We start from the raw sequence: 54,350 nt of genomic DNA on the forward strand, positions 1-54,350 counted from the left end.
AAATATTGAACTATTTTAATTCTGAGTAAAGGCATAAAACTTAAGCGTAGTGTGTCAGATGAAAGTTCAGCTGGTCTCATCTTCTGTTTCTGACAGCATATGATAGGAGATGCCTTGGGAAAGTTTGTAAGAACAGGACAAACTAGGAACACTGTATTGGTATTAAATAACCCAAAAGTAATTTTCCTGCTGAAAATTTATCCAATTGCTTTTTGAACAGAAATAAATGTTTAGTACAAGTCCTGTGATGAGGCATAAGTTACCAATAAGGCATGTGCAGTGCAATCCCCTCTGGTTCTTTAGAGTGATCTCCCTTTTTGTTGCACCTGACGCCTGGCAGCCCTTCCATTGGAGAGACAGTGAATATTTCCTTTTCTGTCACCTTCTGTCTGATCAGGGTTTTCTAGACCTTCTCAAAAGTACAGAAATAGTTTCCCCAAATGTGCTATGCTGGTGCAACAGACAATATTTTTTCAAAATTTAATCTCATAAATGTCAAGTTTCCCCACTACATGCCATTGATTCACTTTTTCATACACTGGAACATCAACAGGGACAATTTAGCCTGAGCCTTTGACACAAACCAGTTTCATAAACAACTTGTTGGAACGGAAGGGAAAAAACATCAGCTCTTGCTCTTAATCTCTGGATGGATGCAAAATCTACCAAACTTTTGCACAAGGCTTTCTTGTCTCTAGTTTCTGTGTCTTCCTTTTGCCAGGAGTTTCCCGGAGTTTGGCACATAGCCTGATGTATGATTGTGGCACTAATTGCTACCCCGGAGAGCCCTACCATGACACAGGAGGAAAAGCACAAGAAAAAAATTAGCAGAGGATCCTAGTATCAGACAACTTGGTAATATTTTCCTTAACTGTAACCTTAGCAGAGCTGAGCACCATATAATGATAGGCAGCTCCCTCCTCTCACATCCATCAACATTAAAAGTTTTAGGCTTTCTGGAGTCACACACTCCCTCTATCCTGCAAATATGAAACAAAGTAGCCACCTCTGCAGTTCTGTGAGGTGAACTCCCTTTCCCCCAAAGGAATCGTAATGCTTTAAAAAGTAATACAGCCAGTTGTGGACCTTTCCCTGCAATAAACACCTGCAACCTGGTTTCAAACCCTTCCAAACCATATTATTAAGGATGACAGTTCTACCATAACTCAGAGACCTGAGGCTGTGGTTGACACTGGTTATTAAAAAAAAAAAAAAGAAAAAAAAGAAAGGATGGGGTGGAGAGTTAGTCACTCCACTTAAAAGAAATGTTGCAGCACTCCAGTCATCAGCACCAGGGTGTACACCTTTTAATCTGTCAGCTGTTTGATGGCGTAATGCAGACGTGTGCCCAGGGGCTGTAGCCAGTGGGCAGCTAAGTGGTGACAAGATGATGGTCAGGATAGAAAGCAGCACTTGGAGGGGCAGTACGGGAACAGGAAGGGCTGTGGACAGGGGACTAGGGAAGCCAGTTCAGTCAACCAGAGGTGACTCTGCTGTCATCCCTCACTGGTACCTGGCCTGGGATCACTTCAGCTCTTTCCCCGTAAGCTGCAAATTTCTCCACTGCCAGAGGTCAGCCAGTCCAGGAGCTGGAAGTCTGTAACCCTGGACAAGTACTGGGAGAATGATCTCGGGGGCCAGGGGGGGGAGGGGGGCGGGAAACAGTTTTTCTCCATCCCAGAAACACTCCCAAGCTTCCCAATGGAGTAGAGGAAGCGCAAAGTTAATTTTATCAAATTTCCTAAGTTTCTGTTTGCCTTCCACCATCATCTCTCTTCAAATCTTTATGGGAATACATGGGTGTAAATTGGTGCTGTAGGTTTCCAGACCTATGGCACTAGCCCAGAAAACAGTCTGGCGGTCTGACCCATCTGGACTACTCCATACAGGAGGCTACACACACTACATTGGCTCCACTGCTCAGGAACAGCAAAACGGTTGTACAAGACTGTCTGGAAACTCGGTCTCCTGAAGGGAGAGCTGGGGGGCTCCTGCCAGTTTTTAGTTTTTAGTACACTCTTCAAAATCAAATGTGCTTCTTTGTACTGCCTGGTAGGGGTCTGGTGGACAGGGTCCCTGAGGGGATGAAATGGGCAGTAAATTACCAGTTCTTGCCACCTTGTGCCACTCCTGAGTCCTGCCTAGTCACGGGGAAGCAATCTATCAACAGTACTGAGTACAGCTTCGGTTTCAATGGACGTAATGTTCCAGCCCTTGAGCACAACCAGCTTTACACACATCTTATCATTAACGTCTTCAGTGAGTGGCAAGATGACAAGAGGAGTGGGCAAAGGCAGTGAGAGACACCATCTCTAGCAGAGTTAGTGGAGAGGAGCAGGTGTGGGAGGGTAGGGCGGAGGACAAGCGCAGATAAAGCTGGAAAGGAGGCTGAGCAGAAGTGTGTAGGCCCTAGAAGAGTATTTGATATGGTGTGTGGAGTAACAGGCTAGATTATTTGTGACAGACATTGCTTTTGTGAAACCCCTTGGCGTCCTGATTTGCCTTCCAGCCCAGCAAGCCTGCCAATACTGGGTTGTACTGGAGCTGACCACTGCCAGAGCTACAGGGCATGCCAGGATCTGGTCCAGCTCAGCCTGATTTTCAATAGTTCTCACTTTGTTTTAGTAACAGTCTCCTCCATTTTAAATTCAGGAAGTTCAGATGTACTGCAATGATTTAATTGCAAATAGTTTATATGCCAACATAAAAGCACTTTTGGTCCTCATACAAATTCAACCCTAACTTTATGGCAGTGTTTACAGACAGCTCTACTCAACTCCAACATTTGAATCCTTCCCAAAAGTGATTTGCATTCAAGAATACTACAGCATTTTGCTTTAACAAAGCTACAGCTGAACTTGGCTGTCACCTCCAGCTGTATATTTAAACTGTCTCAGTCTTGAGTTGAATTGGTGCCAGTGAGCAGCTACATTAAGTAATAGATATTTTAGAATTCCTGCATCAAGTCGTCCTTTATGTCTTTTCTTACACTGAATTACTTCCAGTGCGCCCTCCATAGTTACTTTGAACACATGTGTTCTTTTCATTGTCCAGAGCCTCGAAGAACAAATAAATCAGGTCTTCCAAGCTCCATCCTGGAAACTCACTGGTCATTGCTTTCAGCTCAGCACTGATTCCTCTACTAATAGTTGTGCAGAAAAGAGTTAGAGGAGACAGAAGCTTGATATGATGAAAGGATGTAAGCAGTGGGAAACCAAAAGGGAAGGTGAATCTTGAAGTAGAGTTTGTATGGATAAAGGGTAGGTAGGAGTAGGAACTGAAACTGGGAAGGAGGATTGGAAAGAGGTTGAATGGAGAGCAGGAAGTGTGGTATGGATTGTAATGAAGGAATAAAAGGGCCCAGAGAAAACGGGAAACATCTGAGCATTCAGATAGCCCCTAGAGGCTGTCTTACAAAGTCTCTACATTCCTCTGCTGCAAAGTTAGCAGTGAAACCCACTGGAAAAGTGAATATCTCATCCCACATTTATGCCTTATACAAGCAGAATTGATAGTGGAAGTTATTTTACACCATAGAAAGCTCATTTAAAACAAAACAAAACAAACCCAACCCAAAAAAACAAACCAAGCAACCAAACAACAAATCACGTGGCAATACATTATAACAGTGGTCACGCTCCCAAGTCACACATCCACATTGCTAGTAAGCACCAAATTTAAGTTTCTTTCTTCAACTTCCGATTGACTCTCTTTATCTTCTAGATGGTAGATACTTATATCAAATTCAGACATTAATGCACTCGCATTCTAATGTGTTTCCCGGGGTTTGGGTATTGTTTTTTGGGGGGTTCTTTTTTGCAACTTGTCAACAAATTAAAGTGTCTAGGTTCAGGACATTAAAACCAAAATAGGGCCCTAAAAGTGTGTTTTCCAGAGTCAAGTTACTTGAGGTCATCAAACCACTCATAGAAATGACACCTACTCGGCTCTTGCTGAGTTCCTTTGTTGAATTTTACAGAGATTTGCTCAGGAGTGATCATCATGACGATTCTGCTTGGCTAGGACAAGCAGACACAGCACGTTGGCTTCAGCTGGCAACCATAGTGTCTTGCTTCAAGTGCTCTCCAAGAGGAGAAAATGGTTAAGATCCTTGCGAGAATATCTGGGACTTTCACAAGGACAAGACCAAAATTACTGGTAGTCTGGATCTTGGCTTGCGTCTGCTTTCTGAATAGCCCTGGGATAGACTAATATCAATATCCTGGCTAGTACAAGAAGATTCATACATTTGAGAGGAATTTCACTGAAGTAAAGGTGGCTGTCTCATGCTGCTAAGTGACGTGGTGCAGCCTAGCGCGGAATGGCACAAACCCTGTAGGGGTGGGGCTGCAGCGTGCCCCCCCAAATGGGCTCTGTGTTGACCTTCGTCACCCCCTCAGGCAGCCGGAAGGTGAATGCCCGCAGCAGGTTGGCAAAGAAAATGAAGAGCTCAGTCCTCGCTAGATTCTCCCCCAAACACACACGGTGCCCTGCAGAAGGAAGAAGGTAAGAACAGTGAGTGCCTAGGAATTTTTTATTTTCATAATCACTTTGTTCATTGTTGTTATAAGCAGAGGTGGTTTTTTTTGTTCAAGGCCAGGATCATGAAAGCCACAAAACTAAAACTTCGTGAATTCTTTCTCAGAAATATCCCATCCAATGTCATAGATTAGGAAACACCAAATGAAAAGCTCAATGAAAATCCCCAAGGTACCACCGTCATTTCTGTCTTGACCTTGCTTGCCCTGGAAGAAAATTATTTTCCTTTTACAGGAGATGTTGAGCTTCAAGGTCATACAAAAAGAATCTGACAGCTGTTTGCACATGCTTTCTTAGCAAGTTAAAGTCAGCAGATCAGCATTACTTAGCAATGGCATTTGCAATTGAACAAAGGCTTGGTGACTTTACAGGCAAAGCAAGAGGCCTAATGTTAATTTTCAAGGGTTCCTCCTTGGAACCAATGGCATGAGAGGACACGTGAATAATACATTCACATTTCCAGATTAGCAGACAAATAAAAGGAAAGAAAAAGCCAAAGGAACTTTATTGCTAAGTGTGATCTGTAACTGTGTGTTGTTATCTTATTTCCTTCTTTTGCAACTGGATTTGCAGTTCTGTAAGCAAGACCTTAATCCTTTGTTTACCAGGATGTGTTCTGCTTTTCTTTCAGCTTGTTCCTTTAAAAGGGATTGCAAGTAACTCCAGTACACACAAGACACATTGCTTCTCAGGAAAAAATATAATAATATAAAGAATGCTACAGACAAAACTTGTGGATTACTGCAGCATGCGATAAGCCTAGGAGGTTCAGGAGTTTGAGTGGGATTCCCACTACAGTGGCCTAAGAACAGTTTGGATCTGACAGCACAGAAGCACCTTACTTGGCAGATACAAGCCAGTATTGTTCCTTAAAAGCAGCAGACGGCAGAGATAGATGATGTTTTCAGAAGAAATACCATAGTCTCACATTTCTGTGTTCTTCATCTAATCCGTTGGGTTGGTTCAAACTGCCAGTGTATTTACCTGCTGAGAATGGTAAGAAGGCTTCCCGAGGTATAAAGTTTCCTTCTTTATCCAGAAAATGGCCAGGGTTGAACTGCCGAGGTGTCTCCCATTGCTCAGGGTCGTACAGAGCAGATGCTATATTTGGAATAATGATGGTGCCCTGCAAGGAAGAAACTCAATTCAGTTCCAACTACTAGCCTCTCATCCATCAGTTTCTGCCTGGTGGATAAAACTGCTGCTTGTTGCCATTTCTTTGTAATAAGCAGATATGATGTGAGTTTGTGATCATTTTCTGAGTTGGAAATTATCGGTTCTCAGCCCTGCAGCTAAGTCAGTGGGTGTTAACAGCATTAGTGATGTCGGTACAACTGCATTGTGACCACTTTAACTACTAATCTTAATAACACTTCTAGTAGGACTCTTTTGTTGATACTCACGTCTCAGAATTGGAAATCTCTTTTTGGGCTTAAGAGAGAGAGAGAAATGCATCCAGAAATAACTGAATACTTCACTAACAACAACCTCTGAGCCCTTTTAGCAGTGGTACATCAGGCTTTTTCTTTACCGGTTGTTCCCAGCAGACCAGTTTGTGTGCCTTAGCTACCTGGCTGTCAGAGCAGAAAAAAGAGTGAAACCTTCACCACAAAATGAGTTAGGTGGGGCCAGTCCCAAATGCCAGTAATGGTGCTGGCCTCTCCCATCTCTCTTGCAATAAAAGCAACCAATTCCTGTTTCTTGCTAGTGTTTTACAGTGAGAACTGGCACCCAGCATAGCTTATGTCACTCTTAAAAATGCCTTACTGGCTGTGAACATGTTTCTTAGGCAGTATTTGGGAGCAATTCCCTCACTGTCAGCTGTAGCCAGCAAGCTCTCTGCTGTTAGATGTTCAGGCAGGTCCCTTACTCATGGAGCCAGTGGAGCTATGAGCCGTCCTCTCACAAGTTTTTCTCCATCCCAGGAGTGCTGGCACTGCCAGGTTGGGCAGGGATGTCTTAACCAGTGCTTTGGCAAACCAGTTTCTCCTCTCAGTTCATCCCAGCCAAGCAGAGCTGGTCTCTGTGGTTGTGCTGTTGATCAGAGGGCAGGACCTTGAGGCTTCCGTGGCAGGGGAAGGGGTCTTATCAGCTGTTTGAGCATCAACACACTAAGCAAGAGACTTATTTCATTCCTGGAGCCACAAATGGTAACCCTTCCCCAGGCTGGGGTTCCTGGGTTACAGGGTGAATAGTTTATAGATGGAAAACGGGTTACAAAACTGGAGTAAAGCTAAATGTCTCTCTGATAAAGAAAGAACAGAGGCTGAAAACGTGTCTGTACCTTTTTGATGGGGAATCCTAGCAATGTTGTGTTCCTCACGCACACTCTGGGCATGCCGACAGAGACAATGTTGCTGAAGCGTTGGATCTCATGAATCACAGCATTAGTATAGGGCAGTTTTCTCCGATCCTCATAGCAAATTAACTGTGAAGAATCCAAAACAGCGTCCAACTCCTTCTGCACTTTCTCTGTGGAGAAATATTCAACATTTCAAATGGAAAAAATGCTTAAAATATTTTAACTAGTCTCTTTTCTTAGAGAAACAGGAAAATGTATTATTTCAACATAGTATACTAAGTCTATAACCTGTGATTTAATATGATTTGATGCCTGAGTTTAATATATGAAAAAAAAATTAAACAGGAAAAAAATCCCAACAGTGTGGTCCAGAATCATAAGCAAGGACTATACTGTACTTATTCCAGCTCTGACATTTATCTTACAGAATGCTTGGTGGGTGTAGGGCGAGTCACCCAGCTCCAGGTTTTGATGTTGTATAGGGATTGCTTAGTTTACTTTATCTCAAAATCTAAATCTCATTTGCAAAATTGACACAAATGCCTCAGATATTAACTCCCAGTGCAAGGGATGAGTTGAGCAGAGTTGGTCCAAGTATGGCAACATACTGTATGAACAAACAACACCTTAATCAGCCTAAAACCTTGGATGCAAATATGCACTCAGTGACGCAGTCTTTTCATCCTCCTACTGAGGCTGTGGGAATACAGGTATCTCCCTTGCTTTCAGTGCTAAAGCACAGCAGATGGAAGAGCCACCAGCCCCAGGAGTACCCGAGTCCTCCTTAAACCCTGGCCATGTCCTTTCTCTTCCTGACTTAGATGTGGAAGAGGAAACAGCCTGGATGTACAGAGGCATTCATGGAATCGGTGTTAATTAGATAAGTAACATCTTTTGCAACATTAACTCAGAAAGCGACAGTTTGTGTGTACTGTGAGCAGTTCCTGCCTGAAAAACACCACCTCCACATATCAGGTAGCCAGAATCTTCCCCTTAAACTTCTTTTTCTATTCCTACAGTCTTTCCATCCCTCACAGATGTTCCACAGTCATGTTTTGTTTGCTCCTAAGGGTTGTGTGCTGCTTTGTGAACAAACTGCAGCAAACATTACTGGTTATTTAAAGACTAGATGCTAGCACCATTGGCTGGTTACACGCAGAATATGTTCTGCGCAAGCCTTGAGGCCACCCCTGAAAAACTCATATTCAATGGATGCCCACTGCCTTAGCCTTGTGCATGAACCACTCAGCAAAGACAGGAAGGAGTCACTGCATTCTCCAAGGAAGTATAAGGATTTGCGCTGTGCAAATTATCTTGCATCTCTCTATCTGTTCCCTGACAAGAAAAATACAGGAAGACGCAGCCAGCTCTACCAGGGACCATGGGCCTTCCTTAGGGCAACCTGCAGCCCTTCGTAACCTGCCAAGATTTGTCCAGCTGGTCTGTCCAGTAAGGGATCCAGTGGGTTGTTAGGAGTATTGGTTGTTAAGAGTATTGGTGTGCTCAGCAAGGAGTGTTGTGCCAGGAGGGGAAGGGAGTGTAGGCTGGCTGTGTGGAAAACACAGCAAAGCTGTGTTAGCACTCCTCATACTTGAAGGATGTCTGGTGCAGACAGGACTGTCAGAGCTCTCATCTCTGTTCCTGCTGCCATCAGTCAGCCTGTGAACTGTCCGCACAGAGCACCTCACTGACTTGTCACTGCAAGGAGCTAACTTTTGTCTCACTGCAAGTGCCTTCAGCCACCGGGTTTGGTCAGGTTATAGGATGGGCTTCTGATTTTTTTTTCCTCTCCTGCCATTCTTTGTGTTTTCAGAGAGCGAAAGCCAGGCTCAACTAGTGGCTTTTGTGCCTGCAACTTATTATATTCAGCCACCATTAACACTTGTAGTACCTGCAGCATTTCACAGCAAGAATGCCTAGAATGCCTCTCACCTTGGATGTCTGGATTCACTACCATATAGAGCAGTCCCCAGTACAATGTTGTGCTTACGGTCTCTGATCCACCGAGGAAAAGATCATTTATAACATATACCAAATTTTCTTCATCATACTTGGGCTTCACCCCATCTTTAGTCTGTAGATGATGATAAAAAGTTGAAGTTAAAGCATAGAAGTTAGGTCAGCCGGTATGCCTCCTGTGCAAGAGTCCTTATTTCCACAGTTGGCATATGCACAAAGAATATTCAAAATTACAGTTTTTGATGAGTACTAAGAGATTAATAGTTTCCCAAGTGGACATGGTAAGTCTGCATTGCTCTTTTGCATGAGGTGGAATATTCTTTCATTTAAAAATGGCAATTTTATGCCTGTTGACTTAATCACAAAAACTTGAAAAGCACACTACAAGTTTTGCAGTTAGCCTAGAGTGCACTTCTAAATAAGTGCCCCACAATCTGTCTCTTCTTGTGCCTTGGTCTCTCCAGTATTTTAGTGCTTGCAAATACCAAAGGAAAACCTATCTGAATAAATGGATCTCAACAGAACATCTTGAGAGTAATTTCTTCTCTCAGTTCAGGATAGATGTGAACTGGTGGGAGAGAGGTACCCAAGTATTTTCTTCTTATAATGAAGGAGTAAAATATAAAAACAATTAGAGAAAATACAGTGGGCAAAAACATTTAAAACAAACAAATTGCAATAACTTGCACCCCTGGCACCAGAGAAAGTTGCATCTTTGCCTCTAAAATGATTATTTTAGTAAATCTTGTCATACTCATTCAGATATAATGTACAAAAGGATGTATCAGCTCCTTCCAAACTCCATAAGTCACCACTGTGAGAACACAGCAGCCTGACTAGCTGAAAGCTTATGACCAGAGGTAGAAGCTACATAAACTTCACCTACCCTAGGAAAGAGATGCTTCTTTTAGCTCCCAAAAGTATCCCAAAATGACTAAGTTTGAAGCAGACACTCTGGTGCTCCTAGCAGAGCCTCTGGCTCATGAGTTTCTTCCTGCTATGGAAAAAAAAAATAGCAGGGGCCAGGAAGAAGATTAACAACTTGTTATGGCATTGTTTATGAAATTGTTTCCTAGGCCCTCCAATTTGAATACAGGTGCCAAGGCAACCGTGTCCCAAACTGTGGGGAAATTAGAGGTAACACAGGCTTTGGACCTCCAAATGCATCCCATTTAAGACCTACTGATGACAGCATCCATCTGCCAAGAAAGCTGACAGGTGTGATGTATAACATACCTATTCCAAGGTTGGTCAAACAATTAAGTAAGTAGGTTGGGATTGCTGGGGTGTAACTGCTGAAAGAGACGGGGCTGGAGGTGGAAGGACTATTCCCTTTTTGGTGCTGCAGGAATGATACCAAGGGATTTCAGGGTAGCCTGGGAATCCTTTTAAGAGTGGAAAATCTCCTCAGACCAGGACATAGAGAGAGTTTCCAGAAAAGAGAAGATCCTCCACGAATGGTTCCCTCCGTGGTGGTAGGAACCACACCGTTGTGGAGCACAAGGACAGCCAGTGCTAGGGCACACACTGAAACCCAAAGAAACATGTCAGCTATTTCAGGGTAATTATCTATGTATGCCTATTTAATCCTGTCGTAAACACGAAGTACCCTGCTGTAGAAGATGAGATAGTCTACCAAAGTTATGTAATCTACAGGCATTTACTACATCTCCTATTTACTGCAGGATTGAAGTGTACATGTGGATATTTTTACGGAAAGCAGATGATAGCGCATGAGATCACACCCTAACATACTTTGTGGTAATTTGTTTAGGTAACCAAAACATAAAACTGTGAGCCTTTCTGGGAGACATGCGTTGATAAGCCCCAAGCTACTGTATTCCCATTTAGAAGCCTATGAAATGTAAGAAACTGATAAGAAGGGGTCAGACTAGATGATTTAATGGTCTGTTTGGCCTTATACTCCATAAACGTGTGATCGGGCAGAACAAACACTTACTTTCTCCATCTCAGCCAGGTAAAAGTCAATGAAATCCTGTGGTTCGTCTGGCATCCCTCTCTCCACGTGTCTTCTGATCTCCTTCCTTGCAAAATTGCTCAGCACATCATAGCCAGATAACGCCTTCTTATGAGGACCAGGAAGACGGCACATCAACCAGGGTAACAATTCGTACACCTGCAGGAGTGACATACAAGAGGTTGTGTCAATTATCTGTCAGTAACAAAGCTGTTTTAAGAAACACCAAAAGGCCGAATTGTCCTGTCTGGAAATGTCGATAGTGGAATAAGCAAATTAGCATTCCTTTGAGTAGATTTTTGCCATCATGTGGGAAAACTTTTCTAGTAATTTTGACACACTTCTGAGGGTCAAGGCAGTACTGACAGCACTGCTCATGCCAGTACGTTTACTTGACTACTGCAGATCATTAGAAGACATGACTCCTGCACATTTGTAGACCCTAGCTCCCACACACTCAAAATGTAAGGGCATCCTTTCTAGTTAATGTGTGGCTACTAAGATTAACAAGTCTGCAGCCTCAAGAAACTGGTGGAATTCGTGGAGCTCACAGAGCTCAGACAAGGAAAGTGTAGACTGGGTATCACTCTCAGAGCTGATTTAATTTTTTCTGTAAAGTCCTCATGACTGCTACAGGACCAATAATTGTTCTGAGGGTTAGAAATATTACATCTTCAGCCTGCTGAGCGCATTTATACACACGTGTCAACTGAAAGTATCATCCTCTGGCTTGGATAGCTCTCTCTCTGCAGCATCTGCCATCCCACCCTGCCAAGCAAACAGCATTTCTCTCTCCTCTCTTTGTTCTTTCAGACCTAACAAGTAAAGCCTCTCTAATTTTAAGTGATAGTTTGTAGGTCATCGCATTAACACTTCTTTACGTTTGTTTCCAGACTCACTTTGTAAGGTGCCCAAGGTCCCACAGATTATTATACACCAGAACCTGCTTTAACACTTCTCTGAATCTAAAGGGAAAATAGTGCTGTTAACATTTGCTTTTTTCATCCTGTTATCTGCTGGTTTACACCAGCTCCTTTCCTCTTAACCTTTGCACTGAAATGTTCTAAGCTCATAGCAGATATTAATCTCATTAATTCCTAATATTTTTCATAATTTAATTTTGTCCTATTGCAATTTGTTCCATTCTTGTGACTCAGATAGATACACAGTGCTTACAAACTCTTGCAGCAGGATGTTCTGAACCTCCTCTGCATTGTTAAGGTCTCCTGGCTTTGATCATCCACAAATTTTATCTATTTTTCACTATGGGAAGGTTGTATAGTGCTACTCTCATATGATAGATTTCTCGAAAATGTATACTACCACATCAGCATTTTAGTTTGCCTTTTCATATAAACCTCAAATGTCAATGGAATTTGCTGTGCCATCCACAGTCCCCATTACACCCAGCTTGTCCCTCTTTAAGGGTCTAAGCCACAAAGCCGAATTCATGGGGAAAACTTCAAGTGCATTTCAAGACACTTCAAGTACAAAGCTGGCCTTTATAGTACGTTGTGGGAGGTACCTACCAAAAAAATCTCTGACAGAACTTGAATTGTGAGACTGTCAGAGAATGTATATATTGGTTTTGTAACGTGTGAATTGCAAGCTATAGTGAAGTAATGGAAATATTAATAATGAATATTTTATTATTTGTGAGGGAGGAAAAAAAAAAAGAAAGAAAGAAAGTTGTCAGCATACAATTTCCAGAGTAGTAAAAAGCAGAACGGTGAATTCAATCATACCCATTCATTGGAGGAGAGAAGTAAATCAAGGTAGGAGCAGCAGCACTGCAGAGTTCAAATTTATCCCAAACTCCAGTCTCAAATTAAGTTTAAGGGTTTCTGCTAACAGTCTCAAAAATGCTGAAAGACTAAAAAAGCCAGGAGTCAGGAGAGAGATGTCCCCGAAACTTGCAAAGAAACAAGAGAGTTCTTAAAAATGGCCTCAAAACCAAAGAGGCAGTAATAAGATCCCCAAGGACACCTCTTAGCTCACAGTTGCATTTGCCAGTTGCTCTGTATTTAGTGAAGACTCATTTTCTATCTATTTCAGAAAAAAATACCATATTATTTACTCACCCGATGAACAACGCTGCCTGCAAATCTGAATAAATTCTCTGTGGCACTGATCAGTTCACGGAAGGTTTTGTCCTCATCAGAGAAGCGATATCCAAAAACCAGAGCACAAATTACATTTGAAATAGAATGAAAAAGAGGGAAAGAGGGATCCACAGGTCTTCCTGCAAACACAGTAACTGATACTCACTCTCAGTGTTTTCTTCAGGTGTTTCTTATACAAATAGGACAAGATGTTATTAGAGATTACATAAAACGTTCTCTTTATCATCTTTATTCATGCTGGGGCATGAATAGGGATAGAGATGTGACATTGATGTGTATGCATGAAAATAAAACAGTCTTAGAGCAAAGGACACTGTTAAACTGTTTCCTCATACCTCTAAAACAATCCCATAGCCCCTCCTGTGAAATAACATTGTACAACTAAGATCCGTTAGATGATATCATATCAAATCTGCTGTCCTCAGTTGTGTGGAAGACGACAAGTCAGAATGTAAGAAGGAAGAAATGTCACAGGAGCTGAACTAAGATAAGACAGATGTTTTCAAAAATGTAAAAAACTACTTAAGAAGAAAGACTGAAGGAGCTCGGGAAGGTTTAAGAAGAAGAACAGATGGATAGGAACTGCATGGTATACATAATAAAATTATTACAGTCTCAGCTGTGAACGGTAGATCATAAAATCTCAGTCTGAGCATTCTTTTTGAAATTATGAGACAGACATCCATCAAAAATTATTTGGATAGAAGTGATCCTGGCTTGGACTCTAGGATGAACCTGACAATCCACTGAAGTTCCCTCCCACCTCCTACTTTCTTTGATTCTCTTGCCAACAGTTACTTAGCCAGACAAACACTAAAATCCCAAGTTTACCTCATGGTAATGTCATTGAAATTTAGAGAAATGACTAAGCTCTGTAATACTCTTTAGTTACCTATTGTAGGCAGTCTGAGAACGGCTTGGCTATGCAGTTCAGTGACATTGTATCACTGTACAATCACGTCATAGACAAATGATTAGCCCATGGAGGTGGAATTTCAGGAGCTCCCCTTTTAATTAGGTCTATGAACAGCTTTTTAAGGAAGTAATTCCCACTTGTGGTACTACTCTCTAACTGGTATATCCAAACTAGGTAAGTTTGGATACACCACTCTGGACCTACCCCCATCCTAGGAAGGGGTAGGTAAGTTTGCATACTGAAGATACGGATCCAGGACTGAAAAGTGTCTGATTTCTTAGCAGATAGATACCTTTTAGGTTCGCAAAGAACTCCACCAGGCAAGCGGCTTCCTCTTGCACTCGATACTCCAGGACTTTCTTTCCCATTCCCAGACTGCGTAGAGTCATTATACCAAAGCGTCTCTGCTGCTTCCAGGAGTGACCACTTGCCAGTATAATACCTGAGGGTATTTCCTGGCATATTAATATTTGCCACAGACATGAACAATTAATTTAAAAATATATTATAAAATACACGGAGTAAATTAGGGAATACTCTGTGATACAATTTTCTTCAGGCAAAATTATCAGTAACCAGAAATCATAGCCAAACATACCTAAACTATAACTATACCACATGTTCTTAATATTGATTGTAGTTAATCTTTGAAAAGAGCAACCTAAGGATTTGCTGACTGCTCCATTTCTTGATGCCTTAAAAAAAATAAAATCTTACAATGCCTTTTTAGAAGATCTGTGTTTAATTTGGTATGGCAAATGCAGGGGAGGAAAAAGGAAAGACTGCGAACTGCTGAAATACACTAAGGAGAAGTGGGGGTTTGCGTGTCGGAGGCGCTCTCCCAATCAAAACGTTTAAGAGTGGCTGCAAACACAGCAACAAGACTTCTGAAGGAAGGCGTTATAGGTCTCTTGCTCATGATGGAAGATGTTTGGCAACCATAATATATACGGTTACCAAATACATAAACAAGCTTAGCATTCATGTAATCTATAGCAAAATCACATGCAGGAAATTGGATTATTCCGTGAGGAGGGAAGATTGCTGAGTTCTGAACTGGGATCACGTACATCTTGAACACAGCAAAAAGGTCGCCTAGAAACAGCCTGATCTGGAGTGTTTCCCAGGCTTGGGAAAGCTCAGGACAAAAGGCATCACAGCAAATAGTTATTCTCAAGAGCTAATGGAGGACCTTGACACTATCTGATGGAAGAGCATTGTGAAAGGGAAGATAATGGGTGAACAAGGCAGAGTAGTTTGCCAAGTCAACATTCCTGGGCACTGTTTATGGCAGAAAAATCTCACCTTTTCCTTTGGCCATTGCTTTGAAGAAAGGCGATATCATCCGCCCCGCAACATCTTCAGGGTGCGTGGTCATGCCGTCCTTCACTGCTTGATATCCATTCAGTATGACCAATGGGGCCCACCCGAACCACAAAGTATATATGTTACCGTGACTTTTTGCCAGCTGTAAGTGGAAAAGGTGCCAGAAAGGAACAGATGAACCCCATACATCTCAAATAGACACTGCATCTGCTATTCACTGGCCCAATGGCCAGTTTTGTGCTGAGAACATCATCCCCATGCAGATAATTATAGCTAGAAGCAGAAAGAGAACATAGTTTTTCTGAGAACGAGGGTTCAGCAGCCAATTTTATTTACCTAGGGGGAAGTGATTTTCTTTTCAAAGCACAGGCTGCAGCAACACTGCAGCAAAAGAAAGAAAACCTTGTATTTTACATTGCATCACATCCAACGCCAACATTTGTGCATTGTTAATTGAACAGCCACACTCTATGCCTCCCGGGGGCTCTATGCGTCCGGCTATTCCTTCCTTTCCAAAAGGAAAACAACTAATTAAACCCCTGCTCCATCTGCGTGCTCCAGGAGAGGAGGTGGAGCCAGAAACTAGGCAACAGCCATGAAGTGCCAGTGGGCTGCAGCTGAGCCCAGGGTTTCCTCACGGAACTGAGGAGAGCACCGACCCTTGGAGACAGCAGAGGTATCCAAGCAGGGTCAGGTGTACGACAGAGGAAATTCAATCATTTGCGGAAAAAGCTTTGTCCAAGAACGGGACTCTGCTCCAACACAGCCACGATGTTACAAAAGAGGTGGTAGACCACCAGAATTACATCCAGTTGATCATTCTAGTCGCTTGCTTCTCCAAATATTTCTTTAGACATTGGCTTTCACTCTCCCTGTTACAGCATCACTGCCTGTTTGAGTCTGCACTGCACCCGGTGATCTGAGCGTACCGTCTCAAGCATAGATCTGAATTAGAGTCACCTGCAAACCATTAGAAGAATTACTGCCGGGGTACAGGGAGGGACTGAGACTGCCTCAGGAGGAGCAGCTGTCTCTAAAAACAAGTGTCAAACAAATAGTTTTAAGGAGGTGTTGGAAGATGGGGAGTGTGTGCCCTTCCCCTATTACGAGCATACACACACACACCATATTACCTGCTTCATGATCAAATTTCACAATACCAGTGTGTCAGACTTTTAAAAAGTAACACATATGGATTTATCAGCAATGGAGAGGCATCTTTTCAATTATTGGTATCCTCCGACTTTAATAACAAGTTGGAAAACCTGTCCCTGAGTTTATTTGATTCTCCAGAACATTAAGTTCCTCATGAAGTTGACATATTCCACACAAGTGAACGCAGGAGTCTAAGAATCAAGTTGATCTGTATATGTCCAGACATCGTCTGTAACTTTTTAAGACTTAAAAACTTCACTTTGCTAGTAACATATCAGTTTTGTTTAAGCTGTGACTAAAATTAACCAATTTAGAGCATCTTAAAAGAAATACCTCCATCAGAAGATCCCGATGAAACTGAAAGTTCAGCAACAGCAAGTTCCCAAGCAATGGGAGAGGAGTTGGTCCAGGAGGTAATTGCTTGCATGCCTTTCGCAGTTTGAAAAACTCAACAATTAACAGAAAAATGATCAGGACTACAAAAGCTTGACCTATTGTCAGCATTTCAGAGCTGATTAATCAGCGTGTCTCTATCAAAAAGAAGGTACTGGAGCTTGGAAAAGGTGATCTTCCTTCTTGTTCCACCAGTTCTCTCTGCAGACTGAGGTCTGTAAAGTCTCGGTACCTTTCCCTCCCTCTGTCCCTCCCTCTTTATCTTCTGCCTGCCCTTTTCCTGCACCCCATACATTTCCCATACTGAGGTACGTCAAGCTGATCCCTGACCAAAAGCACACCCAGCTGCTCGCAGCAAGCCCCAGTATGGAAACGCGGAGTCGCTTGTACTCAAGGTACTTGTCCCGAAGCTTGTGTTAGGGAACTGCTGGTGTGTGTTGGGAGATCTGGATTGGAATGACACCAGGTGAGAGCCCTTGTTGACCACTGGATAGGAGATGAGTGAAACTCAGTTTCATACACTTTGGGAACTTTAAAAACACACATAGTTTTTCATCTCAGAATCACTGAATTCAGATTATGAGGTGTTACATGTCAGTTACAATAGGTTAGATTTTCCAGGTGCTTTAGTCACAAACATTATTTAACTTATCTTCAAATGTGGTTGTAAATTCAGATTTGCCTGCCAGTACACGCAGTTCACACAGGCAAAACCAACAGTAGCTGCAGACTAAGCATGAAATTAGAAGACAATTGTTACGTGTAATTTCTGAAAATTTGGCCTTAAGTGTTCGGTCAAACTTTTTTTCCCAGTAAATGGAAAAAATAACAGTTTTGTCAACTGAGTATTAATGACATGGAGATAATGCTTAAAAACTCACATTACAATTAAATAATAATAAAAAAATCAGAATATTAATATTCATTATATTTTAAAATGGATTAAATGTAAAATTGCAATTTTAATTATTTTAGATTTTTTTAGTATGTAACCTAATGGAAAGCTTCATTTGCCTTGTTTTATTTTCTACATTTTTTTCTGTCAATTTCAGAATCCTGGCTATTATTACGAGTTATCAATAAGTTTACAGGACACATCGAAAATGCTTCCTCTGATAATGAAGGGATTCACACCTAGTTTGAAACGCAGACAGGGGAAAGCACTGTGTGTCAATTACTGGAGGATCTTATCTCGCACTGTAAAGAGAAAGTGTCTTCACTGAAAATGAAGTACAAGTCTGAACAAGAAATTACCCTGCCCTCCAACGCGTACATAAACGCAGTATTTTGCAAACCTGGCAACATTAAGAAAGTAATGTGACTCAGTGATATCAATCCACCTCCTTCGTTTGGCCAAGCTTTGCAGCTATTGTGGGTACCTACATGACTGCATTATACAGTGAAGACATCACAAAAAAAGTAGGTTTGTGTGCCCTTATCTGTGCAAAACTAACAAGACGTTGTGGGCAGCGTGTGTGGGAAGGGGGCTGAGGTGGGCTCCACGGCTTTGCTAAAACCAGTGCACAGCTGCCCACTATGAGGCTGAAATCAGCAAATTATATAATCGGAAAAATTTGTCTCTTCAAACCAAAATATCAAGTTTACAATTTTGGAAAAAAAAAAAGGAAGAAAACGAGTTTTTACAGACAGCTGAAATCAGAAGAAATGCCAAATTACATAAATTTCATGAATAAATACAATCACATTAATCTCTTATCTGTTTGGTCAATATTCCATTGCTTACTTTTAGATATTTCATACTTAGCGTAGTATTTTGACATCAGTGAAGGAATTCTCCTCTTCCAGAACACGGGTCAGATTTAACTGGAAGCAAATCACCGGTGTCAGAAGCCAAATGAGGCAGCCAGCAGTTTATCCTACCAGATGTTACTATCACCTTTCTTTTTTCAGTGTTTCCAGAATTTTCCAACTGTCTGAAACCCAGATGCATGAACAGTTACTTACACCAGTGCCTGATGTCACTGGATAATCTGTACTGGAAACAAAACCAGGCTGAGGGATCAGCAGAGGGCAAGAAGAGCAGGTTTTAACGAAAGCTATCAGGAAGCCAAAGTTTCAATAAGATTTTTAGTGAACATAAAAGCACGCGGTGAAGTAAGTTTCGGAAAGATTAGTACAACCCTTGCAAAAGTAAAGCTGCGCAGGTAATCTGACAGTCGTGGTCCTGATACCCTCAAGCAAGCAAATGTTTAATTTAAACTCTGGGACACAGATACTTAAATACTAAGAATAAACTGTAACACATTTGGTAAAAGGGAATATGTCAGGAATTAGGATCTCCAAAGCACAAGAACTGTTCATAGATTGGGAACAAAGTAGCAGCCAATTGCTTTAAGTGAGGCTTCAAATATATAATATTTAGAAGTGGAAACTGCACAATACATTTTTAACCCCTCACCCACAGTTACCTTCAGAAACTTGCAAAATTCACAAGCTGGAATGTGCCTACTAACTGGGAGCATTAAGGCTGGACTTGACATGGCGCAAAGAGCGAGAAGAAAACAATGTACATGACCTTCATATCCAAAATAAAAATGGGGAAAAACAACAGAAATGGCCCTGATCCAAATTGCTGCAAGAACTTTTCTTGCAGAGAGTTTGCCAAAGAGCAGATTAAGTTGATGTTCTCTGGGTGAAATTACCGGAATATGGATGATACTTCTATATAAGGAATAGATGGATTAATTTTTCAGGATGCAGAAAAATGCAAAGTACCTGAGATCATGTCCTGCATAACAAACCTGAGGCTGCAAACAAAATCCCCCCAAGTGTTAAGAAAATCAACAGGAAAATATGAGTAAAAAAAAGATGTTAGAGGATAAATTCTATAGTCTGACAGAAAAACAGTTTTCCGTTTTACAAAACAGGACGAAATCAACATTCTTACATTAGGATCCTTTTTGTAGGACAACAGGCACTGCGCTATTGCTGCTAGTGAGTAAGTGAGGATGCACAGACCTGGCATGGGGGGGAATAGAAGTTCAAAGTCCACGTATGCCATCTTTTCAGAAATGTTTAGGAGAAGCACTGTCAGAAATACGGCAAAAACTGTAAAATGCAATGCTGATGTTAACCAGCTGGAGCAGTTTATCAGCTCAATGTCTATCAGGGATTTCTTCACAGCGCTCCTGATGACTGCCAAGAACAAGGGAAAGCATGACGACAAGACACTGATGGCAGAGCACTTTTAAGTCGAGCTAAACAAACAAGCTCCACAAGAGACTCCCACAAAGTCTGACAAATTAAGCACCCAAAAGTGTGCATCATAAGAGCTTGTCACAAAATATACACCGAAGTTAAAATCCAGGAGAGTTGCAACTAAAGAGCGAATGGCTGGAATAATGTTGAAAGTTTGTACTGACCCACAGGTAAAAATAATTTTTATTGACATAGGAATAGGGAAAAGCCATCAGGACACAGAAAAAAAATCATATTTAGATACCAAAATAAAGATACTTAAAAGTTCACAACAATTAGCTAAACTCAAGTTAAAAACCTCTAGGGTTTGCACACGAGATAAAGGAACTGGTTGAGGCAAAGTTAAAGCAAGAACAGTAGCTGACTGACCATGTTTTTCACCCTAAGAATAACCAAAGAAACATTATGTACCAAAAGGTAGTCATGCTAAAGTCTTAAAATTTCACAGATTAAAGAAAATAATCTCTGTCACAAAATTGATTAAAGTTACTTGCTTTCTTTATTTGAAAATATTACAAATCCAGTTGATAAAGCAGTAGTATTGAAGTTACACTACTTATGTTTTCCAAATACCTTAAACCATTAATTAAGAAAAATCCAAAGATGTTGCTTATCAAGCCTGCAAATCTCAAGACTGAGAGAACAGTGAAATTCAGGAAGCCAGATCACTGACAGAGAGGGCAACCCCTGGGTCAGTGGCAGCGCAGTCAGGTGTAAAGCCACACGACACAAAGTAGTTTGTCCCAAGGAAACACAATTTTAAAGGGATGCAGGTGTACGTACCTACCAGCGGCTGCAAAATGATAAGCATCTTTTAAAATAAGAAAAGACTTGGAGACAAAGGAAGGCTGAGAAGGTTGCAACAATGTACAACAGTGAACAAACAAGCTAATTAATAAAGATTGCAAGACGAAAAGATTGCAAGACCAGTGTGACCCCCACCCTGTCATCATCTTTAAACAATTCATATGTTCGAAACAAGGACGTTTGCAATGTGCATTGCAATGTGCTAACCCAGCGTTAAAAAACAAGACAAAACCCTCAAGGTACAAGCACTGCCCTGTAACTCCGATGTACTTTATACAATACTAAAAATAAGCAATGGTTTCCCTTCTTTAGTTCACACCCCATCAAGTATCTCAGGGCGCTCTATCATTATTAACTACACTTTAGGTCCGTCAAGGCAAAAATATCTATTCCTACTCAGGAAGGCAAGAAATTACACAGCACTACAGGATTATTTATATTTAAAATGTGTAACGGAGCAGACTTGCTAATCAGGCAAGTATTAATACCCCTGAATTTACATGGTAGGAATCTAAATGCAAAACACGAAGGGCAGAATCAGCACAACTCAATAATGTGTTCTAATTACCACGCTCAACTTGTAGCAATACATTATCCCAGATTAGTACAAGCGGAGCTGTACCAACCCCATTCCCTATCCCCACCTTGCACTTCCCATTGTAAATCCTTTGCAGTCAGGTATTTACAACTACCCAGAGCCTTTAATTAGGGTGTGTGAAACACAAGTCAAGCAACAGGAGGTAGAAACCAAGGGAAGACTGAGAGAAGAAGCCACATGGCCATTACAGGTGGCTCGTAACCGTGAGAAGATAACACATCCTCTGACCAAACCTGAAACTGGGCCTGGTGGTTCGGAGTCTTCCATTACACCATTGTTCCTCACAGGCTTTTTCTCAAGCAGGGCTATTGTCTATAACATTTCAGGTGTGAGAGGTTAACTTAGAAACCTAAATAAGCCTCTAAAAATACTTTTCAGAAAGATTTAGGTGATATTTCTGTATTTGATTTTATATATCTTAAGGGGAAAAAAAAATCAAGCAGTAGCATAGAAGTTTAATAACCCTCCATCACACACACACTCCTAAATCTCCAGCACAGTGGCAGGGACAGGAACTTTTTGAAGTATTGGACGGACTGCATTAAGCTGCTGACAGAGGACATCTATTTTGCTAAAGCAGCAATGTGACAATTAGCCATGGATGAAGTGCAGTGGCCAGAAGTCTGACTCATGCCTTTCTTTCCTGTTCAGGGAAGCTTTTTTCTTCTTGCTCCCAAGGAGAGTTGAATGATGAGGACTTGCACTGCAAGGTGCTAATGCAACGAGAACAGGGGGATCGAGGGTTACACACTGTGTGTGGCAAGAAATTCCCTTCACAATTATCTTACAGCCAGGACTGTGCCCCAACAAGCCCTGTTAATCTGCCCTCTCTCTCAGCATCTGCCTCTGTGCTGCTGCTTTGCTGCCAGTTCCCCGAGGGAGGGAGGGAGGGAGGGAGGGAGGGACACAGGTAATCAATGCCCCTCCACGTTTATCCGAATCTGCTGTAGGAGAAAGCCCTTGGACAACGCTGCTTATGGCTTTGCCATTCAGTGTCTGCCTTCAGGAAATAACTTCCCGCACCTACAGCGACTCTGCCAGTATGACTTTCAAGAAAGATGGCAAGCACACTAAGCAGCTTTCAGCATTTGACAATTACTTATGGATTAAAGGGTAAGTTGGGTGGCAGCCATCGATACTATATAACAAATTAATATGCAAGAGATTAGCAGTTTATACTGGCAAAGAAAATGCAGTCCTTTAGACACAAGTTTCTCAATCAATTGTACGTGAAGTAACTACGGTACATAGACACATCCCCAGAGTTAAGCAAGCAAGCAAAAAAAAAGATGAAAAAAATCGACCTATTTTTTTTTGTTGTTCCAATTATTATGTTATTGCTTTTGCATTACAGTGGCAATGTCCGTGAACGTCGTTTCTCACCAAATATGTTCCATGGGTGTTGAGTTAAAAGGGATTGAGAAATACCACTTGAGGTCAAAACTGTTGCTCCTACTATAGATATTATGCTGCAAGAAATTTTATTGTTTGCACTAATACTGCTGAGAGGCACCTCGGAGTTTCTCATGTAAACCAGGAAAGCCATCTTCAACCACAGGAAACAATATTTATCATCCTAAACATCCATCACTTTTACATATCGTTCCTATCAGCTCCTCTGCAGCCTCCAGCTTCATGCTGGAGTGAGGACGTACGGCAGAGAGTAGGGATGGCAAACGTGCATGGGGCAGCACAAGGTTGCAGCTCTGGACCTGAAGACAGAGGAGAAAAGAAGTGCCTTCAGAGGCTGAATAACTATTGTACAATTGGAGAAAAGTAGGGAGCAGGAAAAGCAACTCTTCCAGGCTTATTAGCTTCAGGAAAGATTTTTCTTCAGAACAGCTTATAAACCATTTCACCAACTGGAAAATCCACTCAGCTTGCAGAGATTCTCAGGATATGTACTTGAAAGATTCGCTACCCCTCCTCAAAACCTCTGTGAAGCCTTCAGAGAGGGCATATTGTCAATTTTGCCTCAGGTATTTGCCCCAGGTTTCATTTTTCTTGCTTTTCACACTCTCCTTTCTATCTGAACAGCCACACGCACAACGTAGCTCTTCGCTGCTCTGAGAGACTGTCAGCATTTACACAACAGTGCTGGAAACAACAGGGACAAGCGCATAAAAGGACAGTTGAGCTCTTTTCCGTGTGGTTTCCACGTCAAAGTGATCTCACCCTTTCCATTTGCTGTGACTTTCCAGAAACAAGGCACAGTTGACATGGCAGCTTGTTTGGGGTGGGCAGCCAGGTGTCTCCCCTTGGCTCAAACTTCACTCACTGGGACCTCTCCAAAGCCAGGATATCCTGCAGATTTACAACCTGTTTGAGCTGGATCAGCTCCCGCAAAACACAAGTTAGAGAAAAAACCCCAGTAATAAATAGGAAGAACGAGATCTCTTCACTGACCTATGAGTCTCACAGGCTTTGTTACTAAGGAATACGTCCTCCTCTCTCCTATTAAATATTTCTAAAAACAGTAGGATAATTTCTTATGCTGTTACACTTGGTATTTCCTGTCCACCTTCATAAGGAGATCACACTGACTGCTTCGTTCTTTCAGAAACCAGGAGACAAAACTGCATGAGAGTTTGTATTTGCATATTATAACTCCAGAAACTGTACAATTATCAGACACAAAGCGAGGCCAGAGAATGGTGTTTGTTCACATTTCACAGCTGGTTTTCTTCACTTGTCTCTTTAAACAAAATATGCCTGCAGCAACGTGAAGGCCAAACTTTTTTTTCTATTAGTCCTTCCTACAGAGATTTAACCCTGTTAAATATGTACATCACACATACCCTTCTTTTATAGCTCATCTTTTCCTCACTCATTTTAATAATATGCTCTGGGCTGAAGAGAATGTCATGAATTCTGTCACGAGCAAATTTCTCCAGCACAGCAGACATTACTCCTGAAACATGCCCTGTCTGATGTGTTTTAGGGTAAAATCTTCTAAGCAATGGGGTCACAGTTGTATGACACATTTGCAAATGCTTTTAATGAATTAATGTTTTATCCCCAGAGATCCTTGTGGTGTTCAGTTTATGGATGCGAAAGAGAACTGCGTGCCCAAACAAGAACTGGAATCGCAGATGGATAGTGCAAACACTGGATTTTGAAAAAAATTGCTTTATATTCAGGAAAATCTCATCTACAATTGCAAACAATAATGAAACTGATTTTATAAACAGAATGAACTTCTAACTGTTCAAAACAACAGTCTAAAAAGATTTAAAAGAATTGAAAAGCTTTTTATCCTGTTTTCAAAAACAGATTTTGGTTTTTGCTTTTTTAACTCAAGCTCGCAAAAACTTCATACTTCAACCAGAAGCTGAACAAGAGCGTGGAAACTGTAGATCACAAGGCTGAAATAGCAAGAAATAAATACTTGTCAGCTGAGTACTATAACAAAGGTTATGTCCCCCTTACTGTAGGTCTCAGTATAATTGTATTAAAGCAAGCCGTGCCAGTTGCACATGTCAGGATGTAGCATTCCAGCGTATTTTAATTTCAAGCTAGCTGAATGATTCCACATGTCAGTTTCAATTTCTTTTTCAAGTTCAGTGAAAGGTGGACAGCAATATCCAAGAACAAAGATTGTTTTTCCTATGGTAAAGCTCAGCTCAGACCTTAGTGTGCATGAAGTTTTTAATTATGTGACATGTGTTATCCACAGCACTGCGCCTGGCAGCCCCTGCTCTGCGAACAAATTCAGATTGCAGAAAGCTTTGTCTGTTGTGTCAGGCTTCACCTCTCTGATGCTGAATTCTGATGCTGTCATGAAAAGACAGAGAATAGCAAGAAAGCCTTCTGGCCAAGCCAACAGAAAACCACTTTTGAGAGCTGGCGTCTCACCCTGAATGCCTGCGTACTGCTGGGCCAGTCACAGTCCCCACTCTTCAGACGTAGCCATTGCCAATTATCCATTCACTTAATTGATGTCTGTCTGCAGACTTCAAAGTTCAGGTCTGGAGAAGCATATTGTACTCACAACTTGCAGCTACTGCAGTTGTGCTTTGAATATAAATATTTAATTTTATCTTATTTTAATATTTTGATACATAAATGCGAGTGTGTGCTAAAGCTGCTGAAAGACTCAGGGCCCAATCAGGGTGATGGTACCCGGAGCTGTGAAGATTTAGTTATCTTTCACACAGCATTCAGACAATACAATAAGGATGCCACAGGAAATGCTGTGGATATATTAGTCATGCAGTATTTGGCTCTGTACAAATTTTGGTGATGCGATAAGTCTGAATATACCCACTGAGTGATAAGGGTGTAGAGAAATTGAGGGCAACCTTTGCCATTAGCAACGTTCATCCTGCAAATGGGGATCCTGTATATAACACAGTGTGTGATCAAACAGCAAATGCAAAGAGGCTAACTTAAAACTATGAACAGTCTTAAGTATAGAATTTCTAAAGCCTGAAAATGCCACTACATGCATATAACAAAGCAGGTATTCATAACGTAACGTGCAATCACACGGGTGTCAACGGGGAGCGACATGGGTTGCTACAGAGAAACATGAGAAAAGTTCGAACAAGAAAAATAGATTACACTCCTTGTGGCTGGTCCTTAACATGGAAATCATCTTTCCAACGTCTGCACTTAGAGTGTAACCCATTGAAGGAGTCAGTGCTCAACACACCTGTCGGAAAGGGAAGGATGGAAAGATAAGTCCTTTATCTTTGTTCATTAAGTGCTTCCGGTTGATGTGTTGTGACATTTTCTACTGCTCAGCTTCATGGAGTACAAGGCTGTCTTTGATCAAATGGTGGTGATCAAAAGGAGAATCATTTTGGTCAGCTCTGTGTTAAGCATCCTGTCAAACGCTTCATGGAGATAAGAGGCAAGTAATTTTCAGTTTTAACTGACTCCCCTACTGCAGATGCTCACCTGCAAAGCTGGATAAAAACCAACAAGAAGCTAAAATTGATGAACAATATCCAGAATTATTCTATTCAATATTTTCTGGTTTGAGTTGGGTTTTTTGGGTGTTTGGTGGTGGGTTTTTTTAATTGTAGCAAAGTTTTCTCTTTTCTCTTGGCAGTCCTTGACAGCAAGGAAAAGAGAGAGGCAGGGTAAATGGAACAAATGTTCTGCCTCTAAGCCTTGTGGATGCGATTCCCACATTTCAAATTGTATAATTACTTTGTTTTTCCAACATCTGGGCCTGGTCTAATGCCACTATCCCACCTAAAGAAAATGAGGGTTAATGTGAGACACACAGTAATTTATTTGGGAGCTTCCCCAGCGCGCTGCATTCGCTTATGTGGGAGACACTATAATTACAGAGAAAATAATGGACCTCTTATCTTGATCAGAGGGCAGAAGAGCAGAGTCACGGTGAATATCCATGTACCACCTAGTCATCAAGAAACCCCGCAGATACTGCGTTTTACCAAAATGCTAAAGAAATCTATTAAGGAAATTGCATTGTAGCACTTGAACCTCGTCCTCAACCAGTCTCCTACTGATAGCAAATGAGCATGTAATGAACTCCAGCGAAGCCTGGTGAAACTGGTTCCTTTAAAGCTAGTGCTTGCTAAGCTAGTGACAGCAGTGCAAGCACAGCCTTTGCAAAGAGACCTTTGCTGCCCTCTGCCTGGTTCCTCGGAGGATGCACTGCTAAAATATTAAAATTGGATATTTGTGCTGTAGAATTCACACTTCATCTATGCTGAATTAACTAGCACTCTTTCTAGCAGCTGTTGTTGATGTTGTTCTTAAGCAGGCTGAAGGCTGCACAGAGACAGCTTCCCTTAACTGCAGCAGCAGACCAAGTACGTGCATTAGGACTAGACATCTAAGCAGTGAACTCCTGCAAAGATGTGTCCTTTTCTGCCATGACTAAGGCCAATCCACAATAGTCTCAGAGAGCCTGAAATCCTGTGTATCTCTGTCTGCAAGTCCCATCATTCAATATCAACCTTAAAACTTACAACATTTAAAAGTGCATTAATGGTCTGCATTTCTCTATGACATTAATTACTCATTGATTACTGTCCATGAGTGCTGAAGCTACTGATACCCTCAAGGGTGGTGGCTGTGATATTTGTCCCTGCCTAAAACTACTAAAAAGTAGGCTAAGGGAAGCTGTCTGCCTTGTATGACAAACTGGAGTCACCTATAGCTATAGTATTCCAAAAAGTTATTTCAAAAAGAACATCATACAAATAGTCCAAAAATTTTCATTTTCTCTGTAACGTTCCTTAAAACGCATACCTTGTAGAATATCATCATATCACCAGCTGACCCCAGAATATACTTGTATTATTAGCTTCTCCCCTGCCTCATCTGTTGTATCTCATAAACTATTCAGGGAGAGGGCTGCAATTTTATTATTGTTATTCCTTTAACACTAGAATCTCACACTAAAGCATAGCAAATAAATAGTTCCTGGAGTGCTGGCTAAAGATACCACAGGCTGAGATTTCTTCGCAGATATTAGGACAGCTTCATAAGCTTTTCACTAGCAAAAAAAGATATGCCAAACTCAGATAAATATTATTTCAAATTAATCCAGCTTATTGGGATTTTTTTATGCCGATGATCTCAATGGATATAGTTTCAAATAACCCCTCTCAGAAATTTCTTAATGAAAACTTCTTATTTTTCCCATTAAACCTTTTATTCAAGAAAATGTTTTAGCTCAGGACACCAAACTTGAATGGAACAGTCTGACTTTTAAAGGCATTTTGAGTCATTGCAAAACTACAATGTATTTTTCTGCTGCAACTTACTGCTCTGTGGGAACCATAAGGATCAAGAAAAAAATCCCAGAGAAACTTCCCAGAGAAAACTGTCACTCCAGGAAGAAAGGAAGGAGGGAAGAACGAGAGATGCTGGAATAGAGTCATCCTCATCTCTGCAACTATCTGACATTAGTACTGGTAAGAAGTATCCATGTTATGACAGACTTCATGTTTTCACAAAGGTTATAAATCCAAATAAAATGGTCCCGCCTTTAAGTTTCTGTGAACCGTGACAAGTTTGGGAATACCTGTTTCTCACCTTGCTGCAGGCATCAGTTTGGGATCTGATAGCATCAAGAAACTAGACCTTACCCGGGCTCGGTATTTATACTGTCAAGGTCATTGATTAAATATTGAATAGTACTAGATGCAGGACAGAATCCCATTCAGTTTGTCTTTCCAGTTTGACATGATACTACTCATACGTATTTCCTGAGTTTACCATTAAGTTTTGCAAAGCTTCAGATACCCCACATTTCCCTAGAGTTCCTGAGATTGTGTCAAAGCCACATTAAAGAGTAGTAAATGACATTAACAGCTTCTCTCCTGAAACCAGACCTCTAGCTATGTCATCAAACAAAAGTAAGTAACTTTGACATTATTTGGTGAATACTGACTCTTTCTGTTTTCCTCCCAGTGCTTAAAATTTGATTATTTTTCCAGGATATTCTGAGAAGTGCAATCAGGCTGACTGATTTATAGCACTACAACTTCTCTTACCTTCTGGAGACAAGCAAATGTCTGACCTTTCCTCATCCTCCGCAGGTTCTCACAGACAATTGCTAATAGCTTTGAGGTTGATACTGTTGCCTAAGTGCCCTGGGATGAATCAGCCCAGCCAATTTGAAAACATCGAATTTATCTAGTTGTTTTCTAACCTCTTCTTCCTAATCTAGACAGAAATCTTCCATGAACATCAGTGGTGTTAAATGTATTTGCCTCTGCATCATCATTGCTCTGCATCATCATCACTATCATTCTGTGATTGCCATTTTCATTGACAACCAAAGGCAAAAAAAAAAGGCATTAAATTGTCCATCTGCTGGAGAGCCTTCCTGATGTACTGCAGCTTTAAGAAACCAGCACTTTCCTTGGTCCTCATTATACTACTGAAATACAGAAGTTTTATTGTTTATTACTTAAATTTACTTTGTGTATGAACCTTAAGGATACGTGGAGCAAATTTGCCAGAAACACATCTAGAAGTTCTAGATGTTGAAATTTTCATCTCATCTCAATAGTCACTGGCAAACTCTTCAAGGAATGACGCAGTGCAGAAGCATTCACTTTAGGTCATGCTGCTGGAACTGTGCAGACACTGGAATATGTTTTTTAAGGCACAAATTGCGTCTTTACTAATGTGGGAATTTGTATTAAATAACTCCACCTTACTCTATTTCTTGCCCTTCTCTTATTCTTTCATAGGAGCTACATTTCTCTCCCTGTCAAAGGGGAATAGTTCTCACAGGTGGGAAATGTCCACTTTTTTCCTGCAGATGCAACAGTGCAGGGCAGAAACATCTACGCTGGCTTTGCAAGAGTTACCTTCGACATCAGGCAAAAGTTCACTGCAGAAAGGCAAAATCCTGCCTGGGCTGATTGCTCCACTGAGAACCAGGGCAAGCTCCCTGCTTCTGCTTCCCAAGCAAGCTCATTTACAGCCACTTCTAATGTCTTGGTGCTGAATGTCCATCCTGATGTCCAAACACAGCTGTGCAACCACTTTGCCTTCTCCTCAGCAGGACATTTGGTAGAAATGCTTGATTTATTTTTTTTTTTTTTCTTTTTTGCAGTGTGCTCTCTCCTCCCACTAAAGTGATGTATTTCATGTGCTCCTCCTGTCCCACTGCAGCCACACCTTCCCACACTCCAAATCATGACATTTATGATCACATTTTGTAATTGGCGTAGAAGGAAGGCTGGCATTGGTCCACTGTCCATTCAGACGTAAAACAGCTAGAAGAGAAATGCTTTGATCTACTAAAGATTTGCTCACTCTTCACATCTCCTTGCTTTATCTGTCTTCTAGCCGATACTGGAAAAATTTAAATTCTCACTAACTCTAAGGCTCTCTTCCTGGAACTGGTTTGTTTTTCTTACCTTTCTCCTTTCCCTATAATTCTTCTTTTTCATTACCACCAGGTTAAAAAAAAAGGACTGTTAGGCCAAGGTATATTTTAAAAGATCTCTGCACTAAGCAGTAATCTACTTTTCTTAACCTCTTACCTCTGAGAAAATGATTTCTCCTCTGTTGAGTAAAGATCTGTGAACATGAAAACATTTCACATGTTAATTTCAGGAAAATCATGTTTTAACAAAGTTAAAAATCTCACAGAAAACCTTTTATTTCCACCTGATTTTGGAAAAAAAAATTGACCTACATGTGTTGTTTCAATTGTCATTTATAGTTATGTATGTAATTATTATAGCTTTCTCTCTCCAAATGCCTTTAGAGCAAAGACAGAATTAATTTTTTACTCTTTTCTTTTTATATTTTGGCCTCAATTTTATATATAAGGAGGTTACCTCTCTCACCTGCTGACATGAGCTACTCCAGAGACAAGTTGTGAAGCCACCTTCCACCAGATAACCCCTCTGGGTTCAAAGCGTCCTTGCAGAATTCAGTGGAAAGGGAGACAAGATGAGTATCAAGGTATTGTAAGGCTCTCAGCCTCTCCAAGAGCTACATGAACCCCAAATCTTCACCTTTGCCTCTACATTTTCCATATTTTTTCTTTATAGCCGTATCTTCCACTGTGTGGTTGCACAGTGCTGCTCTGGGGAGTCACAGGGGAAGAGCTCAGCAATGAGGGGAGGATGGGAGGACAAAGGACAAAGCAAAGAGCTCCATATCTGCTATGGATCATTCTTCAATGTTCTATCTACAAGGATTTAAATTTTGAAGTGTGATCTAAAAGGTGTAAGACAGAGGCTGCCCTACATGCTGATGTGACAATCCAGTACAGCAGTCCTTTAAATGGGGCCCCATGACAAGAAATCAAGCACCAAAGTACGATCGGCTTTACAGGCCAAAAGCAACGAACCTCAGCCATCATAGGGAGAGTAAAAAAGGTGACAATCTGGGAGCAACAGACAGAGCTGTTGTACTGACAGTAGCAAGCTGCTTAGCATCCAGGATACAGAGGACAGAAAGGGTGTCAGTCCCTCTTGTCTGTCCCGAAAAGGGAGCCTGAGCAAGCCTTGAGAAATAATGTAGGGTGAATGAAGGATATGATGGAGGTCTCCAAGACATCGCTTAAGACCAGCAGCCCTGGAGCAACACGGCTCAGCAGCCTGATGGAGGAAGCATCGTGCAGTCACGGCTGCGAGAGTTGGCATGGAACATGGAAGTGGCAGCTGGGCTCCCCTCAAAGCTGCTCTCAGCTTTGTTGACCTTCTGTGGCAACATCAGCCAGGCTTTAAAAGGCTTTTAAAAGCTCAAAAAGACTGGGCTTTATTAGAACATGAGGTAAAGTGAAGCGCTTTTAAATCAGGTCAGGCAAGAACAGAAGTACAAAGGCTCTGAAAAGCGTACCTCTCCCATCTCCCCGCTGTGAGCCTCCCGCTGATGTCCTGCTGCCACACTTCGTGTGCTGGGCTCTCCTCTCCCGGGCACCTGTGCATTAAAAGTCACCAAGAAGCAGTTCCTGTCACAGACAGATATTAGCACAACCATGCACGAATAACCTACCCACGTGTGACGTACAGTTTTCCTCTGAAGCACCCTGTGTGTCTCCTTTGAGCATCCGGACAAGTGGTAGGTATGCCCGTTGTTCTGGCAACTCAGCCTTCTCCGGCTTCATAGGGGCCTTCCTGGGCAAGCTTCCGTCTCAGGGCTGTTTATGAGAGTCCCTTTTGGAAAGATATCTGGGGAAGCGTGTGGCCATCAGGAACGACAGCATCACACAGCAATGACGCTAATGCTTGTAATTCTACTGATGTTTCCAGCTTCATTTTTAAGAAGCAATGACAGCTCCAATGTCCCCAAATCACACCGTTTTCTGCTTTGCCTTATCTATTCGTGCACACATGAAAATCCACAGAGACTTTGACAGCAATTTTTAACAGAGCACACAGTTTTCTGTCAAATAAAATGTCAGGATGTGATCTTCCATATTTCACTAGTGCTATTCTGCCATTTAATTTAATAACAGCTAAATATCAAGTGCTTACTATTTTGATGCTCTATTTCATCAGTTATTGAATTAGAAATAATGGGACAGCTCTAAATTTGTGATTCATGGTAAACTGCCTAAACTAATCTCAACCACACAGCAACTGACATCTAGTGATAACTGATTTAACAGATCATCATCTGTTTAGCTGTCCTATCCTCTCTCACAGAAATAGAAATATTAACGAAGGACAAGTTCATTTAGACTTTATAAGTCTTTTTCAGACAATACCAACAAATTTATATTCACCACAGGAAATAATTTTTTCCTTTTCTGCTATTATAGACTGTTTCATTGAATTTGACCAGTATTTTGTGTATATGACAAGCCTTTGTAGCTTCAGGTATACTGCTGAGCTTCTGAGGTGATTAAACAGCATCTCTGGTGTTTGCCATGTATTTTTCTTGATTTACCATCAGCTCTAATTACAGCAGGCTCCTCAACCCAAATTGCTCCTTAGAGGAGCTCCTTGCACCTGCCATAGCAACCACCCAGTGCTGATCCTGACAGGGATCAACCCACAGGAGTAAAGAGTTGCTCTGTTAGAAAGGTCTTTCCAAAAATTAACTTGGCAGAATTGTAAAATATTAAAAGTATCTGCCCTAAAATAAATCCTCTCTCTGTATCTTCACTCTTTACCAAGTTTCAGCCTGCATTTTTTCTCTGCTGGACTCAAAACAATTATCCTCTGACAGATTTAAAGATACCTTATACATATTGTACTGGGTCAAATCTAGAAATTCTCAGTGAAATGTAAGTCATCCATAAATAAAACCAGTTGCTAACTTTTCCTTCATATCTTTTATTAGTGACCATCAACAAAAAGTTGACTGAAATGTTACTAGTGATGACAGTAATATAAAGAGGCAGGATTTTCCAGGTATGTTTTTCCAAACCAAATTGCTTTTGAAAACAGGGTAACATGGAGATGATAAATTAATTTTTCAAGTCTGCCAGTCAATTTTGGCATTGGTGGAGCAGATTTAAATCTGCCAGGCCAGACAGCAAGTGCATGCTGGCTTTATGGCTGAGAAAGATGGTGCGCTCCAGATCAAAAGAACTTTTACCAAAAAACAAAAAAACAAAATCACCTTCAAGACCAGGTAACAGGATCTGAATAAAATTATCTGCTGTAGACAAAAGGTGGCTTTTGTAGGCAAAATTCAAGTCCAAGACAAAAAAAAAAGGTTATACTGTGTCTAGACACACATTCACGAAAGTAAATGAGATTGCCTGATTGATGGTCTGTGACATGCTGCACGCGTGCAGCCTAGCGTGGAATGGCACAAACCCTGTAGGGGTGGGGCTGCAGCGTGCCCCCCCAAATGGGCTCTGTGTTGACCTTCGTCACCCCCTCAGGCAGCCGGAAGGTGAATGCCCGCAGCAGGTTGGCAAAGAAAATGAAGAGCTCAGTCCTCGCTAGATTCTCCCCCAAACACACACGGTGCCCTGCAGGAGGAGGAGGGGAAGGACAGTGAGTAAACCACCCTGACCTCGAAAGCAATCGTATTCATCCTCACACAAAGCAAAGGTATTTTTGCTGAATCCGGAATTTCTGTAGGACTTAATGCAATCAATGACACAAAACTTCAGGTAATTCTTCCTTTAAAGAATCCTATCTGCAGCTACAGATAATTGTGTAGCTATTTTGCTCTGAGTTTCACTTCAATTACCTCAAAAACCTCATCTTCATTTGACTGACAACTTTAAAGGAATTTGTTCAATCATGTAAATGAGGAATAAGGACTTGCTCTTCCTGGGACATGTTGTGCTCTAGTTTTGTATGCATAAAGCAACACCACAGCTGCTTGCAAGTACTTTCCAAATGTATGTCTAGTGTTGAAATGTATGCCCCAAATCAATAACCATAATCCTTAGCAGAGCATTTTCTTCCAAAAATAGGGCAAGTTACATGTATACGTTTGTCAGGACATCTCTAATTTTCTATGCTATTATTTGTTCAGGAGACCAAATGTTTATAGTTGGATTGGGAAACGTTACCGAAAATAATCATATTGATTTTATCACTGCGTTACACAAAGAGGTTTAAAATAAATGACCAATAGGTTTTTGATAGACATCTTAATTCTACAGCCCCAACCCAAACCATTAATGTTTGTGCTGTCAGTCCATTTACCTATTGAGAATGGTAAAAAGGCTTCTTGGCTCACAAAGTTCCCATCCTTGTCCAAGAAGTGACCAGGGTTGAACTGTCGAGGTGTTTCCCACTGCTCTGGGTCATACAAAGACGAAGCGATATTTGGAAAAACTATGGTGCCCTGTGAAGGGAGAAAAACATTAACTCGGTTCTGGCTGTCACTCCTCTCCCAGCAGTCAGAACTGGCTAGGTGGGACCAGTGTTGGTTTATTTTCAGAGTTCAGTGTTGTATGCTGGTATGTTCATTTCCCCAGTGGGAGCTGTGAGGAATGTGAATTCTTTTTGTTTCAAGCCTGACAGTGGAAGTAGCCGTGTCACTAGAAACTAACAGCTTTATTTGTGCTAAACCCGTTTTCACTTCTAACACTAGAAGTTTCTGTGATTTAGTCTCTTTGAGGAAAGCCAGTTGCAAACCTTCAGGCTTTTCCCTGGATCTTTCTGCAGACAAAAATTCAGTCAGAAATCTTTCCAATGCCTTATCAGTACAAAGCAATCACAGTATTCTTCAGTATCAATCTCTAAGGTTTTTGTCTTCATTAATTTGCAGCCTTGCTAAAATCCCCTCTTCCAGCCAGGGGCATCTTTCACTACTGAAAACCCTCTCCCAACAGCTGCATCACTCAAGTCAGCCTGGCAGACGTTTTCTCGTCCTTGTTCCCATTCAGGCTATGACCCAGAGGTCCTTGTTCCCATTCAGGCTATGACCCAGAGGCATCCAACCCCACTGTTGTTGAGGAAAAGACCCTGGCACAAATAGATTTGAAGCCACACCTTGCTCTACTGATGGAGGAAAGGTCTGTAGAGCTGAGAAACTGTGTCTGTACCTTTTTGAGGGGAAAGCCAAGCAATGTAGTGTTCCTCACGCATACTCTGGGCATGCCAACTGAGATAATATTGCTGAAGCGCTGAATCTCATGAACCACAGCATTTGTGTAGGGCAGTTCTCTCCGATCCTCGTAGCAGATTAACTGTGAAGGACCCAGAACAGCATCCAGCTCCTTCTGCACTTTCTCTGTGGAGAAATATTCATCATTGCAGGAGGGAAAAAAAAATAAAAAAAAAATCAAGTATTTTCACTAATTCCATTTTCAAAGAGATTTCCCATTTAGAACTATGAGGACAGCAACAAAATTAATGTAAAAACCTAAGTAACTTTTATAAAGAAAATAAAAGTAGTAGGGTATTCCAACAGTTTAAACATATGTGAGCTCTACTTTCGTGTCTGAAGTTATTTGATTGTGGATTAAGAAAGGACATTTGCTGCTCAAAAATTTAAAACTCTTTTAAGAGTTGCCTTACTAACACTTAAATGCAGGAGACAGCTGTAAGAAAACACAAAGAGAAATCAGTTAGGTGCCCCAGGCACCTACAGCTGGTTAGAACCACTAAGCTCACAGCTCTCTGGAATTTAAGCCAGGTGAATCTGAGTCTTAAAAGCCTGATTCCTCTTAAAAGGAAATGGTCTTTTACATAGGATGTCTGTCAAGTGAAGCAACGCCAAATAGAACAATGTCCAAATACCTTTAAAAAAAATGGATCTGCTTCTTGGCGCGTGCCTTTTGATCAAGAATATCATGATTTAAATTACTTATTGCACAGGAGTGCTGAGACCATTAACAGAAATACGGAATTTGTTTTGTAAACTTCAAGAGTACACACATAATAAAAATGCCTTCGATTTTTAACAAATAATCCTGTGTTTTTCCAGGCCCTTTGAAGCAACACTAGGATGCCAGGAAGCCCATTCTTCATTGATCAGTTTGTGCTCATTCACATCAAGCCTGCGCAGTGACTGCCAGCAGTCCTTCACAAAACTACGTTAGGTAGATCCTGACATCAGAGATTTCAGCACCTTACAGAATTTAAAATGTATATCCAGAAAAATTTTTAAGCAAAGTAAATTTCCTTCTATGAAGAACCAGCTTGCAAAATCAAGCACAACTACTTGAGCATCCAGTATAGTTTGAAGTGATCAGTCACTGTGTAGGTATAAATATGCATCTCTGTTGCAGGAGTTCAGAGAACAAGGAGAGCCCAATTCCATGATTAGGCAAAAGGCCAGACTTTTCCATATGGTGCACAATGGAACTGTGTAACGTTGTCATTGGGTGTCAACACAGGCAAAAGTATGAACGGGTTCAAAAAGAAGCCACCAATTAAATGAGGACAGATATATTGGTGTCAGTTCATTATGAGAGTCTAGATGCAATGTATGACTCAAGAAGCCCATGAAGGATCATTCTGCACACACCCTGCTTTCCCAAGTATGTGCAAGGTATTATATTTAGACAAATAAAATTATTTAAGTGAGTCAGCGCTTTCATAACTTTAATTACATTAGGTGATAATAAACATGCAATAGCATGAGATTTAGTAGACCTTCTTGTCTGACAGCTCCAAGTTGAGCAATTTTTTCTTATCTTCATCCCTTTCCTCCATTTAAAATCCTCTTCTCCTCTGGGTATTTGCACATATTCTGCTATCTAACAATGAGGTTTCTGTTATCCAGCATAAGAGATCATTCTTTTTTGGTTTCCATTTAGTGGTCTCTGAAAGTGATTGATGGGTATTTAAAAGCTAGACTTAAAAATAAACTTCTTAAATATACATAGACAAAACAGATGAGCCATCAAATTCCCCTCCGGACTGGAATAATTTCTGTTGCAAGAAACTCAAATACATCACAGAGTTAATTTAATCACAGATTAAATAGACACCCTGATACCTTGGGATCCTAAATGGACCGATGGACAAAAATAAAGTCAAAGTTTTCAATTGACCTTTAGGTGGTTATCTTTACTACTACTATGACCTACAGAGCACAAAGAAGGGTAGGACTCCCTGTAGCCCCCATCACTGATACTCAGCCAATACAAAGCAGAATTAAAGCAAGTTTCCAAAGAGTAGCATCCCTACTATCACACATCAGTTTCTGGTTAATTATTTTCAGCCATCAGTCGAGTTTACAACTAAGACTGAACCCAACTTAGTTTCCTGACGTACCATCAGCATTTCGTCAATAGCTGCTGCAGTGCCCACTGTTCCTTCAAGGATGATGTGTGCAAACCCTCTGGCTTCCCAAACAGCAGCTCCAGTCCTCTTACTCCATTGACTACCCTACGATCTTCATTTCCCCAAAGACCTCAACCCCTCCATCTCAATCAGCCACAATCTCTTATGCATATGCATACTTCCCAAACTGTTAACTCTTTCTGGAAACTGCCTTATGCCTGTGGGCTCCTGTAAGAGCTTGTCTACAGACACACTGGATCTACCAGTACTGCCCAGCGCAGATCTACCAGTACAAAAAGGTCCGTGTGCCACTAGCCATATACGAGTTATCTAGGAATAATCTCTGATCCATGAAAATGTTCAGAACTTGGCTGTTCTATTGCATCAGAGATATTTGTGACACGCTTATCCACTCACCTTGGATGTCTGGATTTGCCACCATATAGAGCAGGCCCCAGTTCAAAGTTGTGCTTGTTGTCTCTGATCCACCCAAGAAAAGGTCATTTATAGAATAAACCATGTTGTCTTCATTGTATGTAGACCTGGGTACATCTTTGGACTGCAAATGATAAGAAAAAGTAGAAGTTTATACATGGAAGTTAGAAAAAACAGAATAGGTTTAAATGTGATTTTATCACTGGTTCCAAGCTGTGGTGTGTTCTGCCTACAGTACAATACAGAGAGACTGATAAAGAACATTAGACACTAAAGATGATTATCAATACGAAAAGCTAACATTTCACAAATGGACAAGTCTTGTTTACTCCACTCTTAATCATGAAGCTAAATCACATGTTATCCACAGAAAAGGATTGTTGGCTTAATTGTGCAAATAGTGGTACATTTAGAATGTTTCATAAGTAAATATTCCTCTGAAGGTGTGTCATTCTTCACGCCTCAAGTCATATTCCATCACTTAGTTTTTCTACCAAGCAACACAGTGACCAGGTAATGAACACTGGGCTGTCAAACGTTCTTAACCTGTGGCATTCAGGCTGCTTCTCCACTACAAGGCCATAATGACTCGCGTACAGCTGCTCTGGGGTTTTACAGTTTTCAGTTAGAAGTGTGAAGACAAGTACATATATGCTGAAACTACGAAAGAAAATTGTTATGGTTTGGGGCAATTCATTGTCTAAATATAGGGATGTTATACTCGGGGGTCTTGAACCTTTCTTTTGCCAGTGGAGCAATTGGAAAGTGGGAAGGATGTTTTTCCCTCTTGTAATATTATCTAATCTTTTTATATTGCCCCCTGTGTATTTATTACAGACAGTTCAATCTTTTTAATAAACAAACTTGGATGATTTCCACCCAGCAGAGTCCCAGAAGAGCTCGCTGAAACAATTGCTGGTCCACTGATGGTCCAAGTCTCATAAATCGTAGGAGAGCAGTGAAAGACTTTAGAAGCAGTTAAACGCTTTGGAAGACCAGATGTGTTAATATTGTGCCAGTATCAAAAAATTTAAAACAAGAGAATTTGAGGAACTAGAAGCCAGTTAGATTGACATCCACCCTGGACATAAAAATACAGCAGCTGATATGGGAATCAATTAATAAAGAATTACCAGCTAGAAATACAAATTAAAGTCATTTATTGTGATAGAGAAAACTGATCTTAGCAAGGAGATCTGATTTGATTCTTTGATAGAATTAGCAGCTTGGACAATAATGACAGTTTCACGGTTGCAATATGCTTGCAGTTCCACAAGACAGTTGCTTTTGTTGCCCACAAGAATGAAAAAAAGGACTACGAAGTATTCATAAGACACATGCTAAAGGACTAAAGAGCTGGCTGAGAGAAATAGCTAACAGACATTCTTCCCTGGATGCACGTCTCTGTAGCGTGATCGAGCACAGCAGCAGAGCCAACTCAGGGAGTACACAAGGCAGTCCAGGATGACAGACCTGTTCCGGCTGTGCCAGCAGATGCAGGATGGGTGCCTACAGCCTGACAAGGTTGCAGTCCCTCTGTTGCTGCGACCAGCACATGACCACAGTGGACGGGGCACCGGCTGTCCCTGCAGACAAGCACTGCCACCCAGGAGCAGCAGTCACTACCCACTTCTCCAGGGGCTGCAAGAATAGATATCCCCCAGCCTGCGTATGTCGTTTGGCTCTCTGTGCCACCCTTGCCTTGTCACCCCTCAGTAACACCAGTCTCATCTTGTCACTTCCTTTCCTTTCTCCATTTTCTTCCTATCACCAAGCAGAACAGGAGGAAGAACACGGTCTACTGCAGTGGAGAAGAGGAGAAAGGAAGAGTGATTAAATGCTGGTAGGAGGAGTCACAGAGAGGAAGGGCAGTTGCTAGTCCGGGGATTAGGGAGGGGATCCTGTTCCCAAGGGATTCAGACAAAGAAAAAGTGATCCTGGCAAGGTCTAGAAAAGGGAGAGATAGATGTCCCCATTTACAACTTAAGCAAGCCTCCTACAGCCTTTCAAAACTCTATGGATTCCCACCTACCGCTACTAGGCCTACGTGCCCAAAATGCCCTTGTTTGCCCCAGTTTCCTTTGTCTGCTTGAAACTTCACTGACCCTGGCGCTCTCCTCTTCTCCAGCCTTGTCTGAAACTCCACTGACTCCTAGTTTATTTCCCCACAAAATGCTCTCAAAGTCCAACCATCCTTTTGCAGCAACCTCTTTTGACAAACCCTTACCAGCCAAATATCCTACCCAGAACATCCCACTCTGTCTCCCCCAAGGCCTTCCCAGTTTTCTTGTGGTCCACTCAGAAGCTCAGTATTCTTTCCTGGAGGCCTTAAATCATTTTGTAACTTGTGCCAATGAGAAAAAATGCAGTGTATTAACCTGCCCTTTAATAAAAGGATTGCAAGGTGCTGTGGCATATCAGTAATTAGAAAGGATTTAGGAAGTCCCTGGTTACTGGATTCACATTAGGATGTCTATGAAAGGTAAGAGATTGTTATAGAAGGGCTCAGACTGAATTATTTAGTCATCCATTTCACCTTATTCCCCATGAATGTATGATCAGGCAGAACAAAAACTTACTTTTTCAATGTGAGACAGGTAAAAGTCAATGAAATCCTGCAGTTCTTCTGGTATCCCACGCTCCATGTGCATTCTGATCTCTCTCCTTGTAAAAGAGCTCAGGACATCATAGCAAGACAAAGCCTTCTTATGAGGACCAGGGAGACGGCACATCAACCAGGGGAAGATTTCATACAGCTACGGGAATGACACACAAGAGGTACCACAAAGTCTCTATCACTAGAAAAATGCATTTTAGGACTACTAAAGAGAGAACGTAATGTTCATGTGAGCATGTGTTTTTGGCATCATGAGTAAAATACTCTGTCAAAGACTATGCTTATGTTTTCAAGTTGTGAAACAGTACACGGTATAATTTCTAGCTGTGTTGATGGTAAGATTCAGAGTTCCACAGGCTTTCAAGCTCAACCACAAGCCAAATTAGAATGGTTATAATTAGAATGAATTGTATTAATTTATTCAATTATTCAAATGAATGTATTCAGTTACAATGAACTGTATACAGACATTTACAAAGTGAGATCCTGCCCTCCAGTGGACAAAACCAGGAAGGAAGAAGCACAGCCGTTGCAAACTGTCCTCACCAGGATGTGCAAAAGCAGTTGATATAACCCAAAACAAGGGCCACCTACCAGCGGCCAGTATACAACCTCAGGAATCCCCCAAAGCACTCTCTACTAATCGAGCTCTCAACGGTCCTCAATAAATTTGGAAGATTTGAAATCCCGAAAGGCTGAGAAACAGCTACGTGACATTTTTGAGTGTTCTCCTCTAGAAAAGAAGGGGTTACCTCACATAACATTAATTTTATCCTTCTCTCTTACTGTTTGGGAAAATCTGGCCTAAGAATAGCTGATTTCTACCTATTGTGATAGCTAGAAAGTTCATTCTGATTTTCAGCCTATATTTATGCCTGGGTAATTTGTATGCATTGTTCTTGTATCTGCAGCATATTTTCTTTTAATAGTTCTTTTCCTGCTCAAAACATAATCCACTAATTTATCAGCAGAAGTTCTATCCTTTCTCAGTCTTCATTTTGCTGAGGTCTTCTTGTACTCTCCTAATTATACTGCAGAAAGCAATTATTAGGTGTTCACTGGAGTCTGGCTGAATTAGATAGACTATACCTCTGTCTTTTTGGAAAATCAGTTCTTACTGTCAGACATCCAATTATCAATTAATCATTGCCTTATCACAGAAAGGCAGTAGTCCAGCCCGTGGTAAACTGACATAGAACTTCATAGCCTTTTTGTTTAATTCCATCTCTGTTTTGTTTTGGTTTTTTTTCTTGCAAAATGTGTTCAGGAGCATTACATACAACTGTGCTCTGAATAACCATATACGGTTGCCCAGACTACGTGCATTCCTCCTCTCAAATGCATGCACTTTCCAGCTACTATGGCACCCTAACTGTAAGTGGAATTTAGTTGTCAACGTTCAAGACAGTAACTGAGCCTGTCCACATTCCCCGTTCCCAGTCTTGCCAAAACCCCTCCTCCATTTCTGGAGGGGCCCAATTCACAGCGTTCTCCTGTTCAGTGCCTGACAGCATGGAATCCAGTTAAGAAATGGGGATGCGGATGCAGGAATGTTCACTTTTTACATGATTTTTTTGCATCCAGGAAGTGGGAAGATTGCAGCCCTCCGTCTGGAATGGTTTGAACCCCTGTTCATATTTCCCAGAACAGCATCTTATTCATTGAACTAAAGCAAAGCTAGGATAAGTAAGAGAGAAGAAAAGGAGGTATATTCTCTATCCCAAAAGCAGGTCTCACCTGCCACCACTAGACACAAGTTACAGGACCAAAGCTAGGCTAAGCAAAAGGGAACCTGAACATAACTCAGTGAGAATAATGTTCCACAGGATGGGGGGGGGGGAAATCTCTATATTACAGGATTTGCTTATGTGTTTTACATTAAGAAGCTAACACATAAGATGCATGGGACAACTTTAGAAGTGGAACCAGAACTCCCGGGCAACTCTGAACATACTTGTGTGCAAAGCAGGCCTCTTCTAGTGTCAGTTAAGTCCTTGACTCTCAGAAGAGCACTGTTCCGATTGCCAAGCTTACAGGTATATTTGCGGGCTTAGCTTTTCCTGTCTTCTGCTGCGTGCGTCTAGAGCTGCTCCTCACTCAGGGTGAAGGAGTTGGAATTTCTCCAAGAAGTCTTTGAGTCTCCATTTCTTATAGAGGAAATGGAGGTAAGTAGGCACAGGCAAAACACTTAGGTATTTGAATCAATCTTCTCTGTTGACTGTAAATAAAGCAGTGTCTAAAATTGGCATATGAATCACAGTTTTAGACCTGACATTTACTATTTAACAATCCTGATCCCCAAGGCAGCAATCTGTTGTGCGTGGGGGTTGAGAAACCAAGTAACAAACATGATCCAGGAGCAGTCCATCAGCTTGTGTCTTGCTGCAAAGATTTAGGAGCAAACCACCGTATCACAGTACTCAAACACAGGACAATGAACCAAGGCTGGTGTGTTAGAGCTTTACCATCACGCTTTGAGATAGTGCACTGCCCAGTAAAGCTTCATGGGACGTTAGTCACCCATTCAAAAACTTTTGCCTAACACCAACCTCTTGAATCTGCATTTCTCACTTTCTGTCTTATTCAGAAAAAGACAACAGATACTTTACTTACATGATGAATAAAGCTGCCTGCGAATCTGAATAGACGCTCTGTGGCTCTAATCAGTTCATGGAAGGTTTCATCCTCTCTGGAGAAGCGGTGTCCAAAAACAACAGCACAAATTACATTTGAGACTGAATGAATGAGAGGGAAAGAAGGATCCAGGGGTTTTCCTGCAACCACAATAATAGATGTCACTGTTAATGTCTCCTATTCTGCTTTAGTGAAATGAAATAATATTACAGGATACCCAAAGAACTTTCCAGAGAGTATTGCATTTCATAGAGAAGCAGCAATCTTCTTACAAAATTGTAGTATCAAACCGATTCTTAAAAACTATGGTGCAATCCCATAATCCCAGGAATGTGTGGCACCCTGAAGAAATGCCAGATGTATAAAGTATTTCGTACTATGATAGAGCAAATTTAAAAGTAAGAAAAAAAAATATTTCTATGCAAATTTGCCACCTGGCAAATTCAAAATAGGCCTCAAGCATGGCAATGCCTGAAGACACTGTGGTCAAAGGGAATCCGAGGGGAGAACCGTAAGAAGAGAGGCAGCCTTATTCAGCAAGGACATAAATACAGGCAAGGCTACTATATTTTGTATGACTTCGCTAGAGATGTACAGCCTCCAGTAAGATTAAAATGTCATAAACATTTTTCAACCCATTGCGTCAACAAAATTATAACGAATTTTAAAGCAATTACATGAAAAACTCATCTCAAAAATCTTTTTTGTGACTCCAGGATAAATGTCTATAAACAACTATATGTATGGACTGATGCAACTTACCAACACCCAATGCACAATTCTGATTAGCAACTTATTGTTCTGGGCTTTTCTTTCCTGCACATGTGATCACATCTCAATCTCTCCTAGTTCTTAAACCATGGGATTGGGCTAGATTTAATTACTTTTAATTGATAGAATGCTGGCCACAGCATGTCTTGATTTACTGCGCCTTTGCATAACGAGCAATATTGGGAAATCCAACACACATGCCCCTAACTGGGCTGATCAAGGTAAAATGTTGCAATAAAGGCAAGGTTCTAGTCACTGCTTTACAGAGTGCATGCAAATGGCGTTACAAGACTTAATTCATCAGCATTGATAATGTGTCCGTATCTTTGACCACCAGCACCATATATGAGCCAGAAATGTGCCCTCAAGACAAGAAGGCCATCATCATCCTGGCCTACATTACGAAAGGCATTGCTGGGAGGCCAAGGGAGGTCATCTTTCCCCTCTGATCAGCACTGGTGAGACTCACCTGGAGTGCTGGATCCAGTTCTGGGCTCCCCAGTACAGGAGAGACATCAGTGTACTGGAACAAGGTGAGAAAAAGGCCACAAGGACAATTAAGGGATTGGAGCATCTGACATAAGAGAGGCTGAGAGAGCTGGGTCTGTTTAGTCTTGAGAAGGCTCAGGGAAGTATCTTAAATGTATATAAATGCCTGACGGAGGGGAATAAAGAACACGGAGCTAGACTTTTCTCAGTGGTATCAAATGAGGCAATTAAGCTGCCCTTAATTTCAGAGCAGGACAGAGAAGTTCTTGCACTAGAGACATCAGACTAAAGACAAAAATGAACCAGTATTTATTGCAGAGATACCTTTCATACTTGCAAAGAAGTCTACCAGGTAGTGGGCCTCCTCTTGAACTCGATGCTCCAGACCTCTTTTCCCCAGACCAAGGTTGCGTAGAGTCCTCAGTGCAAACCTTCTCTGCTGCTTCCAGGTGTGACCAGTTGCCAACATAATCCCTGCACCCATTCAAGGAAGAGCTCTTTATCATGCTAATATTTATTATAGACAAAGACTATGTTAAAAGATTTACTAAACCGCAGAATATAATTAAACTATTGCATTGCCTATGAATACAAAGGCAAAAAGAGATAGCTGGGGCATGTAAGCATGTGGGCAGGGCTAAAATGGACAAACTCAACTGGTAATAATAAAGTTCCTGTCCATAGGGCAGAAAAGTTCAATACTTAGGCTTTGTGACAAATATCTTCAGAAGAAATAAACATCATATACCAACAGGATCTTTAATGTAGTATAAGAATCACCAATGACTGAAACAAATTAGAATTAGAAATATTTAAAGAAGTAGGTTTTCTGAAAAAAAGTGGAGGTCACAAATAAAATGAAGTTTGTTTCATAATGCATGTGTTCATGAAAATCAGCAGTTTGGGAATTTCCAGTATGGCTGGGGAGTATGAAACCTACAGCAAGGTTGAAACAGAAGTGCACTGAACCTCTAGATGCAATTGTGAGAGTGAGAAAATATTCACAAAAGGAAGGGAATGGGAAGAAGATCCCACCCTCAAGATCATTCTTCAGTTGCAAATGTGGTGGTGGGAGGCAATAAGTCCAGGACAAGAAAGTGGGCTGTTTCCTGCTCTTCCTCCATTTGTGGCACAACCTTCCACTGCCTCATCTCATCACCTCTGAATTTGCTCCAGTGAATATTTCACACAAGGCACTATGAATATTCTTTCTTTTGCTGGTCTCTTCCTCCTACTACCATCTGAAGGCTATTTCACTACTCCCTACTTTGCAGTTCACCTGGCAAGCATTCCTCATAGACAAACTGTGCTACTCTGGTACCTTTGGAAGTGGTCACAAGCTACAAAAGAGCTGCAATTTGTCAAGATGACGCTTCTGTGCAATGACAAGAAAATCTCACCTTTTCCTTTGGCCATTGCTCTGAAGAAAGGAGACACTAGCCTCCCAGAAACATCTTCAGGGTGCATGGTCATACCATCCTTAACTGCTTGAAATCCATTCAGTACAACCACTGGGGCCCATCCAAACCATAAGGTGAATATGTTGCCATGGATCTTTGCCAGCTATAGATGGGAGAGAAGCCAGGAAAGCACAGATAAAATCCCACATGCTGCAAACAGAGGATGAACCTGTTTTTACACTGATTACAAGACCAACCCTAAGGTGGAATGATGTTCTCCAGCTTTCCCACAAGATTGCAATTATCTTTGAGAAAGCATGAATGGCTTTTCCAGAATTCGCTGTTTGAAACAACCCAATACTCCAGCTTTTCAGAGCCCCAAATCTAGACCAATGAACATTAGGTAGCTTTTATTACATTATATAAGCGAAGGCTCAGTTAAAAATGATTCATGTGATAAAAGGTATTTTTTATGCATGAATTTGTTTCAAGAGGGTTTCTATCATTTGCACCTGTAAAGTGGTGCAAAGGGAACACAGAAATGTCAGAGGAATAACTCGCTTGTAGAGAGTGGACCAGTTACTTTCTTCTTTCCCCCCACCCGTTTGCACATTCAGGTGCTGGAACTTGAGTAAGACTATTCCTTACTTCCTGTCTGAACCTGCTGTTTGGTCAGAATAAAACGGTGTGCCTTGTCAAAATCGCAGTGACAGAAGCCACTGGACTTGTCTATTGATAATCCCAAAAGCACCATGAGAACCAACAGGATGAAATAGAGGTAGCTTTGTGCTCAGTACTCCTCAAAAAAGTACCTAACAAAAGGTTCATGGATCTTTTTTTAGATCCTGTCGATACAAACAAGCATATATACACATAGTGCATCGTAAGTATCTATTTACTGCTCAAGCTAGAGCATGCCAGTGCTCAGAAAGATAAAAATCCATGCTGTGAAAGTAAATTTTTTTTAATAGTATTTCTTTTCCCTAACTACAAATCTGATATATTATCCCTAAAGGTATTTAATCCTAAATGCTATCAATTTTCATAGGAATTTGTCTAATCTAGTGTTAAGGGGTGACAGAGGATATCAAGTTTCATATGATTTTGTCAAATTCAGTGTTAAAAGGTGATGGGTTTAAGCATCAGAATGTTTTTCACACATTCAGAACTTCCAATACCAGTTTTCTTAGCTTGGCAAACTACTTCATGCTCAATAATTTTTTCTTATTTTGCCAACCAAACCAGCAGTTCCGAACCAAACCAAGCACAATATCACAGCGGCTAGTTAACAACTACAGTATGTTACCAATGCAGTTTCGGGAGAGGATGTTTTCACATAGCAAACAACATGAGAAATGGGAAATTACAGAGACTTTTAAACAATTAGGAGTATCTGAAAATAAATACCTTCATGAGGAGATCACGATTAAACTGAAAGTTCAGCTGTATCAACGTCCCAAAAACTGGGAGAGGGATTGGTCCAGGAGGAAGCCGTCTCCGTACCCGTTGCAACTTAAAAAACTGCATAATTAGAAGAAATACAGCCAAGGCTATAAAAACGTGACTTATTGTCAACATTTTAACGGCTGCTTTTACTAGATTGTCTTTATTGAAAATAGCCTATTGAAGCTATTAAGGCTGGTTGCTCAACCAGTTTTTTCATAAGAGCTTAAATTTCATATAATAATTATTCCCCGCCCCTAACCCTCCCTCTTTATTATCAACCACTCCCTTTTTGTCCCACTCATGACATTCTCATCCTCAAGCATATTTAATAGATGCATAACCCTCTCCCTGATTCAGATTGTATTTATCAAATAGGGATCACAGGATTTGTAGAAAAAACGTCTTAAAAGACTAGGGCAAGATTCTCCAGGCAACATAGATACACATACCCACACATAAATTCTCCATCTAATTTTCTGAAACAATTGTGGATGGTATGTGCTCCTACAAATACTTCATGAATGCTCTTAGAAAAGCAATAGCCATACGTACAAATTAAGAATGCAAATGTAAGTGGATATTAAATCTTGGAGTTTTAAAAATGTTTTGCATATATTCCATGTACACATATATCCAGTAATGGTAAGGCTGATAAAAGTTAAAAGCCTACATTTATCTTAAGATAAATATACAAGTATCTAATGCTTACTACAAAAAGCAAAATTTGTTGGGCTTTCAAATGTAATTGAAAACATAACTGGTTTAATACATAACCTCATGGTTTTTTTGCTAACCTCTTTGCAATAGATAACTTCTCTGGGGGTTTTGCCTGCTTCTGAATTTCCCCTTTCAATCTTGACATAAAGGTGGATACCCTAAAGGACATTTGAGCAATCATCAGAAAGCTCACCAGAGAAATAAAGCATATGCATACAGAAAGTACATCGGTATGAAATACACAGGTTAAAAAAAAAAAAAAAAAAAAAAGGAAAAACCTACTAGGAACCTTGATCTACAACCTAAGGGCCCCAGCAAGAACTAGTCATGACATGCATGTGCCATACTTGGTAACTTGAGAATAAACACAGTCTGTAGCCAAGGCTCTTCACCAAGCCTCACACCACACAAAGTATAAACCTAGCATCAGGGGAGTTTACACACCTGCAATCAGACCATGAAAACCACATGAGAGGGATTCTGGGCACCACATAACAATAACAGTTACAGCCCCTCCTTACAGATCTAGATTGAAATGCTAATGGATAAATGCTTCCCCGTGAAAAACACCCATTCCCTGAAAGCAAAATACTTGTAAAAGAAATACGTTTTCACTAATCTTCTGAAAACCTGCCAAGATGACTTGTGCATCGGCTTGCTTCTTTTAAGTGCTGTCTCTTTGCGACAGTAACTGTTTCACAGGATTTGTGGCTCTGGGACATGAAACACCCTTATCCAAAAAGAACAGCCTGGAGTTTGCCGGCCCACAGTTCCCAGACCTCCGAGTCTATTAGCCTCCAACCACCGCACTTCGTTACCGCTAAAGCATAACTGATTAATGTGTATTAAGGAAGAAAGGGATGCTTCTATGTTTCTACAAAAGCTTTGTTTGTTTACAATAAAAAGCTTATTTTTCAAGGCACTTGTTTCTAATTTAACTGTCTCCTTCAATAGGGAAAAAAAAAATTCTCTTTAAAAAGAAATTCTGGTAAGTTTTGCCTGTTCTGTGACCAGTGTAGTTTTACAGAATCTATTTAAAATTCATAAATTTCTCAGAATTTTTCATTTGGAAAGAATTCAGTGCCCTCCTTGGCCTTTTAGATATTTGAAGATTTTTCCACCTAAATGATTTTTGTCAACAGGAAAGGTCATTTTTGTCCAGTGACCTTTTCCATGGGGAAGCAATGAAGTTAAGGCCTGGGGCCTTCATCACCTCCAGGGCTACAGCCTCACAGCAGGATCCCCATTTCTTTCTTTAGTCTTGCAGCCCTGAGTTTTCATATTATCAGTTATTTCTCAAAAATCCAGGTATTCAAATACCATTGGTCCCTTCAATCCCTTGGTGATTCACCCAAATCCTTTGTCACAGCCTTAACACCAGCCTGAAGCTCTTCCTTCCTTATTTCTTTGGCATCACTTCTGCCAACAAGTTCCTCTTGTTGGGGTTCTATGTCTCCTCTCATGCTCTGGCCACTTCAGGAGGCCTTAAAACCTTTTTTCTGGTGATGTTTTCCTGAGGGAAGAAGATTTCCTGTCTTTTCTAGACTTTGGCCCTCTGCTTCTCTCCATGATGCTGAGGCCCTACCCTGGCAGCAGTCATGTCCTCCTTCCCCATCTAAAATGGGGACGCACCACAGGGGTAGGAGCAGCCAGGAAAAAATAAAAGGGCAGGAAACGGAGTCAAACAGAAAGTAGATCAGCACGTGCAGTCACCACCGTGATGGAGAAGGGAGTGGGCATGAGGAGGCACCCCAAGCCCCAAGCCCTTCTCCATCCCATGTGAGGCGGCCGTTGTGGGAAACTGCTCTGCGAGGACGTGTGTGGTTCCCTCCGAAGGGCTGCATGACACGGTTGCGTAAACCATTCCCCGGCGAGCCAGCAGCCTGCCTTCCCCTCAGGTTGTCTCCAGGCACCAGTCCAGGTACTTTTTTCCCAGATCTTTCTGCAACATTTGCCTGTGAGATCTTGGTTGCCTCCCCACTGCCCACTCAAGACGGAGGCCGCAGCCTTCTCTCCAGGCCGGCTGGCTCCTAAAATGGCTTCCCTACCACATCATGAGGTGGCCAGTGGAATCGCATCACCTGGCTCCCCTGCGTTCCTCCTTCACACTGGGTCAAAAACCAGAGTTATCTCTGGACTCAGCTGGACATTCTCTGTATCTCCTCTTTACCCAGCATTGCCTCCCTCTTCCCAAAGAACCACATTAACTTCTCATCTTTCTCTCCACCAGGTAACAATCTAGGACTTAAGTAGAAAATATATATATAGGTTTTAACATTATATTTCTATGGCAGGCAACAAAGATTCAGTTTAAATTCCAATGTTCATCTTAGATCTCCATTTTTTCCAGGGCTATCTTTGTTTCTGCCTTATTTTCAAGTGTAAAACTCTGAAGCATTGGGGTCCACTTAATTTTTCCCAGATATTTCTCTAGGATGGCACAGCTCCTTGGACCATGAGTATTAAACACAGTAACTCATCCCCAGTGATGATTTTTAAGCAGTAAAATTTTCAAGCCTTTTTGCAGAACCCAGACATTGTAGCATGCAGGCAAAACCCTCCCAACACCACAGGTTTCCTGAATGACGAAGCGACAGCTGCAAGAACTCAATCTAACTAACACCAGGGACGTGGATGATCCTGGGAGCATGGGTTTAGATTCAGAAAGCCAAGAAACAAGGCTTGACTAATTTTTGTTTCATGTGCAGAAATACGTGATACTCTGATGCTGATTACATTCTCCAAAACTAAACACATTTTCACAAAAAAAAAAAATTAATGCAGTTGACGAGGCTATTAGCAATGACCTACCAGAGAGAGGAAGGGAGTAGCTGGCACTTACTTATTAGGTCTGATTTTTCTTAAGCTTTCTATCAACCACTCCTTTTTCAAAATGGTATTTTCTTACTGCTGTTAGTGACAATAAAGCCTCAGGCTGCTTTCTCACAGGATGATGTTATTCCCTTGTATCTTCTGCTTGTGGAGGTGAAGTGGCTGCAATCCATACTGTCATTATCAGCTTTTTATCTTAATGCATACAAAATGATGCTGTTAGGGAACATAACTGTCTACTCTGGATGTAATTTAAGAAACTGTATAGAATAGGGAAAGACAAAAAACTGGACAGTGTAGGAAAGGGAGTAAGAACAGAAAGAGGATACAAGAGAGAATTAGAAAGAAGATGGAAGACACTAGAATGAGAAACATCTGCCAAATATATGTTACAACAGATGGGAGTGAGCTGAGATGAGACTAGGTGAAGAGATTTCAGTGAGGAAAGCATACGAAGGAACAGCAGACAGCACAGGCCTAGAAGATATCCAAAGAAAAATGTGGAGATGGAGGATGTTGTATAACGAAGAAAATTAACAGAGGAATGTGAAGGGGAGTTGAAAACACAAGTGTAACAAAGCACATTAAATAGAAAGGGTCTGAAGCATCAATAAGCTATATTAGGAGATGGAAAAACATAAAGACATGTTCTTCCTCCCTTAAGAATCTTTTTGTGCATCATTTCAGAGTTGAGCTCTCTACCAAGTTCAATGAAATTGGCTAGAGCTCCCTCCAAAGGCAAATAGTAGAGATATTATTATTATATGAGCCAACTTCGTAGGTATTTGGGAATTATTACAAGGTACTTCAGCCCTACCTGGATTCACTACAGCATACACAAAGGGTGCATGGTCCTCTGAAAGCTTCTTTCACATCAGCTATTTTGGCAAAGAGTGAAGCCAAATGCAGCCAAACCAGGAGCAAAAACTGAAAGCAGGAAGGCAGACCAAGCAAGAGAACACCAGAAATGGATTTTGAAGATGAGATAGAAGCAAGAAGAGTAGAGTGATCTGTGGGGAATGGGATGGTCAACACCCACTTATATGTCTGCTCCAGACCAGTCCTGCACAATTTTTTTTTTTTTTTTTTTTTGCTTAGTGGGGACTGCATCCCCTCACAGAAACTCACGTTGCTTACAGAAAAAGCGGACTGTGTAGTCACCTTAAGCTGTTAGTCCCTCTCTGCTCTGTGCTCTTCTACAAGTAGCCTCAGGTCCTGAAGGAGGAAAGACGAAGCCAGCATGGTTTTTGTAGTAAGCTCAGTTGTCTGCTCTCTCCTTCAGTGGGCAGCCAAAAACACAAGGGAAGTGGCACTGAAAGGGAGTGTCCTAGGAAGACCAAGATTGTAGTTTAGATTATTTCTTTCTTGGATCTGTCTCTGAGCCCTAGAAAAGGGATGAAGAGAGCTGGAATAGCAGTATTTCACGCCCTCCTCCCTAAGCAGACATTTCACCCTCTTCTCTCCTTTCTAAAAGGGGGAGCAAAGCTTCTTTTGGAGGTACTACACACAGCTTGCATGGCAAGCACGTTCAAAGCTGAATTTCATGCTCTGAAATGTTGCATTTAATCTGCCGTGTGTAGTTTTCCCTAGAAAGTATGAACAGACACTTAGCATGGATTACTCCAGCACAAGAGTATGCAGATATATTTTTATCTCCTATTAGGTGACACTGCAGGATTACATTCCAGTTCATCTAGGAATATTTTGTAATCTACTTCGATCCTTAAGGCTCAAACGTCCAAGGCATATTAAAAAGAATCTGGAAAGAAAATCTCATTAATTCTCAAATGACACCTAATAACTTGTCTAGAGGCTGTTCTTCTAGAACAGTGCGGGTGACCTTATTCTCTCTACTAACTTGTGATACTGAATGACATCTTCTGGTGGAAGAGTAGTCAAGGGACAGTCTAACTCAAGAAAAAAAATGAAGAACAAAGAAATTAGGATAAATGAGAAAATTGTGTGGGTTGGAAAGATGGTACAGACTGTAAAGGTAATGGAACACTTCAGAGAGGCGAGGGAAGAAGGAGGCAGAGGCTCTGGAGAGAGCCAGAGTGTTGCACAGGTGGGGAAAAAAAAAAAAAAGACTCATTTGTTGACACTTGATAGCTTCAAACCTTACCTGGTTTTGACCTCAGTAAACATTTTAAGCAGTGGTACAGTGGTGTATTTAACCAGTGAGGAATACAGATCTCACACTAGAAGGAAGATGACTGTGGGTTGGTTTAGATCTGAGGCATGGGATTCGTCTTACTTTATTTGATGGAACATGCATTTATGAGGTTGCCTAGGCTCCATTTTCTTCACAATTACTAAATGCAGCCAGCAGCAGCATTTCTTCTGTGCTATCTACCAGATATTCTTTAGGATTAGTAATTTTTAACTTTGGTGCTAAAGGCAAGGAACTGCTGCTGTCATTGCCTCTCCTTCTGCCATCCCTATACCCACATGAAGCACCCCCTTGCCAGTGTGGAGCTACTGCCAGGGGGATGTTTACAGTTCCAGCATGGAGAGGACTTCACACCAGTCACCTACCTGTCTAGAGATGCTGCCGTCCAGCCCACAGGAGTGAAAAGGGTTGAGCCATCCCATAAAGGTAATCCTGCAAGTGGAAGAAACTGGCAACCCCGGTTTCATCCTGTATGAGATTACTGATTTCACACATCTCTGCCTGTTAGACCAGGGTGCTTTAAAATACAAGGTAGGCAGAGGCACCTGAAACAAATACAGCTGATAATGACTTCATTTCCACAGAGGGCACTGTCAGCTAATCAGTGTAGAAAAATAAACCTTCATATTTTGGCATACAGTATACACTTCTTATGTCACACAGGAAAAACATACTCACAATGCTGTCAAAAAAAAAAAAAAATGTCGTTTGTTAACTGTCAGTAACCAAACTAGCAAATTGTTAAATATCCACTTTTGCCAAGTCCTTAAGCACCATGGGCTTCAAGAATTCTTCAATAGTGCCAAATCTTCTCTTGGTCATGACAGTCAAATTTATGCTGACTGATGTGAAGTCAGCTAACTGTGACGAAGAATCCATTAAAGAACTGAAAGAATAAATGAAGCTGAATAAATTATTGGAGGATCTGGAACAAACACCGCAGAAGACTACCTGTGATGGAAAAGACGTTCTCATGTTGCTGTCAACCAGCGGGCTCATAAAAAAATAATAATTTATCAACACACTGTGTCTGCTCCCTGTTGTCATTTGTTTTCCAGTCTTTGTTCTTTGCCTGTATTATGAAAAGCTCTCCACACCTGGCTGATGAAGCCACTCCTCTATTTTCATCTGAAGGGCTGAAATACTACCTGTTTTAGTGGCTGAAACCCTAAACTGTCTTGCCAGGTGTCGATGATAGAGTTCTATACAACAAGCTTGCACAACCACAAACCTGATCAGTCTAAGGGAATGTTATCTCAGATCATATTATCTACTTCTCTAGAAAGCTTCCCCCAAGAGCTTCTTTTGACTCCTGCACCCACTAATATCCTGGGACAGGCTGAAAGACCTCTAAGCCTGTCTCCACAAACACAGCTGTGGCTTATGGGGAAGAATGCACAGATCTTTGATCACGAGAC

The 54,350-nt window shown here is 41.2% G+C and overlaps 2 protein-coding genes across 2 annotated transcripts; both read right to left on the reverse strand.

Annotated features, from left to right (window-relative positions):
• Positions 1-4,311: 4,311 nt before the first annotated feature.
• On the reverse strand, positions 4,312-16,802 carry LOC128911147 (cytochrome P450 2J4-like). The gene is made up of 9 exons (XM_054205495.1): positions 16,632-16,802; positions 15,123-15,285; positions 14,110-14,259; positions 12,860-13,020; positions 10,761-10,937; positions 8,774-8,915; positions 6,824-7,011; positions 5,524-5,665; positions 4,312-4,490 (listed from the first exon to the last, which is right to left on the reverse strand). The coding sequence occupies exons 1-9, from the start codon at positions 16,800-16,802 to the stop codon at positions 4,312-4,314; spliced, it is 1,473 nt and encodes a 490-aa protein (XP_054061470.1).
• A 16,719-nt stretch (positions 16,803-33,521) lies between these two features.
• Positions 33,522-47,357, reverse strand: LOC128911148 (cytochrome P450 2J4-like). Its single transcript, XM_054205496.1, has 9 exons — positions 47,175-47,357; positions 45,768-45,930; positions 44,692-44,841; positions 43,087-43,247; positions 40,436-40,612; positions 37,839-37,980; positions 35,234-35,421; positions 34,389-34,530; positions 33,522-33,700 (listed from the first exon to the last, which is right to left on the reverse strand). Exons 1-9 carry the CDS (start codon positions 47,343-47,345, stop codon positions 33,522-33,524), a joined length of 1,473 nt encoding a protein of 490 aa, XP_054061471.1. The 5' UTR covers positions 47,346-47,357.
• Positions 47,358-54,350: the final 6,993 nt, after the last annotated feature.

Source organism: Rissa tridactyla, chromosome 6, assembly GCF_028500815.1.
Source record: "Rissa tridactyla isolate bRisTri1 chromosome 6, bRisTri1.patW.cur.20221130, whole genome shotgun sequence".
Classification (NCBI taxonomy): domain Eukaryota; kingdom Metazoa; phylum Chordata; class Aves; order Charadriiformes; family Laridae; genus Rissa; species Rissa tridactyla.

Excerpts from the sequence above, each read along its gene's own strand:
- LOC128911148 (XM_054205496.1), bottom strand. The coding sequence starts at position 47,345 with ATGTTGACAATAAGTCACGTTTTTATAGCCTTGGCTGTATTTCTTCTA. Across the intron at positions 44,842-45,767 it reads AGCAATGGCCAAAGGAAAAG|GGATTATGTTGGCAACTGGT; the intron begins GTGAGATTTTCT and ends GAATGGGTGCAG. Across the intron at positions 33,701-34,388 it reads CTTTTTACCATTCTCAATAG|GGCACCGTGTGTGTTTGGGG; the intron begins GTAAATGGACTG and ends CTCCTCCTGCAG.
- LOC128911147 (XM_054205495.1), bottom strand. The coding sequence starts at position 16,802 with ATGCTGACAATAGGTCAAGCTTTTGTAGTCCTGATCATTTTTCTGTTA. Across the intron at positions 8,916-10,760 it reads ACCTGGCTGAGATGGAGAAA|ACTAAAGATGGGGTGAAGCC; the intron begins GTAAGTGTTTGT and ends CATCATCTACAG. Across the intron at positions 7,012-8,773 it reads AGTGAATCCAGACATCCAAG|AGAAAGTGCAGAAGGAGTTG; the intron begins GTGAGAGGCATT and ends ATTTCTCCACAG.